General features: G+C 40.4%; 1 protein-coding gene, 2 non-coding genes and 1 pseudogene across 3 annotated transcripts; 2 read left to right on the top strand and 2 right to left on the bottom strand.

The window, feature by feature from the left end:
* Positions 1-4,567: 4,567 nt before the first annotated feature.
* Positions 4,568-4,629, bottom strand: LOC128582824 (U7 small nuclear RNA). The gene has a single exon (XR_008379254.1). It is a non-coding gene; the product is annotated as a U7 small nuclear RNA (small nuclear RNA).
* Positions 4,630-10,170: 5,541 nt separating this feature from the next.
* On the top strand, positions 10,171-10,278 carry LOC128582790 (U6 spliceosomal RNA). Its single transcript, XR_008379231.1, has one exon. It is a non-coding gene; the product is annotated as a U6 spliceosomal RNA (small nuclear RNA).
* A 28,606-nt stretch (positions 10,279-38,884) lies between these two features.
* LOC128582113 (tubulin alpha-1A chain-like) lies at positions 38,885-54,433 on the bottom strand (annotated as a pseudogene).
* A 4,742-nt stretch (positions 54,434-59,175) lies between these two features.
* On the top strand, positions 59,176-60,824 carry LOC128582114 (60S ribosomal protein L23a-like). The gene has a single exon (XM_053585694.1). The coding sequence runs from the start codon at positions 60,134-60,136 to the stop codon at positions 60,599-60,601; it is 468 nt and encodes a 155-aa protein (XP_053441669.1). The 5' UTR covers positions 59,176-60,133; the 3' UTR covers positions 60,602-60,824.
* The last annotated feature ends 11,265 nt before the right edge of the window (positions 60,825-72,089 follow it).

The following is a 72,089-nucleotide window of genomic DNA, read 5'->3' as shown; positions in this document are numbered from 1 at the left end:
CTTTGGGTTAAAGAGCTGGTACAATGGTAGAGGAAATCCTGGGGATGGCAATGCTCAGAATGTCTAGTTCAAGGGTGGGAAACATTTTCATGTTGGAAAGCTGCAATAATTTAGCTGTAATCAAATAAGGCTGCATTCAAGAAACTTCAATTAGCTATACTTAAAAATTATTTATTTTATAAAAATCTAACTACTATGTACTTAATTTCATAAAATGAAGACTATTTATTAATTTTAAAATTAACTAATCATTTAATGACTTTGTTGTGTCTGCTTTTTGTTGGAAAGTATTTGGATATTTGGTTGCACCATGGAAATCTGTAGTTTCAGTTGATCCTCAGGATGGGTATGAGTCATTTGTGACCTTAAGAATGTCTTGATTTGGGTTAAGAAGAAGAATGTAGATTCACAGCAATAAGAACTTGAAAATTAAGAAAGCATTTTTCAGGCACATTGCTGAAGGCAGGGGTAAGCTGCTGCATTTTTCCATGTTTTGATTGGATTTTTCTTAGCATCAAACAATGACTTTAAAATGTCATCTACCGAGAGAACTCACGTAATTCCATCTGTAATCCTTCAGGTGCCTTGGGGATCTCAACTAGGTGAGGCTGAAATGCTCACTTGAGTGTGATGTCATGATTCTCAAAGTTGGTGAATGTTTCATTGTATTCACCAATGAATAGGTCTATAACAGCTGGATAGTCTTCAAATGATTTGCATATGTCATCCTGTTCATTAATGACCTTTGCTAACTAGGGAAAATGTTCATTTGAAATTTTCTTTTGAAGAAGAAGTGTTTTGAAAAAAGATAGCTTTTTTTTCAAAAGCTTGAGCTCAGGAGTTGAGACCAACCTGAGCAAAAGTGAGACTCTATAATCTTAGTTTCTTTTTCTTGCCACTTATCATCTACTTAGTTTTACCTTGCAAAAAAAAATTCAAGTCATTTTGATTTGACATGATATCATACAGAAATGCTACATTTCTATAAATTCTTTTCAAAAATTTTTGAATTTTTTGAATTAAATTGCTGATGTTGTTCTTCATAAAATTTAACTATGGATTCTTGCAGAGATAGAACTTTGACTAATACCTGTTCTTGCAATAGCTGGGTGAGCTGTTTGTGAGCAAAATCACACTGAATATCTGATGGTTCAACTTTAGTGTGATATCGAACTGACCATGTCATGTTGCATTTGCACAAATATACCCTGTTTTCCCAAAAATAAGACATCCTCCGAAAATAAGACCTACTTATAGGAAAGATAAGACGTCCCCTGAAAATAAGACCTAGCGCATCTTTGGGAGCACACCTTAAAATAAGACACTGTCTTATTTTTGGGGAAACGGGGTAGTTAACAGTACATATAACTTTGTTTCAAAGTGTCAGTTAAAGCTATAGCTTTAGCACAGAGATTTTGCTGAGATAAGACACAATGAAAAGAAATGAGAACATCTGTGCCTGGGCCCAATGGCTCTTGCCTGTAATTCTAGCACTCTGGGATGCTGAAGTGGGAGGATCACTTGAGCTCAAGAGTTGAGACCAGCTTGAACAAGAGTGAGACACTACTAAAATTATCACAATCAGCTGTGTGTTGTGGTGGATGTCTATAGTCCCAGACTTTTAAAAAAGGAGTACATGTGAGGTCAACAATATGAGACCTTAAATATCTTAAAATACTTTTTATTCTGCCTTTATGTTTGATTGCTGGCTTGTCTGGATCTAGAATTTTTGTTTGAAAAATAATTTTTCTTCAGAATTTGGAAAACATTGTACCCTAGTCTTCCACCTTTCCACATTAGTGTTGAGAAATCCTCATCCTCCCTAAATCAGCTATGTTTTCTCTGGAATCTTGTGGAACTGTGGCCCCCAACCCTAGGTGTGGACCAGTACTGGTTCATGGCCCATAAGGAACCAGGCCACACAGAAGGAGATGAGTGGTGAGCGAGTGGCCGGTAACTATGTGAAGCTTCATCTGTATTTACAGCCATTCCCTATTGCTCACATAACCATCTGAGAGCTCCTGTCAGATCAGCAGCAGCACTAAATTCTCAGAGAGCATGAACCCTACTGTAAACTGAGCACGTGAAGGATCTAGGTTGTGTGTGCCTTGTGAGAATCTAATGCCTGATGATCTGAGGTGAAGCTGAGGTGGTGATGTTAGTGCTGGGGAGGGGATGCACATATAGTTTATCATTAGCAGAGAGGTTTGACTGCACAGCATGATAATACATCATTTCAGCATACTATATTGCAATGAATAATAATGGAAATAAAGTGCCCAATAAAAGTAATGCATGTGAATCATTCCAAAACCATCTTTCCACCCTCTGAGCCAAGGAAAATTTGTCTTTCATAAAACCGTTCCCTGGTGCAAAAAAGGTTAGGGACTGCTGTTGTAGAAACTTCTCTTTTCCCCTAGTGTAGTGAAATTCCACAACAATGTGTCTTACTGTGGATCTAGTTTCACTCTCTGTGCTAATCACTTGATGTAACCTTTCAGCGTATCAATTTGTGTCCTTCAGTCTGGGAATTTTTCTCACATTATTTCATTGATTTTTGTCTCCTCTACCTTCTTCTTTTTCTCTTCTATTATTTGAATATTGGATCTTTTGGGCTGATGCTTTGTTTTTTCTTGTTTTTTCATTCCTTTTTCATCTCTGACTTTTTGCTCAACTTTCTGGAAGATTTCTTAGGTGTTGTCCTCCTGCTCAGCACCTAAAGTTTTCATTGTTGCTTTCACATTTTTAATTCTCGTGAGCTTCTTTTTATTTTGTTCTCTGAATGCTATTTTGTTGAAACACAACCATTCTTGTTTTGTGGCTGCACCAATCTGCACTATCTTCTCTTATTTCTCTGAAGGTAGTAGTCAGAATTTTTTTTCTTCTCTCTGCATAATTGCTGCATCTTTCAAGTTACAATTTTTCCTGTTTTTCAATCTTTGCATTTTGTGATAATGACTTTCCTCAGATGTCTGGTGATGCTTGAATGTTGACACTTGAGTAAAACCTGACCTAAATGTGCTAATGGCAAACTCTGAGAGAAGAAATGGGCTTTCGACTCTGAGCTTCACCTGACTGTGATTTGAGTGAGCTGTTTGTAGTGGATCCCTGATGTTAGACTCGTTAGGTATTTCCTGTTGGGGTAGACAAATTCTCAGGGAAGAATCTTCTGATTTCCTGCCTGGTGCTGCTCCTTCTGAGATTCTGAGGCTTCTATGGTATAAATTGGGTTGGTTCCCAGCTTTCTACAGCAAACAAACAAGGATAGAAGTGTGGTGGGAGGCTAAATTCTGTATCCTAACATCAGATTTTTATTTCAGAAAGGTAAAAACTTCTTGCATCAATGTAAAAAGATGCAAAAGTAACGTAAATTATATATTTTCTAGCAGTTCAGCTAATTTTTTAGTTAGCCTGGAGTAAGAGAGGGAATCCTAGATCTTTGGAACAACGGAATATAAGAATTGAAAGGCACTTTGATGCTAATTCAAGCCTGACACGTGCAGAAAACCCCCAACCAGTCATCCTTTATTTACTCCAGAAGGTATTCTGTGAGCTCTGCATGTGCCTGGCAGCTAGCTCCAGATTCTTCAGCACATGTCTCCCAAGGGAAGGGAGGGAGCCCAGAAGTCTAGATCTTGAGGAAAAGGGAACTTTCAGAGGGGGTCTGCCCAGTGGATTTTGTGTGTGAAACAGAGACACAAAAGCAAACTATCAGAAAGTTGCCTCAATAAAGTTCTGAACATTTGGTTTGGTCCTGGAGGAGAGAGTCAAAGAGTTACTATGAGGAAGAATGATGGATGAACACCTCACTTTCCATTGCCCTATTAGGAGTAATACAAGGCTAAACCCTAATTTCCAGATCTATCATTTAAACTTGTGCTGTGGGGCAAGTCAATGAAAAAGTATCATTATTTCTAGCAGCCTTGATAGGTAGAATCATAATGAAAAAAAATAAGAACCAGAAGCTTTTAGGATGATCTTATAGAAAAACTAGCCAGGCGTGGTGGTACATGACTGTAGTCCCAGCTACTCAGGAGGCTGAGGCAAAAGGATTGCTCAAGCCCCAGGGTTTGAGGTTGCTGTGAGCTATGATGCCATGGCATGTCTACCCAGGGCTATAGAATGACACTCTGTATCAAAAAAAAAAAAAAGAAAAAAAAGAAAAGAAAAGAAAAAGAAAAAAGATGATCTTAGATGTCATTCTTGTTATTCTTTTTTTTGATACAGAGTCTCAAGCTGTCACCCTGGGTAGAGTGCTATGGCATCACAGCTCACAGCAACCCCCAACTCCTGGGCTCAAGAGACTCTCCTGCCTCAGCCTCCCAAGTAGCTAGGACTATAGGCACCCGCCACAATGCCTGGCTATTTTTTAGTTGCAGCCGTCATTGTTGTTTGGCGTGCCTGGGCTGGTTTCGAACCTGCCAACTCAGGTGTCTGTGGCTGGCACCTTAGCCACTTGAGCCACAGGTGCCTAGCCCATTCTGATTATTCTTTCTCCTGTAATTCTACTCATTTGACTTCACATCCTCCTTTTTTCTTTCATTATATTTTGTATTTTTTTCTCATGGGGAATTTTCTAGTAAAAATCGGAAAATCTGCTAGATAAATTCTAAAAGAGCTATAACACTACTATTACATTTTGCATTTTATTGCATTTCTATTTATTTGTTTGAATAGGTATCAAATTTGTATTTTTCAAACTTCAAAAGTTACGAGTACCCTAAAGTTTCCCATATGTTAGCCCCTTATTTTCCTTCTCCAGAGGCAACTGATATTATCAATTTTTAAAATGTATCTCTCAAAAAACATTTTATGCACATGCAAGTAAATAAGTACGTATTCCTTCTTTCTTCCTTTTTACCTCTTGCAAAGATGGTGGCATTCTATACAAGGTTTCTACACCTGACTGCCCACCAAATGGCACTTGTTGTTTGACATAACTCTACCTAGTATTTCATCGTATGGATGAACCATGGTGTATTTAACCAATCCATTATTGGTGAACCCGTAGGTTATTTTATCTCTATCTTTTCTCTTCTAGTCTTTTCCCTCCACTCTTATATATTTCTAAAAAATACAAACATTTAGAATTTTAATAGGTATTGCCAAATTAGTTACTAAAAAGGTTATAGCAGTTTACATTCCCATTTTATACATAGGTATAAAAGTACCTGATTTTTTTTAATAACTTAAAAAATGTGGATTATTTTCAATCTCTGAAATATTCATTATCTAATAGGTATTATTTGTTTATTTTAAAGTAGCATTTTCCACAATCTACACAAAAAGTAAATGGTTGGTAGGTAAAATTTATACAGTTCAGAGGGGCAAAATAAAATGATTACAAAATATCATACTCTCACCCAGCAATAACCACTTTATAATTTAGGGAGGGTATTTACTGCCAGTGTTATAATTTATATTCCATTTCTTCCTTGTTTGGTACAAATATGGTAGCATACTATATTTGTTATTCACTTTTAAAAGTTAATAGTGTATGATAAACATTTTATGTTTTCAATTACTTCTGTCTTTAATATATTTAAATTTTTATTATAAAAATTTGAAACACGTAAAACTAGGTAGAATGTTATAATGACGATCCATCTACACACTGCTTAGATTTTAAAACTATTAACATTTGCCCATTTCATCTATTTCTTTCTTTGCTGATTATTGCAACATGGTTTTTAGCTATCATGACATTTTACCCTAAATATACAATATGCTTTTCTAGATTTTAGTGAAACCATTCTTCTTTGATTCTCTCCTTAATCTTGTATTATTACAAGTTATTTTATCTATATAAAATGACACAATATGGTGTGTGTATATAAATATATATAATGTGTGTGTGTATATATATACATATATATCATTATTATTTTTTTTTTTACACGATAGAATTAACAGGGCTGCCCTGAGGCAAAATGGTGGAACCAGGCCGGCTTCTTCTCCTCAGGTACCCGGCACCTTTGTCCTTTCTCTAGCAAAATCATTTGCATAAAGTTGCTGGGAACATAACAAAATAATACACACTGAAGAGCACTAAGTCTTGTTAAATTTCTCTTTAAAACAACATTGGCTGTGAGGTAGCTAGGAAAGGCATTAACAGCCTTGTCTTCAAGATCAGAAAAACAAGCACCTGTGAAGTTCAGGACTTGATATAGGTCAACCACTAATGAACAGAGAAGGGATTCAAACTTATCTTCTTACTTTAACACCAAGTGGTCTTCCTCCTGGGAGTTTTACATCTTAAATGAGGAGTTTAGGAGATGGTGGATGGTGAAGCTTCATGCAGAATGATGAATTAGTGATATGGGATTTTGGGCTTTGAAGGAAGATATTTGGAGAAGGAGCTACCTCCTCAAAGAATTCAGTCTCTCCTACTGCTCCCCCAGGAGTCTGAGGTGAACCGATGAAGATCTGCCTCAGAGAAGGAACTGGCTGGGGAGATTTTGCAAAGGAGAGCTAGCAGAACTTAGGGATTTTCTGGACACTAGAAAAGAGGAAGGGGCATTGAGGAAGATGCCAAGATTTGAGCTTGGGTGAAAGGAAGACTTCAGGCTTGGAACTGATTTGGGGGAAAGGATAACAGCACCATCTGCCTTTGCAAAAGCCTCTAGGTAGAGGTGTTGAGTGGTCATTTGGAGATTCAGGATTGCCGCTCAGAAAAGGAATCTATAAAGTTGTGGAGTTAGGACTCATTGAGGTAGAGGTGATGGTAGGTAGAGGGAGGTCATGGCAGGAGATGGGGAGAGAGGCAGAAAATTGGAAGTGAGACATGGAGAGGGCCAAGGATAGTGTCTTGAAGGTAGAGTCATGTTCAGGGTCATCAGGAGAAGGAAGTGACAGATAAAAGAGAAAGATAAGAAGCAGGAGAGAGAGAATAAGAAGATGAGGTAGTGTCACCAAAGTCTAATGGAGAGTCACCCCAGAGAAGGCAGGGCTGGTCGGCAGACTAGGGTGCAGGACACAAAGGAAAGTGACAATTGAGAAAAGGCCAACAGATACGATGAAAGCTGAGAGCATGTTCTGAAGTAAGTGGTTTGGACAAAAACCAGGCTAAAGGATTATGAAAGGGGTGAGTATTCATAAAATAAGCATGGATCACTCCATTACCTTATGCTCCTCTGCTGGGGTCACTAGGCCCTGAACATGGCAAAACAATGGGACACACCCTCCTCCCTTCCTGCCACTCCAAGTCCTAGCTTCCATTCTTTTGCAAGTACATACTACCTCAAATCTTCTGCTGTTCATTTAAACTACCTTCTTCTTAAATAAAAGCATTGACAAGATGTAATACAATGCCCTTTGCCCTCCACCGCCCTATGCCCACAATCCTACATAGCTTTGTGGTTCAAAATATTCATAGGGAAGGTCCCAGTGATAATGAGAGGGCAGTGGGGAGGAGAAAGGAGAATGAGACAGATTGTGTGTGTGTGTTTAATTAAGATATGCTGTGCACAAACAGCAAAGTGCACACATCTTACTCATACAGCATATGCTGTGTAACCACCAGCCAGACACTGATATAGAAAATTTCCAGCACTCTAGAAGGCTCCTCAATGTCTGTGATTGTGAAGAACTAATCCAACTCCAGAGAAAACCCTTGGTCCCCTTGGTGGGAAGAAGGAAGGGGCAAACCTTGGGAGAAGTGGAGGCAATAATTTCTGATACATTTACCCCCTGTGGGTAATATTTACATTAACAGTTCTCAGTGTTCTGGCTGCCCCTGAGAAGTAGGATGGGATGATGGTGCACAGAGTGGACACTGGGCTGGGACCTGCATTTAAATATTGGTTCTACCACTTACCAACTCCATGACCTTTCATAACATACATCTCTTTTCTTTTTTTCTTTTTCCTTTTTTTTTGAGACATAGTCTCACTATGTCACCCTGGGTAGAGTGCTGTGGCATCATAGCTCACAGCAACCTCAAGCTCTTGGACTTAAGTGATTCTCTTGCCACAGCCTCCCAAGTAGCTGTGACTATAGGCATCCACACAATGCCCCAGCTATTTTCTGGTTGCAGTTGTCATTGTTGTTTGGCAGGCCCAGGCTGGATTCTAACCCGCCAGCTCCAATGTATGTGGCTGGCGCCCTAGCTGCTGAGCTACAGGCGCCGAGCCATAACATACATTTCTGTACCTCAATTTTTTCATCTGTATAATGGTGTAATAATGATACCCACTTGATAGGATAGTGGAGAAGATTGAGTGAGACACACTGATGGAGTGTCTGGCACATAATAGCACTCATTAAATGGTATCTCTTTTTAACCCATTAGTGGGAACTCCAGATGCACCACCAGAGCCAATGGAGCATGTATTTGGGGGTGGGTCGTGTTGATCCTTCAAATCCCTCGGCTGTATCCACTTTGCTTACAAGGAGCTTCTTCTCTCACTTGGGTATGCACTTCTGGAAGAATTCAGCCTCTCCATGGTATCTCTGTTCTAGCCTGTCCCTTAGCCCTGCACATGAAGCTCAGGGAGTGGAAGCATCCAGTCTAGCTCTGGTGGTGACCTAGTCAAGACCTTTCTACCACACTCTGGGTCATCGGAAAGACTTGCTCACCATGCAGGCTAGTCAGCTTCCAAGGAATTCATCAGTGGCTGGAATTGGGGTGTGTGTGACCCTCAGCTGCTCCCAGGGTTCGCCCCTTCCTTCTCCACACCCTAACTTCACCTCTGGAGTTGGACTAATGCTCCATAATCGTAGCCAGGGTGACAGCAAGGTGTGATGGATGGACATGGAGCCACGGAGTGGCAGGGCGCTTGGTCAGAAACCCAAGGCTGTGTTTATGAGACGGAAGAGGCTGTTTCCTGGAGCAAGCATAATGCAGCTCTAAAAAAGGCAGGGGAAATACATCATGCAAGAGAGCATAACCCTAGGAGGGCCGCTGGGAATCTGAGTACCAGAGAAGCCCTGGTAGGTCAAGGTGCCTCTGACAAGGCCTTTTTTATAGGCCATTTGCGTGAGGGTTTGCTGCTGTTCCCTGAAGAGCTGACAGCCTCTCAAGGTCTCAGAAGGGAGCTCGAAAGCTAATCTTAGACTTTCTACTGGCCCTGCTGATGCATTTAGAAAAGAAATAACAAACTCTATTGTTTAAAATAAAAACCTGCAAACGTGACAATTTTGGCTGTTGACTCTAGTGTTGCTGCAAATAGATGAAGACCGTCAGCTCCTTCTCTTCCTTCCAAACCCACCACAAAAGAAAGTTTAACTGGATTCTCTCAATGATCAAGAGAAGTACCAAAATGTGTTATCCCCAAAGGGTGATTTTTTTTTTTTTGGAGACAGAGTCTCACTATGTCACCCACAGTAGAGTGCTGTGGTGTCACAGCTCACAACAATCTCAAACTCTTGGGCCTAAGTGATTCTCTTGCTCAGCTACAGGTGCCCACCACAATGCCCAGATATTTTGTTGTTGTTGTTGTGGCAGTTATTATTGTTGTTTAGCAGGCCCTGGCTGGGTTTGAACCCGCCAGCTTCAGCGTATGTGGCCAGCACCCTAACTACGGTTCCATGGGTGCTGAGCCCCAAAGGGTGTTATTATCTCTGTTTATTACTAAGGGTTCTTGTTCTTCTTACTTCTTTGACGGTCCTATTGTGTTATAAGGGGACTCAGGATAAAATGAGAACTTTGTTTTCGTTTCCTACAGCTGCTGTAACACTTAGTGGCTTTACACAACAGGTATTTATTCTCTTTCGGTTCTGGAAATAAGTTTGAGTCTTTAAGGTTAAAATCAGAATATTAGGAGGGCTGATTCCTTCTGGAGGCTCCTGAGGAAAATATTTTCCTGCCCCTTTTAGCTTCTTGTGGTGCCTGCAGTTCTTGGCTTGTGGCTCCTCCCTCCATCTCATTTTCTAAGCCAGTGGCCAAGTGTTTTCTATCTTTGAATCTGCTCCCCTCTGTTGCCCTGTAGCCTTCTTCTCTTTTGTAGTCTAATTTCCCTCTGGCTTTCTCTGATAGGACATTTGTGATTAATTTAGGGGCCACCCAGATAATTCAGAATAATTTCCCCATCTCAACATCCTGCAAAGTCCCCTTTGCCATATAAGTTGGTTCCTGGGGTTAGGACATGGCTATGTTTGGGGATTGTGATCTTTAATTTTATGTGTCAGCTTGACTGGGGTAAGGGATGCTCAGACGAAGCATTATTTCTGGTGCTCACTTTGGCAGCACATATACCAAAATTGGAGCTATACAGAGAAAGATTAGCACAGCCCCTGGGCAAAGATGACATACAAATTAAAAAAATAAATAAATAACCCACCCCACATTATTTTTGGGTGTGTCTGCGAGGATGTTTCTGGAAGAGATCAGCAATTGAGTCATGTACTGTAAAGAGGACCCACCCTCACCCATGTGGGTGGGCATCGTCCAACACGCTGACTACTTGAGTAGAACAAAAACGTGGAGGAAGGGCGAGTTTGTGCTCTTTGCTGGAGCTCAGACAGTCCTCTCCTCCTGCCTCAGTGCTGCTGGGTTCCCAGGCTGCAGGACTCAGACTAGCACATAGACCATCAGCTGCTCAATTCTCAGGCCTTCAGACTCAGACTAAATCACATTACTGGCTTTTCTCGTTCTCCAACTTGTAAATGGCAGATTGTGGGACTTAGCCTCCATAATCACATGACTGAATTCCTATAATAAACCTCCCTTTCTGTACATATATAAGAACCAATATAACCTATTGGTACTGTTTCTCTGAAGAAACTTGGCTGCCATGCCCTCAAGTAACCATAGAAATTCACTGAGCATTTGCTGTGCACTGGCGGTTGCGCTGAGTGCCTTGATGCAGCTCCTCTTTTTACTCTCCAGCCCTATGGAGTAGATATCGCCTCTAATTTGCAGACAATAACAACTAATGTTCATTTAATTCTTAGTATGTGCCAACCTCTCTTCTTGAATTTTAGATGTTGGAGGTTGGATAATTAAGTTCACAAATTCATCCTAGAAAAAGTGCTACATGCCTCATTGCTGAATATCACAACAGTCATATTGGGCTTGGCCATCTGGTGACCATAGAGATATGCAGCCATGAGGTATGTAGCACTTTTTCTAGGATGAGTTCACGATCTTAATTGTTTGACCTTGTATTAACTCTTCTAACCCTCACAGCAACCTATAAGGTCAGTAGTACTATTTTTTCCAACTTAGAGATGGGGAGGGAGGCATAGACAAGTAACTTTCCCAAAATCTTCTAGGAAGAAGCAAAATTGAAACATGAACCCAATCACATAACTACTAAACTTCCTGCTGGTCAGCTTTGTTCCTCCTACTTCATAGCAGAGGCATTTACCTGGCTTTTGGTTGTCCTTAGTCCACTGACAAAATGAAAGTGTACTGTGATCTCAGGGTCACCTAGAAGGTGAATTGACCACAAGTTAGTTTTGTTTCATTGCCTAGGTGTGTTCCTTTGCACTCAGTATTGACTTATAACCCCTTTGAAACTAAACATTCTTGGAGGAATAATATGTTGCCAGTAATACCATTGTGTGAATAGCTTTACCTACCAGGTAGTTTTTATAAAAGAAAGAGAAGCATGAACTTAAAGGGTTACAAAAGAGAAGGCTGGCATGCCTTATGAAGAAGGGGATGGAAGATTAAAGATTGAGGAATAAAACAAACTGGCAGGTGGTGCCTGTGACTCAAGGAGCAGGGCGCCGGCCCCATATACCAATGGTGGTGGGTTCAAACCCAGCCCTGGCCAAACTGCAACAACAACAAAAATAGCCAGGCGTTGTGGCAGGCGCCTGTAGTCCCAGCTACTGGGGAGGCTGAGACAAGAGAATCACCTAAGCCCAGGAGTTGAAGGTTGCTGTGAGCTGTGATGTCATGGCACTCTACCAAGGGTGATAAAGTGAGACTCTGTCTCTAAAAAAAGAAACAAAAAAAAAACTGGCTTCTGCCCTGGGAAGAAGAGGTCATGGTGAGAAAGGGAAGACAGAAAGGCCGAAGAGATGGGAGAGAGAGAGAAAGAAAGAAAGAGAGAGAGAGAGAGAGAGAGAGAGAGAGAGAGAGATTGACTTAACAAATGAGAATTGGAGTTTTTTGAGTTTTGAACCAACTGAAGTTAAGTTTCCGTCAAAGTAGCCAAGCTGAAATTGTGGAAATGAATACAAAACCCAGGCACTGGAGTGGATACTTTACTGGGAAGAAGGTGGACAGAGAGATGATAAAAGAGACTCATTTCATCAGATTTTCATCCTAGTAAAACCTTTGTCCATTGCCACAATCTATTAATTCAAGACGTATTGAGCTGCCACTGGAAAGGCTTCCACCATCACAAATATAATTATGATGTAATTCCAAACTGGCAACCCACAGACCTAATTCTGGAAGTAGTACTTTTGCCAGCAAAGCATTTAAAAAACTAAATTAGTTTTTTTTTTTTTTTTTTTTTTTTTTTACGTTAAAGCATGTACTTTCAGCTCCTCCACTTCTCATATTCTCTATTGGCATCTTCCCAACCCACTCATTACTTATTTGGCCCCTGTAGGCATTTGAGTTTGCAACCTTTGAGTAAGGTCCTTTGCCATGTGATAGAGGCTGCCAGACTTTCAGAATGAAAGCTGCTAAGCTAAGGAAAACTACGCGTACAATCATCTTAGTAACTCTAGAAGGTCACACCCCTGGCCTTTCAGCCTCACTGGCCCACTAAGTGTACCCCATTAGAAGACCCATATGTCATGAATTTTACTGCCACAAATTATAGGGTTAGATTATTTGCCATTTTGTCCTTCATCCTTGGCTCTCCTGGAAGGCTGGAGGCTTTATCTCCTTTTGAGTAAATGGGAAGTGTTTGTCTCAATGGCTTTTAATGGGTGGGCAAGATTAACCTCTGGGTTGTGTGTTCCACCAAAATCGACTGAATGTCAGGTCTAAAGAGAGCTTAGACTTATTCATTCAACAAGTACTTATTTTATGCTAGCATTTTGCATAATAGAGGTGAAAGACAAAGTCGCTGTCCTGATGAAACTTAAGTCTGATAGCACAACTATTCAAAAATCATATATGTAGTCCAGTGCTTTTTTTTTCTTTTTTGAGATAAGGTTTCACTCTATTGCCCAGGCCGAAGTGCAGTGGCAGCATCATAACTCACTGTAACCTCAAACTCTTGGGCTCAAGTGATCCTCCTGCCTCACTCTCTCAAGTAACTGGGACTACAGGTATGTGCCTGCACTCCTAACTAATTTTTAAATTGTTTTGTACAGATGGGATCTTACTGTGTTGCCCAGAAGCAATGCTTTTAGTACATAGACAAAGGAACTAGGATCAGATTGGGGACATGAATGATCTAAAGTCACACACCTTGTAAGTGACAAAACTAGGACTGAAAATAAGGTTTGACACTGATTTCCTGGCTTTTTTCGGCTTTCTACTTTCTTCTTACTGCCACACTTAATAGTTTTTATCTGCTTTCGCCTTCCACAATGATCTACTCCAAACTACCCTTCTACTGATGTTGACCTTCCTGAGGTCTCTTGAGCTTGATTATCTATTGATTCTCCTATTTTCAAGAATTGAGCTGAGCATGTGGCTCATCCCTGTAATCCCAGCACTTTGGAAGCCAAGGCAGGAGGATCCCTTGAGGCCAAGAGTTTGAGGCCACCACGGGCAACATAGTGACACATCATTTCCACAAAAAAGTATGAAAAATTAGTCTGGCATGGTGGTACACCCTTGTAGTTCCAGTTACTTGGGAGGGTAGAGCAGGAGGATTGCTTGAGCCCAGGAGTTCAAGGCTACAGTGAGCTATGATCCTATACTGCAGCATGGGCAACAGAGCAAGACACTGCCACAAAATAAAATATAGAATTGACCATTTTGTCCCATATTTATAGAGTAACTTCCCTTCTTTATTGCTACATTATGTTCCTCCATAATTAGCAATAAAGTTAGTTAGTTTCATTTAAGTTAGTTTCAAAGGCTTCAGCACCTCTGGCAACGATTACATTTCTACAAGTGGATAAACTCTTGTTTAAATGGGTGATTTTTACAGAAAAGTGTATACTATATGACTCCATTTATATGAAATTTTAGAGGGATATAAATATGGGCAACACACAGAGTTTCACTTTGTCCACCCCTGTACAGTGCACTGATATTACAGCTCACAGCAACCTCCAACTCCTGGGCTCAAGCGATTCTCTTGTCTCAGCCTCCCAAGTAGCTGGGACTATAGGCGCCCACCACAAGGCCTGGCAGGGTCTCGTTGTATCTCTGGCTAGTCTCAAACTAGTGAGCTCAGGCGATCCACCTACCTTGGCTTCCTACAGTGCTAGGATTACAGGTATGAGCCACCACTCCTGGCCTTGAAAAATTCTTAAAGTTTGACAAATGTATATATCCATGTAACCATAACCAAATTGAAGAAATAGAACATTTCCATCCCCCCAAAAAGTGTTGTTGCAAATGGCAGGATTTCCTTATTTTTAAAGGCTGAATAGTATTCTCCTATGTTTATACACCACATTTTCTTTTATTTTTATTTATTGATTTTTATTGTTGGGGATTCATTGAGGGTACAATAAACCAGATTACATTGGTTGCATTTTTTAGGCAAAGTCCCTCTTGCAATCGTGTCTTGCCCCTAAAAGATATACACCACATTTTCTAAATCCATTCATCCATTGATGGATGCTTAGGCTAATTCCATATCATGGCTATTGTCAACAGTGTTGCAGTGGACATCTGAGTGCAGATACCTCTTTGACATGCTGCTTTAATCTCTTTCAATATACTACGTATACTCAGCAGTGGGATTGCTGGCTTTTATGATAGTTCTGTTTTTAGTTTTTTTTGAGGAATCTCCATACTGTTTTCCATAATGGCTGTACTAATTCACATTCCCAGTAACAGCCTACCAGGGTTCCCTTCTCTCTACACTCTCACTGATCCTTTTGTTTTTCTGATAATAGCCAATTTTATTATAACAGATGTGAGTTGATACCTCATTGTGGTTTCAATTTGCATTTCCCTATCAGTGATGTTGAACTTTTTTCATATGCCTCTTGGCCATTCACACGTCTTCTTTTGAGAAATGTCTATGCAGGTTCTTTGGCTATTTTTAAATTGGATTATTTGTTATTTTTGCTATTGAGTTGTTTGAATTCCTTATATATTTGGGGTATTACCTCCTCATCAGATGTGGCTTACAAATATTTTCTCCCATGCCATAGGTTTTCTTGTCACTCTGTTGATCACCATACCTTTTATTTGGACGTCTCAGAAAGCACAGGTGACTAAGTCCCAGTCCTTCCTTAACCTTAGCTTCAGCCTCTGCTTCCTTCTCTTCAGCCTCCACTCTCATAAATGATCTTCCTTTTTACTTCATCTTTAGCTTTATACTTGATCTTAACCTCATTCTCAGTCTTTGTCTTCTCCACATGATCAGAAGGAATGAGTCTTATCTAAATATCATCTAACTAGTATTTGATGATGGAGAATTTCAAGTTTCCTGAGTAACCCCACCTACTCTCCAACTTGCCAGCACAATTTCCGGCATGCCATCTTTCTCACGCCAGTCTGTAGATAACTGTTTTCTAAAATATTTCTGTTGAATAAGCTTGCGTAAAGCTTTCTCCACTAGCTCGTGAGCTTCTCCAAGATAGGAATAATGGCTATACTTTATTCTCTAGGCTAAGACTGTAGCACAGTTATTTTTGTATTGTGAGAAGTTAATGTATGTTAACATGACAACATGATTACACTCACATTGGACACACAGGATTTCTTCACTAATCTTTTCATTTGCTTTTTGTGTTGGATCCGGAAGTTTTTAATCTTTTCTCATATTCATGATACATTATTTACTATTACCATTAAATTTTACTCAATGTATTCATTTATTCATCCCATAAACATTTATCATGATAAAAGGAGCACAAAAAGAATAAGACACAACCTCACACTTTAAGTCTAGTGATATCAACTAAGTTTTTCTCATTTTTCAATGCTTTTTATTTATTTTGGCTTTGTAGTTGTTTTGCCAGCAATAATTTCACTTGAAAGAATAACCTTTATTTTGTGAAAAATTGATGGATTTTTCTTGCAAGAACCAGGAGAGACAACAGCTTTTGAGGTCTTATGTGAGTTTTTTCAATGGTCCTTTAACCACAATGTGGCTGAATTTGCTCTTACAGTTGGCATGCTTTGCATTTTTCCTGGCATTCAACTGAACTCCTCTATTTCCTTTTCATGTGAAAGAAGCTTAGGTTAAATAAAAGGGGGCCTCCAAAGTAGTTAAGATGCCAAAGAAAGATGAGGAACAACTGTATAGAAAGACAGAAAAAAGGAGAACCTTTCATGATTATTGATCTTTACCCTAGAAGGAGATTTACTTCCTATGCTAGAATACCCCAGCCACAAATAGTTACAAGATGGCCATGGTCAGGGAGTATGACAGGCTGGAGTACGGAGCTCTAACCAGATTGAATCTCAGTGAGGGACCGTGTAGAGATGCATACTGTCCTTTCTTCTGGGTGAGCTGATTTAGAACTGGGTAGATCCCTATGTGAAAGAAAAGAGAGTACAGCATTCCTTTCCCAGAACCTTCTACTTAGGAAGATGCTATTGCATCCTTAAAAGATAGCAATCTGGATAAACATCACTTTGCTTCTGAGAGCATAAAGAACACATTTCAAAGTGCCCTCTCCTTACATATCAATCTAGCTGATTATATTATTATTGTTGTTGCAGTTGCCAATGTCCAATGCAGTTCATTGTGGTGGTTTTATAGCATAGACAGAGTAATAGACATTTTAGAAGAGTGGGTATTGGATATATTCCCTGGTACAGAGCTGGTAAGAAGTCGGCGCACATCCTTCACCCCGTATCTTTAGCCTGTTCTACATCTTCATTTTTTAAAAGATCCTTTACAATCTGGGGTTCCCTTATCTCCTCAAACTCATTTTCCATATGGTTCCTCAATCAAAACCCCTCTTACAGGTTAGGTCAAGTTTCCTTGCTTTCCTCCCTCCCCCACAGGATACAAATCCCTTCCTCAGTTCCCCTGGGGAGGAATGCCTTTTCTGCTTTTCCCAATCCTTTCCTTCCTCCAAGGTCCACTTTAGACCAATGTCCTCCATCAAGTCCTCCCTGACAGCTCCTGCCCAGCAACCTCTTCCTTCTCAGACCTCCTAGCACACAATGGTATGTGATAATAATAGCTTTTGTTGGCCCAGTGGTTGACAAAGCACTGCGCTCACTTCTGATTTTCACAAGACCCTGAAGTTGGTAAGAATTTTCTTGTCCCATCAGCGAGAGTGAAAAACCAAGGCCATATTGCAAGTAAATGGCAAAACTAGGATGTCAGTGCAGGCCCTTGAAGTCTGAAGCTTTCCTACTATAGCTTTTGTCTCTATCTCAGCTCTGTACCTCAACAGGAAAAATTAGATGCCCCAATAACTATTTGTGATTGCTCCATCGACCCTGTCAGATCTTCTTTCTTCCTGCATGTTACCTGCTCCCAGCACAAAGTGGTCACTTCTGCTTGTATGAGCCACGAGCACACATGAGTGAGAGTCTGCAAAGTGACAGGGGTGGAAAGTCTGTTCTTTCCAGACACGAACTGTGCTGGAGGCTCTAGTGGGGGCACAAGGGCTTGGGTCCATTTTCCAGGGATGGTATTTTTGAGGAGATGGTATCCCTGGAAGGCTGCAAAGGGGGGATACCTCTAAAGCTTGGTGGAATGAGGACATGACTTCACTTGTTAAGAGGGGTTCTTTTAGAACTAAAGAAAAAGGGTATTTAAAAAAACACTAGCAGAGAAAATCTCTCTTTTGGCTGAGTGACATTTCGTGCCTATTCACATCATTATGTCAGTCTTTGAGAAACGAAGAGCTAAAAGCAGCCTTTTTTTTTTTACTAGACAAAAGGAAGAAATGGGTGTTCCCCCAAGAGGAGACCCAAACATGATGAGTGAAGCATTAGGACTGAAGCTGAGTCACTGGCATTGGGAGTGGGGGTGGGGTCAGGGCTTTCTCCTAAGCTTTCAAAACCTTAAATGTGCTTAAGGCCATATTACACACACCTGCTGGCTGCAGCCAGTGCCGGTATTGTCAGCATCTGGGACACAGCTCAGGGAGAGTCTCCAGCTGTCTTTAGCTCTTTCAGAATGCATCTTCTCCCCATCAGCTGAGCTAGTGTTTCTATTTCTTTTTTCTTTCTTTCTTTTCTTTTCTTTCTTTTCTCCTTCTCTTCCTTCCTCCTTTCTTTTAACAGGGTCTCATTCTGTTGCCTGGGCTGGAGTGCAGTGGTATCATCATAGCACATCGCAACCTCAAGCTCCTAGGCTCAAGAGATCCTCCTGCCGCAGTCTCCTGATTAGCTGGGAGGCAGTGCCATCATGCTCACCTAAATTCCCTTTTTTTTGGTAGAGATGGAGTCTTACTAAGTTGTTCAGGTTCGTCTCAAACTCCTGGCCTGAAGTGACCCTGCCACCTCAAAGTAGAGGCATGAACCGTCATACTTGGCTCTTTTTAAAAATAACTTAAAAAATAATTTAAGATTCACAGGAAGTTGTGAGATAGTACAGAGAATTCCTGTGTAACCTTTACCTAGGTTTCCCCTAGAGATAGCATCTTCTGTGGCCTCGGCTAGCTGAGGCTTTCTTTCTTTCTTTCTTTTTTTTGTAGTTTTTGGCCAAGGCTGGGTTTGAACCCACCACCTCTGGCATATGGGGCCGGCACCCTACCCCTTTGAGCCACAGGCGCTGCCTAAGCTGAGGCTTTCTAATAGCAGGGTGGTTTCAGGGTGAGCAGAGTCCTTATACGGTGGCTGGTGTACTCAAAAACAGCTGCTACAAGAGGCCTGGGTAAATGATGCAGGATTCTTATGATCTAGTCTCAAAAGTTCCAGAACATCACTCCCATCACATTTTATTGGTGAAGCAAGTCACTAAAGCCAGCTAGATTCAAGGGAAGAGAAATTAGACTCCACAACACAACAGGGGAAGCAGCAAAGAATTAATAGCTATCTTCAGCCCATCACAACTGCCCTGTAGTCTGGTGGTATGCAAATGAGTGGACAGGCACGCTAAGGAAGAGATCATTAGAGCTGCTGCAGTGGTCATTAGTAGGGTAAGTCCTTGTGTCTGATTGGCTCCGTGAGAATTTTCATATAGTAGCAGTGTCACAGCACCAGTAGGTGGTAAATGTTCAATAAATGTTGTCTGTCAGAACAGCTGAATCACCTTCTAAAGTGAAAATAAGTAGGAAAGTACTGAATATCTCTGGGGACTTCAGGGTAATCCTGGAATTGGCCTTACACTACTATAGCTTCCTTGCTCCAAACAGGTGGAATCCATCAAATGTTTTCTGCGACACAGTGTTTGTGTTTGTCACAAGGTAATCTGCCTGGTATAGCTGAGGCACTGTGCTAGGAGCTTTGCTGTATGCCAGGGTGACTTAAGCATGGCTCCTGGTCTCAGCAACATTTATAACAATTTTTCCCCACGTACTGCTGGGGTCTTCTTTTCCAGCCTGAGTGTTAAGCAAGACTGGGAAAATGGAGAGGACCTAGGTGGGAAATGGCGAGGGGAAGCAATTGTCACAACCGTTGCTGTGGTTATTCTCCAAGGGAATCAGCAGCTTGCTTCTCGTCCCTTCCAGCTCCCTCTTAGGCAGAAAGCAGGGAATCTCAATGTCAAATTCTTGACATTTTTCTAAAAAAAAATTAAAACTCTTCCGTGCCCAGAAGTCTGATTATCTGGGGAACAATTCTTTCAGCACATATTGTCTGCATAGAAATAAATCTTCCCTGAGGGGTGGGGAACATCCAACTCACAGTGGGTAGAGTTGGGCAAGTCCTCTAGGCAGGAGCCTAGTGAGCTTCAGTGGGAGCTGGAGACGCCAGGGGAATGAAGGATGAATCATGGGCTTCTTGAATTAAGGAAAAGTCTCAAACTGAACAACTCAACAGGGATGATAATTGAACATATTACCTGCGATCCTCTTCTTCAGTTGAAGGATGACTATAGTTCCAGTCTTGAGGCTTGGGGGGAGGAAATTCAGTGGAAAGGAAATTAGGCAAGAGGCATAATATAGGCACGTCCGACAATAGCAAAAGAATTGAATGAAAGGGCTCCATCTGGAGGCCTTTGCTGGTGGTGATAGCGGAAAAGCAGGACCCAGGTGTGTTGGGGCACTGGTTTGGGGGTTTGAAGAGGTGAGGAAGAAGGTTCTTGGCCTGAGGCTTCCTCATGACTGGTGTCAGATTGTGGAGTTCTAGGGTAATAGAATGTGTGGGAAGAGAGCTGTGCCTGGAGAACGTTACTGAGCGGAAAGGGGTGAGGGGTAAGGCCACCTTCATCAGGGAGAAGCTATTTGCCAGATGCTCTCTCAGCGGTGGTGCTGGCGGTTCTGTGAGGTCCCTCCACTCCGTGCTTTTACTCGTGCTGTTCTTTCTACCCGGAGCCCCCTCTTCTCTTTTCAGAGCTGGATGCCATGAGGCTTTAAGGTTCAACTGAAGCATCAGGACCACGGGGGGACCTTTCCTGATCTTTTGCAGTTTGGGTTAGGGGCTCCTCCTCTGTACCCTGTGTGACTCGGATCCCATCAGACATAAGCGCCATGAACAAAGGGAATGTGTCTGTCTTGCTCACTGTAACATTCCTAGTGCCTAAAATTTGTAATTTCTTAATAAATATTTACTGAGTGAAATATCTGTTGTAGCAGTTACTGTAGGTATTAATTTTTTCTTTTAGACAGGGTCTTGCTCTGTTACCCAGGTTGGACTGCAGTGACACCATTACAGCTCACTGCAACTACAAATTCCTGGACCAAGTGATCATCCAGCCTCACCCTCCTATGTAGCTGGCACTTTTGGCATGAGACACCATGCCTGGCTTAGGTTGGTCTGGAACTCCTGGTCTCAAGTTTTCCTCCTGCCTCAGCTTCCCAGTGCTAGGATTATAGACATGAGCCACCACGCCTGGCCAAAAATTGTGAGGAGACTTATGTCTTTCAAGAGACTGCCAGCTTCCTGAGGATAAGAACTGCGCTTACTCATCTTGGTATACCCAGTACATTAGTTCAGAGTGTGGGGAATAGAGAGTGGCTGTTAGTATTTGTTGAATGAATATTAGAAAGGGAGAGGGTAGTCTGAAGATGCACATCAGGTTAATTGGTGATTCTAAGGTCTGGCTTACAATAGACCACCAGGGGAGCATTGAAATGGAGATTTAGTGCTCTCAGTTTCCCCCAAACACTACTTTAAAAATATTCCAAAAATTTTGATATGTTTATTTTTATTTTATTTCAGTTAAAATATTTTCTAACATCCCATTTGATTTCTCATTTGATTCATGGGTTATTTAGCAGTTGTCATTTAATTTCCAAATACTCAGATTTTTTAGAGATCTTTTTGTTTTTTGTTTCTACCTTAATTCCATTGTGGTCAGAGAGAGAACATACTTTGTATAATTTGGGTTCTTTTAAATGCACTTAAACTAATCTGTGGCTGAATATGTGATTTATCTTGGGAAATGTTCCATGTGCACATGAAAAGAATGTGGATTTTGATGTGTGGAGTGTTCTATACGTGTCCATTAGGTCAAGATGTTTGATACAGGGTTTTTTAAATAAAGTTTGTTTAACTCTTTTATATCCTGATTTTCTTTCTACTTATTTTATAAATTTTTGACAGAAGGCTATTTAACAGTCAAATTATAACTGTGGAACTATCCATTTATTCTTGCAATTCTATCAGTTTTTGCTTCTTTTTTTTTTTTCTGTTGTTGTTGTTGGGGTGAATCCGTTATCTTGGGTAAATGCCATTGGGTAAATGCCATGGTGTCATCATACTTTGCAGCAACCTTGAACTCTTGGGCTCAAGCAATCCTTTTGCTTCAGCCTCTATAGTAGTTGGGACTACACAATGAGGGCCGGGTGCGGTGGCTCATGCTTGTAATCCTAGCACTCTGGGAGGCCAAGGTGGGTGGATAGCTTGAGCTCACGAGTTCAATACTAGCCTGAGTAAAAAAAGAGAGACCCAGTCTCTAATAGAAAATAGAAAAATAGAAAAACAAAACTGAGGCAAGAGGATTGCTTAACCTCAAGAGTTGGAGGTTGCTGTGAGCTATGATGCCACAGCACTCTACCCAGACTCTGTCTCAAAAATAAAACAACCAAACCCACAATGAGATATCATCGCTCATACCTATTAGGAGATATACTACCATAAACCTCAAACAAACAGAAAACAACAAGTGTTGGTGAGGATGTGGAGAAATTGAAACACTTGTGCGTTGTTGGTGAGAATGTAAAATTGTACAGTCACTGTGGAAAATAGTATGGTGATTCCTGAAAAAATTAAAAATAGAATTACTACATGATACAGCAATTCCTCCTCTGGGTATATGTCCAAAAGAATTGAAAGCAGGGTCAAAGAAATATTTGCATATTGCTACAAATAATAGCACTGTTCACAATAGCCAGAGGGTGGAAGCAACCCACTGTCCATTGATGGATGAATAAATAGGCAAAATGTGTCGTATACCTACAATGAAATATTATTCACCCTTAAAAGGGAAGGAAATTCTGAGAGATGCAACATGGGTGAACCTTGAGGACATTACACTAAGTAAAAAAAGCCAGTCACAAAAAGACAAATACTATGACATTCCACTTACATGAGGTATCTAAAGTAGAATAGTGGTTTCCAGGGACCGAGAGGAGGGAGAAGTGGGAAGTTGTTTAAATGGTATAGAGTTTCAGTTATGCAAGATGAAAGCGTTATGGAGATTGGCTGCACAACAATGTGAACATACTTAACACTACTGAATTCTACACTTAGAAATGGTTAAGGTGGCATATTTGTTATGCATTTTTCAAGCACAATAAAAAAATCTATAAGAAAACACAAAATAGACCATGAACTAAAAAAAATATATAAACAGGAAATCTATTAATATAATGCCAAAATATTTTGGGGAAAAGTAACATTGTTTGTCTCTCTAGAAAGTCCGTTTATAAAACATGTTCTTTCTAACCCTATAATTATAAATAAAACAAATAGTATTTGTTTTTTAAAAATATATATCTTCCATTCTCTACTTAATGTTTGGAACATAATTTAACAGTTATAATTACTCTTTTTAACATCTTCCTCTGCGAAATCTAATATCTATATCTGTTCTGTGTCTGTTTCAATGGTTTCATCTCCTCACTGTGGATTATCCTTCATTCCTTTTTTGATGCCTGGTTATTTTTTACTGGATTCCAGGAATTTCAATTTTCTTTTGCTGGGTACTGTGTATTACTGTATTTCTATATGTGCTATGGAGCATTATTCCAGGATTTGATTAAATCACTTGGAAATGATTTGATCTTTTTAGATCTCGCTTTAAAGATTTTTTAGGGAGGACTGGAGCAGTGTTGGTAGGACTAACTAGACCTTGCACTGAGGCATGGCCTTATGTGTTCTCTCCCCCCAGGGATCTTAAGTTTTCAAGTCTGGCTGGTGGGAACAGATGCCCATCCCAACCTTGTGGGAGCCAGTCACCTCTAATATTTTTGGATGGTACTTTCTCTGGCCTCAAATAGATTCCTTATATCTATTTGCTGATCGGTCCTCAGCTGAATTCTGAAGTTGGAACCCTCTGCCGACCTCCAGAACTTCTCTGTGTGCAGTTGTTTCTCGTGTTCTGTTCTGAGAACTCTAGCAGCCATGGTTTCCCCACACTCTCAGCTCTGTATTCTCAACTTAGGGAGTTAGTTCTGCTCTGCTGCGTTCTCCCTTCTTTGTGCCAGAGCTTGGGAACTCTCTCAAGGCAGTAAACTGGGGCAATTGCAATGCTTGCTTCATTTGTTTCACATCTCTCAGGGATCATCATCTTTCTTTGCCTGATATACAGTGTTTTTCAAACTTTTGTTTCATTTACTTTGTCAGTTTATTTGGTTGTTTCAGCTGGGAAAGTAAACAAGTCCATCTGGCCAGAAGAAGCCTACATTTAAACTTTAAATGTTTTTATCCTAAAAGTTACTTTTATGTTTTATAGAATTAAAAATAATTGTTTCATGTATTTTTCAAATAAAACCATAGTTCTGGTCAGAAAACTGACCCAGTGAATTGCCCTTTGCTTTAATAACAACCCTGCTGGCTCGGTCCAAGAACAGAACTGCATTTGAATATAAACCAAGCCACATTAAATCGCTGTGTGTGTACTTCGCAATGACTGGTAAAACACGCTGTTCTAGGTATAGCCACTTGAGCTAGAGCAGCAGCAGTAAATCTTTGCCTCACTCAAGTATGGCCATTCTGTGGTTTGCTTTATAGCTGACACGTCAAGGACATTATAAGGAAGAAGATGAAACTCAAAGGTAAGATTTACAAACATATGCTCCCTGCTCTTAGATTAAGTGTCCCTGAAGAATTCAACCTAAAGTGGATCTCTCTACGTCAAAATCCTGACCATGCACACGCTGATGTCTTCTATTTGGATACCAACGGGAACCGTTAAGTGACTCTGTCAACCGTTAAGTGACTCTGTAAATCTGACGATGGTGAAGCAGAAGCATTTATTTGATGCTGTTGAGTGTCTGGGTGGGGAAGTGCAGAATGTGAAGCAGGAAGAAATGGAAAGTTCCTGTAGACACAGAGGAATGACAAAGACACGTCAGGCACGTACTGAAGTGTTCAAGTGTAAGTGCGCTGTAGAAAGAATGAGGACTCTGCCGCCTGGACTCAAATCCTGTCTGTGACAATTACAGCTGTGAAACGCTGGGAAGTCACTTAACCTTCCTGTTCTACTTCCCATAGTGCTACCTCCTAGGGTGCAAAGCAGTTAGGAGAGGGCCTGGATGCATGAGTCCAACATGTAAACGTTGGCAGTTAGTATCATCATCATCATTTCTGGTGTTATGGACAGGTGCAAAGGCAGGAATAGATACAGAATGTGAGGGCATCCACAGGACAGCCTCCTCAATAATGTGGACCCTGAACTGGGCTTTGACACATGGAAAGAATTTCTAGTGGTGGAAATGGTAGTGATTCTGGGTGTAGAAAACAGAATGAGCTAAAACCCAAAGGGAGAAAAAATGTTTTTGCGATACGGTTGGGGAAAAAGTAGTCTAGCTAGAGTGAGTGGCATTCCTGGAGAGTAGAGAATGATAAGGCTAGAAGGAAAAAAATTATAACATTTGGCAATATCTTGATATGGTGATGTGAAAAAGGAGATGTTGGTATAACCCAGATATAAGCTGGATATCCTCATGGCCCAGTCTCAAAACAACACTGAACAACAACAACAAAACAGTCTAAAACCAAAAGTATCTTAAAACTAATTCAAAATTCTACTTGCCGTTCTCCAGGAACATTAAAAAGCATACAAATTCATAAGCTTTAGGAACAAATTTTAAACTTTCTTCTCCTGGTAAAACACAACTGCAGTTCTAGGTATAGCCACTTGAACAGCAGTTATTAAATCTTTACCTCACTCCATTCTGCAGATCTCATCAGCTCTGGAGCTTTGCACTCTCTTAATCTCTCATTTTCCTTTTCTCCTTCCCTGAAACTCACTCAAAAGCCTCAGCCCATGACACCTTGTCTTTTGTTCTCTTCCTTCTCCATCTGCTTCTTTAGTCTTGTTTTTGATTATCTATTCTCTTAATTTTTGAATCATGAAGCCTAGGGACTATCCTGAAAAAGGCAGAACTCTCCCAAGAGGGCAGTCTTAGCTCAGCTATTCAAGACAGAATTCTCTTTATATGTGGGAGGTAGAGAGGTTGGAGACACCCTCATGTTACTACATTTTAAAATTCATTACACAAAGTTAATCCTAAGATTTTGGTAATGGTATGATGGGAAGCATACCATTCAAGAAACAAGAAAGCCAAGAAATGAAAGAGCTTTTGAGGCAAGATGCTGAGTTTGGGACTGTACATGAAAAGGAGCTGGAGCATCACCATTCGAGTGTAGATGGACAAAAGAAAGCTGGATAAACAATTCAGGAACTGAGATTTGAGCATCATTCCCAAAGAGGTGATGGTTGATGACACAGGAATGAATGAGAAGTACAGAAAAAATATAGAGAAATATGAAGGCTACAGGAAGAACTTTAAAAAAGACCTACATTTCAGAGTAGGAGCTGAGAAGATTTAAGAAAGAAGAAATAAATCCTAATGTCCAAGGTCTCATCCAGACCAATTCCATCAGAATCTCTGGAAATGGGATTCATGCATGAACACTGTTTAAAGCTCCCAAGTGATTTCATGTGCAGCCAGGGTTGAAAACCATGTTCTAGTAGTTTTTATGATGCATAATGGGTTTTATAGGAAAGAAGTTGTTAAAGAATAAAGTTCATTGGATTTAAGACCCAGATACAATGACAGTCTCATTTTTCTGAGAAACTTGAGGCTCAAAGGGGCTAATTAATTTTGGACCTTAAACAAGTCATTTAATAAATTTCCAACCTCCTGCTTACTTCTCACTGTCACTGATGCAACCCCTCTCTTCCGTCTTCCCTCCCTCTATTGCTCCTCACCTTAGCACAGGTTTTCTACTACCCTTGCCTTGGGACTTTCTGCCTCTCATGCCAAGGCTGTTGCAGCCATTCCAAAGCCTCTAGGTTCAGATTTTAGAACACAGTAGGTCGGGTTAAAGGCTTACTTGAGGTACCTTCAGGAGCAGCAGGCCATACTGTCAGAGGAACTGTTTCAGGGACTCTCTAAGCCCAGAAGGGAAGGTTAACCTCAAGAAAGTGAGAGGGGGTATTCTGTATTTTGAGGTGCTGGAGGTGGAGATGCTCTGACTTCTAGCACAGACCCTCCTCAAAGACTCTAGCAGTGCCCTCAAGCTGTTTATAAGATGGCGTCACAGTCTGGGGCTGTGGTGTCGAGTCCTGCCAGGGGACACAGCATTTGTGGGAATTCTGTGACTTGAGAGGCAAAGGGTCAGTTTCTTTTCATTGACAGTGTTCTTTCTGCCCAGAGGTTTATCTCTGGGAATCTTGACTGGTTTCCAGGGTCAGGCTTCACCTCTATTGTTATCTGGAAACACAGGAACAGCCCTTTTGTCGTGCCAGACTGGGTTAGACAACTCCATTCCCCACAACCCTGTGATCACATCCTCTCCCATGAGTAAAGTTCCATATACTTCCAAAGCAGCTAGAAAAAGATTTTTAAAAAATACACAAACTGGCTCATTTTCTTCTCATATGCGTACATTGTGCTTGATTTATATTCCTCTGTGTACTTCGTCTTCTCTCTGGCTCCACAAAATTACTCACGAATGTGATCTAACATTGGAATGCACCCTGGAGCTTGAGGACACGCCTGGAATCCCCTGCAAACACCAGTCTTTCACTCATCGTCATGCACAGACAGGATATGCACACATAACCCCTGAACTCGCACGTGACTCCACCAGCTCACAGTCACGCTAAAAGTGAGTTCGAATTACATATGTGCTTCTTACACCTTGGCTCATGCAATCCCACCTGGAAGTTTGTGTACACAGAACCGGTTCATTCCTAGCAGAGCCAGCATCTGTGTTCACAGCCATATCAAAAACACACCTTTAGGTTCCTAAGAAACAAATGGCAACAGAGAAGGGTACCAGGGAAACTGAAAGAAAGGGCCTGCTCCTTCCTCTTCTGTCCTGAAGCAAAGGAACCAGGGTCTTATGGGCTAACTTGGTGTGTTGAGTTGCAATGTAGCTTCTCATTACAGATGCTGATTCTCTCTACTCCAAGGCCAAGAGCAGCAATCTGCTCCCCAGCAAGTCTGCTGGGTTCCTCCAGCTGTCCCCAGGGCAGTTCCCCCTCAGTGCAAACTCTTAGCATTTCCTGTTAAAACATTTCTGATAAATAAATGAATACATCATCTTCCCAACCCAAAGCAGATCTCAAAGCAGCCTACAAGCTACTCCGAGCTAAGGACCGACATGGACCACCCAGCACCAGCCCACTGGCCTAAGGCCAATGCTGCTTTTGTTTGAATTCCTGCATGAGTAACTGCTCAAGCTGACGCCAGCCAAACTCAGTGAAATATTATTTTTAATATTAAATAAATAGATGTTAGGGTGTGTTGATCTTTTTTTGTTCTCAGTAAATTGCAGCACCACAACCTAGAAGCCGGCTCTTCTTCTAGTCTAGTCATCCAGACTTCTTCAGATAGCAGAAGGAAGGTTGACATTCTCTTTGACCTCCCTCATGGGAACACTTACCCCCCAAAAGACAGAAAAGTCCTAGTTGGTGTTGACAGGACCCTATTTGGAGTAAGCTAGGACTTCAAATGGTAACAAGGCTAGTGAAGGATCACCATCCATTTTTGTTAATTTTTCTAATTTGTTGTTTCCTTTTAATATACAAAAAACACATGCTCTTTACATGAAAATCAGAAAGCACAGATAAACAAGAGAAAATCAAAGTGAACTACTCAGTAAGAAATGATGAGTCCTGAATTTAGGTGAATACCTTTCCTAGCTTTTATATATTTATATGAACATATCATACTCAGTGTATGTTGATTTGACAACAAAAAAAAGGGGGGGGCTCACACTGTATAAATGTATATTTGTTGCAGGCAACTGATTTTGGAGATCTATTTTATATCAATAAATACTGTCCTAAAACTCTACTCTTTAGGGCTGCGTAGTATGAATATGCCATAGGGCACTCAGCCTCCCACTATTGGATATTATGGTTGTTCTCAAGGTTTTGCTGTTATAACAATACTTCAGTAAAAAAAAAAAAAAAAAAAAAATCTTTGCTTACATCCTTAATTATTTTCTTAGGCTAAATCCCCCAAAACAGAATTTTAAGGCTTTGGCTACATAATGCCAAATTAGTCTCTGGAATGATTATAAAAGTTTACATCACCATCAGCAAGGAATCAAAATGTTTCCCTGATTGTACCTCTGTCACACAGCACACTATTCTTCAAACTCCATCTTTGATGGAATTTTTTTTTTTGGGGGGGGACCCCCAACCTTAAACATTTAACAAGAGAGGTGAGCAATATGGAACTTGTGCAAATCTGAGTGGTGGGTGGCTGCAGTATTGGGCGGCAAAGGGAGTACACCGCAAAGGAGGCCCTGGCTATGACGGCCTTAGGAAGGCTCTGGCAAGTAAGAAGACACTTTGACATCAGGCTGGGCTGGGAGACATGAGTGCTTGGAAGCCCCAAAGTGAGCCAAGACAAGAGGCTCTACCATGGAAATTCCCAATGAAGTTCCTTTACTTGGAGGGAAAAGACGCTGAGGTCAAGGAGGTTTGGGGAACCTGGCATAGTGGCTCGTGCCTATAATCCCAGCATTTTGGGAGGCCAAGGCTGGGGATTGCTTGAGCCCAGGGTTTTGATAACAGCCTGGGCAACATAGCAAGACCCCAATCTCTACAAAATATTAAATTAGGTGGCGGTAGTGGCATGCACCCGCAGTCTCAGCTACTTGGGAGGCCAAACTGAAAGGACATTCCAGTAAGCTCTGACTGTATGATTATTCAGTTATAGTAAGCTATGACTGTGTGATTATTACACCACTGCACTCCAGCCTTGGTGATAGAGTGAGACCCTGTCCCGCACCCCCGCCACTCCCCCCAATAAAAAAGAGGTTTGGAGAACACTGGGATAAGCCAAGTTAGACCAGTTCTTTCAGAGCAGAATTTGTCAGAACCTGTGCTCATGGGCATGGTGACATTCCAAGAGGCCAACGTGGATGGCAATGTTTGCTGAGCTTATTTGGCCACAGACCCATCCCAGCCCCATTGTTTTTATTTTCCACAAAGATTCTCCTGGATCTATCTATGCTTGGTGGAACACACTTTTAGAAACACACTCCGATGCTAGAAAGGGAAAATGGTTTTCACAGGAAGGGCAGAGGCTGGGAGATAGGACATCCTGTGAGGGATGAGGGAGAGAAGAAAAAGGGGAGGAGAAAATGCAGGAGAATTGAAGGAAAATTAGAAAAAAGGGACAGGAGAGAAGCACAAAAGGGAAAGGAAAGGGGAAAGATGCAAAGAGAGGGAGCAAAAAGCGTAAGAGAAAAAGGAAAAGAAAGTGGAGAACAGGAAAAGTCCCAAGAGAGAAGGGCCTTTATGACTAACCACCTCCCATTGCTTTTAGGAAAGACAGGAGTGCCTGTAATCTCCTAGCCCATTGTCCCTACAGGCCACCCCAGCCTCTGCCTATCACTTCCCAAGGTGAGTTGATCTGAAATATTTACATTTCACTGCCCCTTCCTCAATGGCTGTTACTGAAAATGCAAGAATTCATTCGCAAGGAAAGCTCAGAACATGGAAATAAATGGTAGGTCCTAAGGCAACACAGGCAAAAAAGAGTAAAAAATTCCAAAAATATTTACTCACTGTATCTTCTATCGTTGTTGTGTAGCTTTGTGTTGAAGCACAATAGGGCATGACTAAAACAAAACAAACTCACTCAACCCAGCAGGGAAGCTTAGTTGCCTAAAGAGCATACAAACCAAATTGACAGCTTTTATTTAATTAATTAATTAATTAATTTTTGAGACAGTCTCTCACTATGTCACCCTTGGTAGAGTGCCCTGGCGTCACAGCTCATAGCAACCTCAAACACTTGGGCTTAAGCGATTCTCTTGCCTCAGCCTCCCAAGTAGCTGGGATTACAGGTGTCCACCACAATGCCTGGTATTTTATTGTTGCAGTTGTCTTTGTTGTTTAGCAGGCCCTGGCCGGGTTCAAACCCTCCAGCCCCAGTGTATGTGGCCAGCACCCTAACCACTGAGCTGTGGGCACCGAGCTGCAAATTGACAGCTTTAAACACCAGCTGGGCCTTTCACCAGAGAAGGCCTGCTTTCCAAACCGAAAGCACCAAAGTGGTAAAATAAACTCCTAAAAGCTTAAATGCAGTGCATGTACACAGCACATAAACCTTTAAATTCCACAACAAAAAGATCGTTAATTATTTTAATAGAAGCTATTTGTTATTTTTTAAAAAGTCTTAAGTAACCCATGCTGAAATAGCAATAGGCATTTTGAAATAAACTCATGGCACATTAATCCAAATTTGAAACCCTTAGAATTCTCAGAAATATGGGATAGGATTTGAAGCAGTTACATTGGAATTGACATCATATTTCATTAGAATAGTGATTCCCGGCCCCTTAATCACCAGGATTCTTTTTTAGCATCGTTCCCTGCAAGAAGTCATTTCTCTTAGGTCATCACTGTGTTCTGTTGTCCACAATTGCCCATGGGTTTGGTTGTCATGCTGGACTGTTAGGTGATCAATAACATTCCAGAAATTTCCGTAATTTCAACAAATGTAAATCATAGTGACTAGCATGATACACTCAGGGTTAGCGAATGGAGTTCATATTATTCTATTCAAAAGGAAAGAAACTTGACATTTAGTTAACCTAGTCAACCCCATCACAGATAAGGGGAGTTGGGCCTTCATAAAGAAAACATAAGCCATTATTATAGACTTAGCAAATGTTCCAGGAATCCAAGACCCCAAGGATGGAAACCCCCACATTGGAGATTTTTCTGTAAACCTTCCAACTTTCAACAATTGTGGCATTTTTTAGAGCTGATTCATCTTGAGCCTCTAACCCAGGGACAGCCAGTGATGGCACAAGTGCTGGTTTTCCCTCTCTGCTGCCTGTGTAGACATCTCTAACTCATCCCTACTCTTTCTCATTGAGTGGCTTTTCACCTCTCAGTGGTGTTCCATGCAATCAATTAATCAGACCTGGTGCTGAGATAAAATCCACTTGCCTTTTCTGCTCTGCCCTATATCTTAAGGATATAGGCTCAGATTCCCCTGTGTAGGGAAGCCTGATACCCCACAATAAAGATAGAAGATGTAGAAACGAGGGGAACTAAGAGATATAGGATCATATGAGAAGAAGACTCTGACTTCTCTCCCACCCCATTGACAGCTGATTGTAAATGTAAATTCTCACTCTTTTTGCCTCCCGTATCGGAGTGAAGAGGAAAGGTTAGTCCAAGAATGGATTATTCTGGGCTGGGTAAACCATTCACAGTGGTCTTGGGATAATACTGGTATCACCCTATGTGGCCACAGGGTTGGGAGTTCCTAATCTCTCAAGTCCTTTTTCTCATGTTAACTTCTTACAGTTTGACAGTCCTGTGAGAAGGCAGAGAAGGTGCTGTCCTTCCTTTCTCTCATGAGAAAAGAGAAGCTTTAAGACCAGTGATTTGTTAAGGTCAAGATCAAGACTAGGAAGAGAATTGGAAAAAGAACTCAGATTTGAAAAAAAACTCTTGAGTCCAGTGTTTTTTCTGATGCTCTTGTGCTTCTCATGTTGGGATCTGAGAATCCCAGGGCAGAAAGGGTGGGGCTAAGTAATTATTTCAAAGATTCAGGTAAAATGGCCATTCTCAAAGATTTTAGGGAAATATTTTGATATTAAGATATATATATGTGTATATATATAGGCTAAGTATGGTGGCTCATGCCTATAATCTTATCAGTCTGGGAGGCTGAGGCAAGAGGATCACTTGAGTTCAGAAGTTTGAGGTCAGCATGAGCAGGAGTGAGACCTTATCTCTACTAAAAATAGAAAAATTAGCTGGGCATCATGTCAGATCCCTGTAGTCCCAGCTACTTGGGAGGTTGAGGCAGAAGAATCGCTTGACATCAGGAGTTTGAGGTTACGTGAGCTGAGCTATGACGGTGACATTGCACTTTAGCTGGGGTGACAGAGTGAGATTGTGTTTAAAAAAAAAAAAATATATATATATATATAGGCACTGGATGAGGTGGTTTGCACCTGTAATCCCAGCACTTTGGGAGGCTGAGGCAGAAGGAACATGTGAGGCCAGGAGTTTCAGAGACTAGCCTGGACAACAGTGATAATCTATTTCTGCAAAATAAATAAATAAAAATTAAAACTTAACCAGGCATGGTAGTGCACACTTGTAGTCCTAGCTACTCAGGGAGGCTAAGGTAGGAGGATTGTTTGAATTCAGGAGTTCAAGGTTATAGAGAGCTATGATTGCTCCACTGCACTCCAGGCGAGGTGATAAAGAATAAAGCCCTGTCTCTAAAAAGCAACAAATGCACATTATAATGTAGAATGCAGAATTTACATGACTTATTTATTTATTTTTTTTTTGAGTCAAGGTCTCCCTCTGTTGCTTGGGCTAGAGTGCTGTGGGATCATCATAGCTCACTGTAACCTCAAACTCCCAGGCTCCAGGAATCCTCCTGCTTTAGCTTCTGGAGTAGCTGGGACTACAGGTACGCACTGCCACACCCAGCTAATTTTTCTACTTTTTGTAGAGACAGGAATCTTGCTGTGGTGCTCAGGCTGGTCTCAAACTCTTGATCTCAAGTGTTCCTTCTGCCTTGGCCTCCAAAAGTGCCAGGATTACAAGTGTGAGCCACTGTGTGCAGCCAGGATTTGCATGACTCTTCATGATGAAATACAAGGTTTCAAAGATACCGGCATTAATGGAAATGGACTTTCCGGCCATATCTTCAGAGCCTTGATGATGAGGGGTCATTGTTCTCTGAAGTTCTGGTGGAAATGGGTGAGAAGTACTGCTCCTCACCATGCTGCCTCTCACCTCTGCTTTTCTCTTCCCTCTTCCTCTTCCTTGTTCTTCTTCACCTTCATTTATTTAGGTGATATTTCCACTGGCCCAACACCCTGTATGCCGCTTGCTTTCAAGAACATTTCAGAGGCATGGGACTGCTGTCAGACTGCAGTTATGGGGGGAAATGATTTTCCCGGGGTGATGCAGACAGGGTTGGGAAGAGATTGAGTCACATTCTAGGCTGAGTCACACTCATTGGTAAGGGTGGACATGCAGTAGAGCCACTCTGCTGACAACACGTACCCTAAGATGCCTGGATCAGCGCATTAGTTAGCTCGGGCTGCCATAACAAAAAACCACAGACTGGGGGGCTTTTTTTTTTTTTTGCAGTTCTGGAGATGGGAAATCTGAGATCGGGAGATTAGGGTACCAGCATGGTCAGGGTCTGGTGAGGATTCTCTTCCTGGCTTTCAGATGGCTGCCTTGTTGCTGTGTTCTTACATGGCAGAGAGAGAGGCTTTCTAGGGTTTTTTCTTGAAAGGACACTAATCCCATCCCATCATGAGGGCCCCATTCTCTAGACCTGATTCAAAACTAATCACCTCCCAGAGGCCCCCTTCTTCAAATACCATCAAATTTGGGTTATTAAGGCTTCAGTATATGAATTTTGGGGGGGACACAGTTCGGTTAGGATGACTTTATTTATTTATTTACATATTTATCTGAGACAGAGTCTTACTTTGTTACCTTCAGGGGAGTGCTATGGTGTCACAGCTCACAGCAACCTCAAACTCTTGGGCTTAAGTGATTCTTTTGTCTCAGCCTCCGAAGTAGCTGGGACTATAGGTGCCTGTCACAACACCCAGCTATTTTAAGAGATAGGGTCTCACTGTTGCTAAAGGCTGGTCTTGAACTGGGGAGCTCAAGCAATCCACCACCTCGGCCTCCCAGAGTGCTACGATTATAACCATGAGCCACGGCACCTGGCCCACTTAAAACTCTTCAATTCCTATTTTAAACATTTACTTGGATGGTAAGAAAACAAGATGATTTTTTTGCCCACCCCAGACACCACAGTTTTTTAAAGGCTAGATTTAGACCTTTTATTGAGGTACTCTAGATTATTTCTGGTATTACTATGTTATTTTTCTCCTAAAGTCTACCTTTCCATTTTTACCCACCTTGATAATAGAATACTTTAGCATTTTCTTCCCCCCCGCCCCAGATGGACTAACTTCAGGGCCTATTAGAATTACCAGCATCACATATCTTCTTGGGAGGGTCAGAAAAGCCCAGCCAAGTTTTGGGTAGGATACAGCAAAGGCCAAATTACTGGGGCTGAAGGTTGAGAAGCATATCCTTTGCCAGGTGCTCAACAGTTACCTAGTCCAGGCCCTTAGGAACATTATTTCTTCTGATTGTCACTGCTTCCTAGTGAGGTCTGTATATAAACACCCTTATACACCCAGACACCAGACAGCTTAAAGAACTTGCTTGATTCTCGCAGCTGGTATCCTTGGCTCTACACCTTGGTACCATCTTTCTTGGTACAGGACATTGCCTTATCCAGTCTTTTCCTTCTATTCTAAGACTTTATGATATCCACATGTCTGAATTCCTGGGGCACTGACTGCCTTTTGTAGGACTGAAAAGCCAGCTGGGAAGAGCTGGTGGTGGAGTTCTGCAGTAAGAGATGAGTCATCCCAGCTTTGACTTCCCTCCATCTTCTCCCCTTTCCATCTGCCCAGTTCCTTTGTGTTCTACCAGGTCTCCAGCTGCCATCACCTCATCTGTGCCAAAGGACACTTCCATCTTCCCCCCTGAGATAGCCTGAGTGGAGACAAATCTTCTTCCTCCCTTTGTTGAAAAGGAGCAAGGAAAGCACTTTTCACAAGTTAAGAAACATTTACTAGGAAAGTAAGATGACCCAAAGCCAAACTGCAACCAGAAAAGACAGAAGCATCAGAGTAGATAGCCTGATGGAGGGAGAGCCTCTTCATAATCTTAACTGCAGTCCTTCCAGAGTGGCTCGGGGTTCACCTACCTGCAAGTTCTGCTACTCATATGCACTCCCAGATCCTCTCATGGGGAAGCAGAATCCTGATTCCTTCATCATTCCTCGGCCAGTAATAAGTCTGAGTGGCTGGAAGGACCATTGCCCCTCAGGAGGTAACCTACACATTTCTCCAAGGTGAAAGTTACATGTCCACTTTACAGATCTAGAACTGGGCATCCTTCTCTCTATGTCAAGGCATGGGGGAAAGTGACATATTGAACGCTTAGTGTGGAAGCAACTTGGTGCAAGTTTACTCCTCAAGGCCACTCCCACAAACAAGGTATTGTAAACAAGGCCACTCCCACCACCAGCTGTGAGACCTCAGGTTGGGCAAATTGTTCAGCCTTTCCAAGTACCAGATCCTGCAGGAAGAGGGATCGAAGAGGTCACAGTACTCGACAACCCCCTAAAATGATCAGTTATTAGTGACCCTGTGAGCGAGGTGGTAATAGTCCAATTCTGCAGATGAAGCAGGCTTTCAACTCAGGCCTGCTGAGATCAAGGCCTGTGTTCTTTCTATTTCCCCAATGCTGCAGCCCTCATCTGAGTGTGTGTTATTATACTGTCTTGCACCATTACCAGACTGTGCCTTCACGAAGACCATAACAGCCCTAAGGAAATAACTGTTTGAATTGAATGCATGAGTTCCCATGTTAGTGAAAGGAGAGGAAATGATTTTAATTTGAGAGACAGCAAACCGCTCATACCAGAGGCTAATATAGATCAATTCATTTAGACAATCAGTTAATATTTACTGAGTACCAGAGGGTACCTGGTCCTATTCATACAGATTCCACTATTTTAGATGCCTGGAGGGAGTGAGAAAGGCAAGTGGGACCACCGGAGGAATGGGAAAAGCTGGTTAAAAACACAAAATCTGAATAATTATTTTTAATGTTATCTTGTAATCATCAAACTGGCCTAAAATGATTAGATTAAGTAAAAGATGACAACACAATTTGATTTGTAATAGCTGTAGTAGTTGCTGTGACGTTAGAACATTTTTCCTCTTTTTCCTTGACTCCTGGTTTCATGAATACTTTGCACAATCTCATGAAGTTAATGATTTTAATTTCTAAGTTGGTACAGAGTCCGAATAAAGGTTTTTATCAGACTGTTGCTATGGGCAGGAAGTAGCTGTAAAGAAGACACTAGGCCTAGGATGGGAGGACAAGATTCCAGACAACAGGACTTCTTAGCCTTGAAGATGGCTTGTGATCCTTGACATATTCATTTGATTTAAGAAGGGGACAAGAGCACAGGTAGGAATCTCAAAGGTCAGGGCATCTGTGGTTAGTTGAGGGTAACACCACCATTTCTGGGAAGGCTTGATGCAGTTAGGTAGTAAATAGATTGGTGAAGAAGAAGAACAAGAGGGAGGATCCCAGGCCATGCATCCCTCCGTGTGGGCATCTGCAGGTTGAGACAGGTAAGACAACAGACAGGTTAAAGCAGGTTGGATTATAGATGACACAGTGAGAAATGGCTTGTAGGAGCAGCTCCTGAGCACAAGTCCTCAAAAGTAGCTTTAAAATAGGAGTGAGATGAATCCTGGGACCTCAATTCTCTTGCAGTCAATTTTGAATCATTAAATAGATTTTGGTTGATTTAGAAAAGGAACTTTTTAAGGCAGCCTAGTAGCATGCCTCCAAGCATACAGAATTTGAATCTCCATCTTCTACAAGCTGAGTGATCCTGGTAAATATTTAATCTTTGGGCTTCCACTATCCTGTCTGTGAAATGGGAATGGCGTCCATACCTGCCTTATTTGGTTGTTATGAGTATTAAATAACTTGATGAAAGTCACATGCTTGGCATTGTACTCAGACATAGAAGGTGCTCAGCACCAGGTAGCAATGGTTATTATGAACATAGGACCTAGAGCAGCCACGTTTGGTTTGTCGTCTCCTTGGGGCAGGTTCTGTGATTTTGTCTTTAAGTACTCAAATTATTTAGTTTATTGTTGTCGTTGTTAATAAAATAACTCAGCTATTTTGAAATATGGCTTCTGCTCCCAATGGCAACTGATACCTGCTATCAACACCTCTCTGCAGAGCTGGAACCGATTCTTACAGGTTTTTTTCCAGCAGCAAACAGATAGCTGAGCCATAGTGATATAATTAATCTGCCACATGAGTCATCCCTGTGCCTGTCACATATTGTTACACTATTCCCTGAACCTCAGTGCCAACCTTGTGCCCTATTCCTGCATCCACTTCTCTCCAGCCATGTATACCCTGTGATCTCCGCTGAGAAAACCTGCCATGAACAGCTTTCAGTAGCAGAGATGACCCAATTCCTGGCATATGCTTTAAAACACGATGCTTTGTGGTAAACCCAGGCTGTCCATGTCTCTGATGGGTTTTTGAATAAAGTATTCCCTGTCTTTAAGAAAGAAAAATAGTAACATGCATCAAGTGCTAAGAAAGTTACACAAAAGAGTATTTAGGATAAAAAATACAGAGCTCTTTCCCTAGAAAGAGATGGCAAAGAAAGCAAGAAGAAATAAATATGAAAGCAGAGGATTGGAAGGGATCTTGAAGGTCCTCCCCATTAACTACCCCACAGTAACAATAAGAGAAATAACAGTGATGTCTGGAAGGAAATGGAGAGATGTGAAAAGAGGAAGGAAGGACCCCCTCCCCCCAAGGAAAGACAGGAGTAAAGGATGTAAGGTGCTTCAACAGAAGTTTTCTTCTAATTACAAGGTAATTAACTGTTGTCCTTTTATTTGGATGGGCCAAGATCCCCAGGGAATAGATAGGAGGCCTCTTCTCCTGATATTGAGTTCTCTGGATGAGAATCTCTTTTGCAAAAAGGCAAGCTTTTATCTCTTGTGGATAATCTCATCAGATAACCAGTTAAGCTATAATAGAGCTCTATTTTTTTTTTATCCTAAATACTCTCTTTTGTGTAACTTTCTTAGTACTTGATGCACATTACTATCTTTCTTTCTTAAGACAGGGAATACTTCCTGTAGTCCCAGCTACTCGGGAGGCTGAGGCAACAGAATCGCTTAAGCCCAGGAGTTGGAGGTTGCTGTGAGCCGTGTGAGGCGACGGCACTCTACCCGAGGGCCATAAAGTGAGACTCTGTCTCTACAAAAAAAAAGACAAAAAAAAAAAAAAAAAAAAAGACAGGGAATACTTTATTCAAGACCCATCAGAGACATGGACAGCCTGGGTCTATAACAAAGCATGTGTGTTTTAAAGCATATGCCAGTAACTGTATATGACAGCATACGTTGCTACGAACAAATTAACTGATCAGATTACAACTTTTCTTTCTTTTTTTTTTTTTTATTGTTGGGGATTCATTGAGGGTACAATAAGCCAGGTTACACTGATTGCAATTGTTAGGTAAAGTCCCTCTTGCAATCATGTCTTGCCCCCATAACAGACTACAACTTTTCAATGTTTAAAACAGAATTAGCTTCCCAGTAAAAGCAGCACCTTTTTGACATTTTAACTTTAGTATTTTCTTTCTTCCTCACCCTTTTCTTCAACAGAGTCCACATCCTCCTCCTCAAATCCTTCTCAAGGACAGCCAGGTCTTCATGGGCCTCAGAAAACTCTCCTTCCTCCATGCCCTTAACTATGTACTCGTAAAGAAAGGCACACTTGGCATATATGAGGTCAAATTTGTGGTCCAGGTGAGCCCAGGTCTTAGCAATGGCTGTGGCTTTTCTCAGCATGCACACAGCCCTCTGTACCTTGGCCAGGTTTTCATCAGGTAACACAATGGGAGTCTGGTAATTAATGTAAACCTTGAAGCCAGGGACACATCAACCCACAAACTGGATGGCACATTTGGTCTTGATGGTGGCAATGGTAGCACTGACATCTTTGGGAACCACATTACCATGGTACAATAGGCAGCAAGCCATGTGTGCACCATGGTTAGCATATGAGCACGTTTCACCATCTGGTTGTCTGTCTCAAGGGAAACATGGGTCTTCTCTGCTACAGAAAGCTGTTCATGGCAGGTTTTCTCAGTGGAGATCACAGCATATACCTGGCTGGAGAGAAGTGGATGCAGGAATAGGGCATAAAGTTGGTCTGGACTTCTGTCAGATCAACATTAGGCCTCCATCCAATTTGAGGGAAGCAGTGATGGAGGCACAACTGGACCTATCAACCTACTCAGGATAGTATAGGTTGAGCACTCAACATCGAGGTTTCACATGACAGATTTTGTAGATGGCCTCATTGTCTACCATGATGGCACAATCAGAGTCTCCAGGGTGGTGTGGGTGGTGAGGATGGAGTTGTAGGGCTCATCTATTGCTATGGAAACCTGGGGGGCTGGGTAAATGGAGAACTCCAGCTTGGACTTCTTGCCATAATCAATATAGAGGTGTTCCATCAACTGGAGGTAAACCCAGAACCGATTCCCCCACACAGCTGTGGAAAACCAAGCTCTGAAGACTTGGGAACTGGTTGGCCAGTTCAAGAACGTGATCCAAGATGAGGTCAGCGATTTCCTTGCCAGTGGCATAGTGCCCCCAGGTATAGTTATTGGCAGCATATTCCTTGTCTGAGGTGAATTGCTCAGGGTGGAAAAGCTGAAAGTAGGAGTCAATACAAATTTCATCAATGACTGTGTATTCCAGGTCTACAAATGCTGCCCTGGCCCCATGCTTGCCACTGCTTGTCTCACTGAGGAAGGTGTTAGGCATTTCCTCCCCCAGTGGTCTTATCACTTGGCACATGGTCATTGGCATTATCAGTATGGACACCAGTCTGGCCAGCGTGGATGGAATTGCTGTCACTTCACAGCTACTGAGCGGTTGGCAGAGACAAAGAGGAGAGATTGTCACTTCTTACAGGATAACTCTTAGGTGGTCAGTGTGAGAGAATCTGCCCCATCTTTCTTTCTTGGCAATTTTTACATGTTAAGTTTCTTTCTAAATCTCTCTTGCATTCAGAGTGCAAACTTTCTTTTGAAAAGTCCCTTTATTTCCTTATTTTCTCTCTGCCTGCTTCTCTAACTGCCTATCATCTGCCTTTTTGCCCTTCTGTTCTTTTTTATTATATTTTTAATTTCCTTTTTCATTTACATTTTCATTCATATTGCTTTAACACTACCTGTGAATTTTAACTCACATTTGCATTTCTGTCTTCAGCCCAGGATGACTTCATATTTTCACAGGAAAGAAAAGCCAGAGATTCAGCCTTGGACTAGAAATCGGAATTCTGGTCATTCCCTCATCATGTGGCTCTGTCATTCCTTTAGTGCTTTCAATTCTTAAGCTTGAGAATTGAAAAGAGGTAATAAACTAGAGCATTGCTCAGTAATGTACTCCATGAATCACCTTTCATCTGAGGCTTGGAGGGCACAGCTTCACTATTTAAGGTGTAAAATGTTCCAGGCTGGTCTTATGATGTTACAGGACTAGATTTTCTGGTTGAAGCCCATTCTCTGCTGCTCTATTGCCCAAAGGCATCAGGACACTTTATAATTCTGGGTGGGCTTTGTTTTAAAATCAAAGCCTTTGGGATCAGTAGAATCAGAGACTTTGGGAGAAAGGTTCTTCAAAGTCAAAGTCCATCTAGCAATCTGATGCCTGAATCCCTGGATCTAGGAAAGGGAAACTCTGTACTTCTCAAGGCAGCCTAGTCCATTCCATGGCCAAATAATAAAGCCAAAATTTCAAAGTAAACATTCCTATGGTTAGTCATGGTGGTTCTTAGCTTAGCAAACTCTCCTTCTATAATGATATTTATTCTTAATTTTCAGTAGCCACAGCTCATTTCCATCCTATCATAGTCTTTCCAAGAGAAAGATCTTCAGAATTATCAGAATACTGAGTTATTATTGGATTCTTTTTATAGATGTGGAGGTAAGAATGTGTTTGTAGTGCATGGATCCATCCTCATTTGATAATAATAGCTAACACTTCTAGCATTAATTATGTACTAGTTTTTTTTTTTTCTTTTTTTGAGACAGAGTCTCATTATGTCACCCTCAGTAGAGTGCCCTGGCATCACAGCTCACAGGAAACTCAAACTCTTGGGCTTAAGCGATTCTGTTGCCTCAGCCTCCCAGGTAGCTGGGACTATAGGTGCCCATCACAATGCCCGGCTATTTTTTGGTTGTAGTTGTCATTGTTGTTTGGCAGGCCTGGGCTGGGTTCAAACCCGCCAGCTCCGGTGTATGTGGCTGGCACCGTAGCTGCTGAACTACAGGCACCGAGCCTATGCACTAGGTATTAGTCTAAACATTTTGCATATGTGCGATAACTAGAAAATGTCATTTTTTCTAAGCAACTGTCCCTATTTGTTTCCCTACCAAGGCCGAGCATATGATAAAATATCAAGGAATCTAGATGTCATCTCGTCCAATCCCCAACTTACCAGATAAGTCTCAGAGAGGATATGTGTCTTACTAAGGGTCGCAAAGCTATTAGTAGTAGTTAGATCTTTCAGCCTCCGGACAGAAAACATCCTGAATGTTTCAAACACCTTGAAGAACAAGAATAAGAACAAGCTGATCATTTATAGCCAGGAACAAGTAAGGTATTTTAGAAAATTGAAATTATTTTTTTGTAAGAATCTGTTTCATTTGCTCTACATGAGGGTAATACTGTGCCCCGAGGTGCCCCAAATCACCTTTCTATTTTTTCCTATTTTTTTATCTTTAAAAATAAACACTTCTTTAAATTTCCTTTTAGGCATTCATATCATCTCAATGCTGTGCTTCTCAGGCTGGTCTTGAACTCTCAGCCTCAACCATTCCTGCCTTCCACCCCACTAGAAATCCCAGCCTAATTTGAAGAAAAATTCACTTGGGAAGGGTTTCTGAATAGGGGACAAGATAGTCATTTGAACTTCTTTACCTATGACTCTCTTATCAGAACTGACAAACACAATTCTGTTGACCTAGTCAAGATCTGTTGGATCTTTCTGTGTGGTTGGAGGACAGGGGAACACTAGGTAGAATAGGGACATGGATAGCATTTTAGCTGCCTGCATGTTGAACAGAACACCTCTCCAGCAGGAGAGAAGAGCTGGCTCTCTGGCTATTTGCTTCCATGCACATCTGCCTGAATTATGCTCCTAGGACAGACCAGGAGCACCATATGCTAACTCCCTGCCCAATTCTGGTTCTGAATGTTCTTCCCAAGAACCTGTGCTCTGCTCACATTTGGACCTACGTCTGGCAAAATTAGTACAGAGGAAAAGCTTTTGTCTTCTCAGAACGTGGGAATATTCTAAGTCAATAGCAGCCTTTCAATAAGTCAGTGGTTCTCAACCTGTGGGTCACGACCCCTTTTTAACAATGAAAATACATTGCGGCATTAGGAAGGTTGAGAACCACTGTAATAAGGGTTTGGTGAATCAGTGTGTGGACTACATAGAGTATTTTAAACCACATTTGCCTGCAAGCAGTGACAACTTTAGAAACAGGATGGAAATGGACAATGAGTGAAAATCAATTTATAACTAATGCTAAAACAATATCAAAACTTTCTTATTGTATAAAATATTTTCCAGAATTTGCATATTGAGTTTAAGCTTCTTTAAAACTTTACAAAGAAATTATAATAGCTGTATTTGTTGGGAAGAAAATATTGAACATAGATTCATTGATTTTTAGATAGATGTTGGGCAAAAAGTGTGTTTTTCCTAATTGGCAGAACTTTTCTTCACGTTAGTAACTAGAAAGGTGGGATTTGTAATGGGTTTTAGAGACACACACACCTGGGGCTCCATCTTTATTCTGCCACTTACAATTTTGGAGCTTGTTTATATCATTTAAATCTTTGAGACTGTTTTCTTACATGTGGTAGCATTTATCTCATACGATACGGTGGGTTTCAAATAAGATACTGCACACAGAATAAGTTTACAAAATGCTAGGTATATAGACACTTGGTAAATGTTAATTTCCTTCTGGTTATGTGTGTGTTTGGAGAGAAGAGGAGAAATTGAGTTGATGAGGACTGTTCCAGAAATAAAGGATCTGTAAACAATCATATTAACTAACTAAAAACCAGTACAAAGCCAGAAAGGCACAGAGGTGAGAAATAGAAGTTTGGAAAAATGTTATCAACAACAAATATTTATTAAGCATTTCCTATTTATGCATTTAGAGTCCTCTGCCAGGTCAACAAGTATGGACTCAAGGGTAATTCTTGTCCTCAAGGAGCCTACTGTCCATTTGAGGAGATAAGACTTACCACTTGTAAAAAAAGAATATTAAAATGCAAAGGAATAGTTACTATAGCAGTTGAGAGGAGAGAGCAATCTCTGTATTTATTGTATCTTGGGAGACCAGATAGAAATTCAAAGGTATTGTGGGTAAGGAGGAAAGAGCAGATAAGCCCATTTTGAAAGGACCAACCACTTTGAGTCTGATGACAAAGACATGTGAATGTCTACACAAGGGGAGATTTTTTTTTAAATTAATATTAAATCATAGCTGTGTATATTAATGCGATCATGGGGCACAATACACTGGTTTTATAAACAGTTTGACACATTGTCATCACACTGGGTAACATAGCCTTCCTGGCATTTTCTTAGTTATTGTATTAAGACAATTATATTCTATATTTACTAAGTTTCACATGTACCCTTGTAAGATGCACTGCAGGTGTAATCCCACCAATCACCCTCCCTCTGCCCACCCTCCCCCCTCCCTCTCTCCCTTCCCCATATTCTTAAGGGGAGATGTTTAGTTTTGTTAAAACAGCAGTGGTGAAAAATTGTCTTAACATTCTCAAAAACAACAGAAAATCCCCAAACAAAGCTAACTGGGGCCTGGTGGCCTCACTGGCTTTTGCCAAGGGGGAGGGGAGAGGTATACAAGCTGAGGAGATCCAGTGCGCACTCCTGGCTTCCTTACTCTGTCTGAGAGACACCCATACCCTTTGTAGAGTTACTTATCCAGATCCTCCTTAAGCTCCATTTCTCTCTTTTTCCAGCAGATCCCTGGAGAGATGCCCTTTCACCTCTCCATCTCTGTTAAATGCCTGTTGGATCCCAGCAGTAGAGCCCATTAGATGTTTGGATTTACTCAGAACTGACTATGATGAAGGCCTCTTAGGGTTGGTGGAAAGAATCCTAACCAAATCTTCCAGGTTGGAAGATAAATGACAGCTCTTCCCAGAGTATTCCCATGACAAGGCACAGCAACCATCCTACAGAGGGTTAATACCCCCCTCCTCTGCCCCCACACTTGCTGTCAGAGATCAGCTAATCTGATAATTACAGCAACAAACACAGTTTAGACAAACAAGACCTGACCCTGAGGGTTTGGAATGAAAACATTTACTCTCTCCCTCCCCAGAGAGATGGTGCCTGGAGCATACACACAGAGACACTGGGAAAATACCCTTGTACTGGAGCAACAGGGTGAAAACATCTGTGTCCCTGTGCTGCTTAGAAAGATAAAATGAAGGTGTTGGGGGAGCAGGAGGAGCAGGGCATGGTGCAGTCCAAGGGCGTGCGTGTTCGGAGCAGATGGAAAATGTACCCATAACTGGGGCTGTAAGTGAATTGGAATTGATTTTACAATAGAGTCAGAGTGAGGGGAAAGGTGCAAAGGAGACTAATGCAGGATTCAAGTGAAAACCTTAGGAATGGGTAAAGGAGAAACAGCTTGAAACACCAAAGTAAGATTTATTCCTTAGCGCTGGAGGGGACGTATATTCAAAGTGGTCCCAGCCTGTAAGTGAATTTAATATCTGCTCTCAGAAAATTCGAACAGTCTACACATTGTCTTGTCGTCCTTCCCCATCTCTGATTTTGCTTCTAAACTGAACAACATGCCCTTTCCTCCTCCATGCCTGCCTCAAAATTTGGCAAGCTACTTTTTCCCCTTTTACTTCTAAAATGCAACTTGCTAGAAAAAACTTCCCTAAATTGCTTAAACCGGAGATTCCGACTTGGGCCTGCCTCAACCTGGAATTCCAACAGTTACTCCTTTCACAACTCCACCCTCAATTTGTTCCATGTCCTAGTGCCAAACGTGATTTCATTTTTACACACGGCTGGTAGTATGTCAGCTGGTAAATACTCCTTGCCCCTTAGAGCCTCCAAATTACCTTTAGGCATCCAAATCCTTGGGGGGAGGGTGTTGCAGATAGTATGTACTGATGGTCCCAAACTAAGAGGCATAACTGCTGATTGATGGTAGGCTCAAGATTTAAAATAAATTCCACAAGCTGAAAGATGGTCTCAGATCAATAACTTTGAATGTGCCAGTAAGTGTAAAGCGTTGCGTTTAGCTTCAGTAATCAATCATTCAAATGGAAGACCTACAAAACAATAGTTAATAAAAAAAACAACCAGTTTTTGTGTTGGCAATTGGTTCAATATGAGACAATAATAAATCTATCCTCTTAAATAGTGAATACAACCATATTAGCCATTGATGAAGGTATTGTGATCACATTAATGCTTTACTATGTTCTTAACAAGGGAAGGGTTGGATAGGACTGAACAGATTTTTTTTTTCAACATTTAACTGTTAGCTGACCAATTATATAGAGTCTAGTACGGGGTGCAGAGTGATTTTGTTTTATTTGTCTTTTTTTTTTTTTTTTTTTGGAGACAGAGTCTTACTTTATCGCCCTTGGTAGAGTGCTGTGGAGTCATAACTCACAGCAATCTCAAACTCTTGGGCTCAAGTGATTCTCTTGCCACATCTTCTCCAGTAGCTGGGATTACAGGTGTCTACCACAATGCCCCACTGTTTTTAGAGATGGGGTCTCGCTCTGGCTTTGGCTGGTCTCACACCTGTGAGCTCAGGCAATCCACCTGCCTTGGCCTCCCAGAGTGCTGGGATTATAGCACACACCACCCGGCCACACCACCCGGCCTATTTGTTGTGTTTTAATTTAATTTCACAAATGGTCTATAAACCAGTGTATGGTGCCCCATGATTGCATTAATGTACACAGCTATGATTTAATAATAAAATAATTTAATTTCAGGTTCAAGTCCCCTATTGCAATCTATATGGGGTCCACCTTAGCAATTGCGAGTGGCTACCATATCCTGTTACACTTGCTCCTGTGTTTTTTTTTTTTTTAGTCAGAGACTCACTTTGTTACCCTCTGTAGAGTGCTATGGTGTAATAGTTCACAGCAACCTTAAACTCCTGGACTCAAGCGGTTCTCTTGTCTCAGCCTCCGGAGTAGCTGGAACTACAGATGCCCACAACAATGCCTGGCTATTTTTAGAGATGAAGTCTTGCTCTTGTTCAGGCTGGTCTTGAACCTGTGAGCTCAGGGCAACCCACCCACCTTGGCCTCCCAGAGTGCTAGGATTACAGGCATGATCTGCATTTTGAATCGCACCTGACTGCTCCCCTGCTAGTCCCCACTTCTAAGGAGATACATTCTTTCCAAATGAACAGTCTTCTCACTGTTCCTCTCTCACACACAGTGGTCATTTGTTCATCCATCCATTGAATATCCGCTGCTTACCAGGAACTGGGGAGTCAGTGGTGAAAAACAGAGTCCTCCTGGCCCTCATCAAGCTTACCTTGAGGTAGGTCCTAAACAAGAACTCTAAAATGTCAGATAATAAGAAGGTATAAAAAGTCACCAGGTATTTCAAGGTCTTGCCTTCTACCAAGACTTGTCAGAATGTTACTTCCTGCTTCCTAACCCAGCTCAAGTTCCATTTTCCCCTTGGAGGCAGAGAACTGCCCTGTCTATCCCTGAACAGGGCTTGAACCAGAGAATTTAGCACTCAGTTGCTCTGTAATTGTTTCCCTAATATCAGTTTTGCCTCCCCCAACAGACTGCAGGAGACTGTTGGCTCTTTAAGGTTCTAGGGTATACCTTCAACTGAAATGTATTCAGTCAATCTCGAGCTGGGATGCCCTTTACGGGGAAATGAAAAGCACAGTTCAAACGTGACTTTAGGTTTTTAAGCTGATTTCCAGATAACAAGAAAACTTCTAGTGCTTCTGAAATCCTCTAAAATAAGGATGTAAAGTTAGGGCAATAGTTTTTTTACTTGCTGGACTTACATCCTCCAAAGAATCCTAGACTCTGTAAGGAAATCTTTAAAACAACAAACATACCTTCAACTGAGTAACAGCAAGATTAGAGGGAACAGCAGGAGGGAAACAGCCGCCAAGCTCAAAGAGGGAGGACCGGTGATGACAAACAATGGCAAATTCAGGAACATACTTAGTCCAAAATTTAGCCCAAACAACATTCTTTTAGCCTCTCACATTCGATAGGATAAAAGCAGCAACAATACAAATGGCCACCGGTAAAGGACAGGTTCAAGGAATAACAGCACCTTCACGCCAGGGATTGATACGGGGAAAGAAGACAAAGCAGGTGAAGCTACACCCAGACACGAAAAGATTGGCCGCTACTTTTCAAAACTACTAGGAGTATAGTATAAATGTCTTACCGCAACAAATGAGTGAGACGATGGCTGCGTTAGTCAGTGTGATTTAAGCATTCCACATTGTATATCAAATCAGCACATTGCACCCCATACATGTACACAGTTATGAGTTAATTTTTAAAAGCCACAAAAGAAGCAAATCTCAGAGAAATGCAGATAATATGATCCTTTTCATTTAAAAATGTATTTATATATGTATAGAAAAATGCATGTAAGGATATATGCCAAATTGTTTTTTTTTTGGCCAGGCTGGGTTTGAACCCATCACCTCTGGCATGTGGGACCGGCACCCTACCCCTTGAGCCACAGGTGCCGCCCAATATATGCCAAATTGTTAATGATGGATATTTCCGGGAATGGGGCGAGAGGTAATGAATTGGGGGAAACAGATACATGGGAGAATTTAATAACTTATTTTTATTTTATGCACGTGTGAATTGTTATATATTTTGCATTTAATTATATAGATATATTTTAGAATGAAAATTTATTGTTTTCATAAAATAATAAACAACAGAAGCAGCCAGAGTGTTCATTAATCTGTCTTTTGGAGAAGACACATTATGTTGTTGTAGGGAACAAGATCATCACTAAGGTAAGTTTGCTCCTTGGGGAATTGTGGATCCTGGATTTGCATGGGCAGACTTCTGAAGAGAAATCCTAAGCATTTGTCAATGGACTGTACATGTCTATCCCCTAGGGGACACTCCTGGGTAGATGCATATCAAACAAAAGACATGGATATGCAAGAGAGGGCCGAGGAGGCAGTTAGAGGCATGTTTTTTTTTTTGTAGAGACAGAGTCTCACTGTACCGCCCTTGGGTAGAGTGCCGTGGCGTCACAAGGCTCACAGCAACCTCTGACTCTTGGGCTTACGCGATTCTCTTGCCTCAGCCTCCCGAGCAGCTGGGACTACAGGCACCCGCCACAACGCCCGGTTATTTTTTTTGTTGCAGTTTGGCTGGGGCTGGGTTTGAACACGCCACCCTCAGCATATGGGGCCGGAGCCCTACTCACTGAGCCACAGGCGCCGCGCTAGAGGCATGTTTTATGAATTTGTTTCCTTAATGCAACTCCAGGATGTACTGACAAAGGTCCTTGACAATTGATTTGATATATAAATGAATTCCTAGAAAAATATGTATAATAAAATAAATTTTTTTATATACATGTAACTTTTTTGCTTTTTTTTTAAGAGATAGGACTCTCACTCTGGTGCCCGGGCTAAAGTGCAGTGGCACCATCATAGTTCATTGCAGCTTCAGACTCCTGGGCTCGGACTATCCCCTTGCCTCACCCTCCTGAGTAGGTAGGACTACAGGCACATGCCACCATGCCTGGCTAATTAAAACTGTTTTTTTAAATAGAGACAGATTCTCCCTATGTTACCCAGGCTGGTCTTGCACTCCTGTCCTCAAGTAATCCTCCCGTCCCAGCCTCCCAGAGTGCTGAGATTATAGGCGTGAGCCACTGCACCTGGCCTGGAAAACAATATTCAAGAGTTGCTGAATATGGCTCAAGAGTGTGGCTTTGGAGTGTTACATTTTGAATTCTATGTTTGGCACTTACCAGCTTTATGATCTTGGGCAAATTATGTCACTTCCTGTTTTCCTCTTAGCCCTTCTGAGTCTCTTTTGGGGGCTCTTCTGTCTCTCCCCATCCCGGAAATGCTGAAGGTCCCCAGGCTGCTGGCCAAGTCCCTCTTCTCCCTTCCCTGGGTAATGTTACCTATCTGTGCCTTGTGTTCCCACAGTGTGCCCATGACATGCAAGTGGGGATTGGGCCAGGTCTTCTCAGCTGTATGCTCTGCCTGCTGCCTTAATGGGATCCCTATTGCCCATGTGCTAAAACCCTTCAATGTGCTTCACAAGGTTCTTCAAAAAATCTAGTTCTAGTGTGTCTTTCTACCCCATTGCTCACTCTTCTCCCTCTTTCCTCTCTGCTCCAGTCATACCAAACCATTTTTTGGTCTTTGACTAACCATGTTGAGTGCTTTCTTAACCCTGGACCCTCTCAACTGCTGCATCCTCAGCCTCGAGTTCCCTTTCTTCTGTGTTTCCACTGGATAATTCATACTCATCCTTAGATCTCAGCTTAGACTTCTCTTTTTCTGAGAAGCCCCTCATGATCCTCCTTGTCTAAGGCTATTGTGTGTTAGCACCTAACCTAGCAGTGTCCTGGACCTGCACTCCTCACACTACGCAGTTACACATTTGGATTACTCACGACATTGATAATCCCACAAAGGCTAGGACAGTACACTTGTCCATCAGCATCCACAAGGGATTGGTTCCAGGACTCCTGCAGACACCAAAACCTGGGGATGCACAAGTCCCTGATAGAAAATGGCATAATTTTGGTGTATGGCCTCCACACATCTTCCTCCACACTACTTTTCATCTCTAGATTACAATGTAAATGCTATATAAATAATTGTTACATTGTATTTTTTTTGAGACAAAGTCTCACTTTGTTGACCTTGGTAGAGTGCTGTGATGTCATAGCTCATAGTAACCTCAAACTCCTGGATTCGAGCTATACTCTTGCCTTAGCCTCCCAAGTAGCTGCAGGATCTTGCTCTTGTTTTTATACTGTTATTTAAATTTTTCCCAAATATTTTCAATTCGAAGTTATTTGAATTCCATGGATGGAGAACACATGGACAATGAGGGCCAGTTGTATTTTTCTTGTTTTTCATCTTGTATTTAGAACACAATGCCTAATACTGGTACTTAACAATTTCATAATAGATATGAATGACTGTTATTATTAATATGAGCAAGGTGATAGAATGTCTAAGAGTTGGGCTGTGGGTTCAAATTTGAGCCCTACTGCCTCGCAGCTGTGCAATATTTGGCAAATAACTTCTCTGTTCATCTAAAGTGCTTACAACATTATCTGGCCCATAATAGGAGCTTAATAAATACTCGTTATTTTATTACTATAACTTTTTGTAATAGTAAATATAATCTCTAGTTTTAAAAGTTTAGATTTTTGAATATAGATTTTCTTAAACCACTGTATATCAGGCAGTCTAGTAGCTTTTCCCTCTAGAAAAGTGTTTGAATAGTTGTGTGGAAAATTATTTGGAACATGACAAACATAAAGAAAGCAAGCAATTGTGTTTAATGTTAATAACATTTTAGATTTTAGTTTTTGCAACACAGTGGTTGAACTTTAAAAATAATAGTGTTTCTGGCGGGGCCTATGGCTCAGTGAGTAGGGCGCCGGCCCCATATGCCGAGGGTGGCAGGTTCAAATCCAGCCACGGCCAAACTGCAACAAAAAAATAGCCGGGCGTTGTGGCAGGCGCCTGTAGTCCCAGCTGCTCGGGAGGCTGACACAAGAGAATCGCGTAAGCCCAAGAGTCAGAGGTTGCTGTGAGCCGTGTGACGCCACGGCACTCTACCTGAGGGTGGTACAGTGAGACTGTCTCTACAAAAAAAAAAAAAAATAGTGTTTCTATGATTATTGCCTTTGTTCTACATGGCAATTCTTAAACTTTGGTGTGCGTAAATAGATAGCATCTGGTAGCTTGTCAAACTACTGGTCAACAGCTTCAGTTCTAGAGCTGGTTCTGGGTTGGGGACTTTTACCAGGATCTACTGGTGATGTTGGTGTATACCGAGGTTTAAGAACCTGGAAACAAATGCAGAACAATTGGTTAAAATCACCAACTACTATGACAAAACCATATGGCAGCATCTACCCCAACAGGGACTTTGTTGGAAGTTTCTTGCCAGAGGGGACTCTGAGAGGTCGGTGCTGAGCAGTCTCTGGGAGATGACTCTGCTCTGAGGAGTGGCCTTTGAGGACTGTTGTTACCTTCAGGAGAATCCTGGAGGTGAACTTTAAGGGGCAAGAGCTTCTGAGAACCAGCTCTGGGCTCTTGCTGCCCAGGAAGTGTTGCTGAAAGTGCCTTTAGGAACCCCAGATGGCAGAAGATAGTAGCAGTGCTTCTCCAAGTGGCCCCAGGATCACCTGTGTTCAGAAACAAATTGATCAGTAAGAAAAGAGTGAACAACCCCATTTCTTTGTAGGCAAGAGACTTGAACAGAAAATTCTCTGATGAGGACAGATGGATGGCCAAAACAAACAAAAAAAATGCTCAAAGTCTTTAGTCATCAGAGAAATGCAAATCAAAACCAAATCACCCAACTCCAGTAATATTAGCCCACATCACAAAGTCCCAAAACTGCAGATGTTGGTGTGGATGTGGAGAGAAGGGAACACTTCTACACTGCTGATGGGACTGAAAACTAATACAACCTTTATGGAAAGACGTATGAAGAATCCTCAAAAAACTAAAAGTTGATTTTCCATTTGATCCCATGGTTCCATTACTCATTGTCTACCCAGAAGAAAAAAAGTCACTTTCTCACAAAGACATTTGCACCTGAATGTTTATTCCAGCCCAATTCATAATTGCCAAGTCATGGAAGCAACCCACATGCCCATCAATCCATGAATGGATTAGCAAATTGTATATGTATCCATGGAATACTATGCAGCCATAAAAAGGTGGAGACTTTACATCTTTTATATTTATCTAGATGGAGTTGGAACACATTCTTCTTAGTAAAGTATCTCAAGAATGGAAAAAAAAGCATCCAATGTACTCAAAACTATTATGACAACAATATGTAAACACACACTCACATGAATGATTAAACACAAATGTAGTCTAGCCAAGGGGAGGGGAGAGGAGAAAGAGGGGAGGGGAGGGCAATTGGTGGGAGGAGGGAGGGCGTTTGGTGGGATCTCACCTAATGTGTTCAAGCCAAAGGTATATTTCAAAATAACTAAGAGTAAATTTTAAATGTCTTACCACAGAAAATAAGTAAGGTGATGGTGATGTTAATCAGTTTGATTTAACTGCTCCACATTGTATATGAAATCATTACATTGTACCCCATAAATGCATAGTTATGATTTTAATTAAATAAAATTAAAAATTAAAAAGATCGAAAACCACCCCAATAATAAAGAATGGTTATACAATTTATTGTGTAGAAATAAAAATTACTTTTATTGTGTAGAAATAAAAATTACTTTATCTGTCAACAACAGCAATGACAACAAAACCAGAATCATCATGGTTTGTTAAAATGCAGATTCCTCGGCCCTCTCCAGACCTTCTGAATCAAGGATCTGCATTTTAAACAAGCATCACAGATTTTTTCTGAGGCATGTTAAAGTTGGAGAACCACTTACAGAAGGTGATTTTAAGGAGACCTTGAAATACCTGTGTGTCCAGCCTCTGCTGTCTGCAGTGGAGAGGGATTTGTGTTTTATTACACTCTCCTTTTGGTCATTGGACGCCCAGACCCTCTGCGTGGAACCTGGGACTGACTTCTCAGATCTTAAACAGTCACCAACCCTCAAAGACCAGCTGGAGGGTGCAACCTGGAAGAGATTTTGTATTAAACTTTCTTTGTGGTAGTAGGCATTCTATGCACTTTTCTGATGATAACTACAATGGGCATTTGGTTTTCAGAAACTGTCATTTAAAAATTATGGTCTTTTGGGAGAAATCTCAATTATAGTGGATGAACTTTACTCTGGATTCTTCCTGTTGGGTCCTTTGAGGGTGACAGCACACATGGTTCAGGTGAGTGAAGTGTTTTGTAGGTGACATCTACTCTCTTTAACTGTCAAACAAAGATGGATGAGCAGGGACTTGGCTGCCATGGGGGATGTTACCACCTTGGTTTTCCCATCAAACGCTGTCAGGCTCTGTAGCTTGGAGAAATGAAAGGGGAGATGGAGAGGGACAGTTCCTAACAAGCTGTCAGCAGGGCCCCACCAAGGGCTGGAAGCCTCCCTCCCTCCCTGTTGGTCTGCTGCAGCCCTGACTTTGTTCCAATGCTATTAGAGCAAAATCCTCAAATTTCTCTCAGAGAAAAAGCAGTGGCCTGGGGCTGAGAGACACAGAATCATAAGTAATTTTTCTCTACTTCCTTCCAGTGCTTAATCACCATTTCAAAGAGGAAGAGCTATCATAGCAGACTCTGAGGGCTCACCCTGGACAGGCCCCAGAAGGCTGCTGTCCTGCAGCCTGATCAGTGTGCTTTTCTCACCTGCCTGCAATGGGTGAGCCTGACTCTCACTGAGGCTGTCGTAAGTGGCCTCTCTCCCAGGGATGTTTAGGGCTGGGCTGAGGGAGAATGTACAGAGAACTAATGGAGACAACTTTCCAAAAGTGGAGTCTGCTCACCTGGGTGAAGATCTGAGGAGCCAGAGAGGCTGTCCGTGTCAGTGCCTAGCCCCATGTTGGTGAAGGAGGGTAGAGAAGTCAGAGCATGATGTGATTCCAGTAACCTCTGAGTCCAGAAGTGACAGGTTTAATAACACAAGCCGTGTGTCCTAGGGATTTTTGTTTTGAGTAGATACATAGGTCTGCTATATTTTTGTCAGCCACTATATTATTTATAATAAAATGATTCATTCAAGATTATAATATTAAAATAATAATTACTTTAAATAGTCTATTATCCAGGATTACAGACGGTATGACAGCCAATAGCTCTGGAATGTGTTTTGAATAGTTATACAAGTAGTGCGTGAATCTGTCCTTGTAAAATATTTAGAAGTTTACGCAGCAAATTGTCTCTTTTATGCCCATTCCCATTCCCATAGGAAACCATCGGCCACAGTTTGGTGGGCATTCTTCAGTGGTATTTCTAAACATTTACAAACAAATGCATATGTATATACACATATATACATACATATATATGCATATCTTTTACATAATAGAGATCGTGTTCACATATTGTTACATAACTGTATTTTGTTTCAATAGTACATATCTTGAAGAGATTTCCATGGTAGTATATATAGTTCAATGTTAGCACAATATTGTATGATACGGATGTGCCTACTCATGTAATCATTCACTAATTGGTGGATATTAAATTTGTTTCTAATATGTTTACTATTATATGCAATGTTGCTATGAGCCTTCATGCACATACATCTTTGTAGACTTATTTTGGTAAGATAGATTCCTGGAGATAGAATTGCCTTTTGGCAAAGCTCCAGCCATTTTTTTCAAGCCATTTTTTAGTTCCATTGCCATTTCTATATTTGTTTGTTACACAATGTGTCTAACTCTGCTTATCTTCTAGTCATCTCTAAAAGTGGTTCTCAATCCTGGCAGTATGTTAGATGCACCTGAGAAACTTTTAAAGATTATGTATGCTCAGATCATTCCCAGACCACTGAGTCAGAATCTTCAGGAGTAGGGCTCAGGCTTTGGATTTTCAGAAAAATTATGAAAATTTTAATATGTAGCAAGGATTGAGAATCATTGCTCTAAACATAAAATAAAACAGAACTCCAGAGCATTTTAAGATAATATAACCACTTATATTACGGAAACAGTCGAATAGTCACTGACCTTTACTTGTTTACTCTTAAAACAGCTTGAGTAAATCAAATAGTCTAGGTGAAAATAAATTGGATGTTTAATAATCACACAGCACTTTATCTTTTGAAGACATTTTCATTGTGTTTAAATAAAAAAAAATCTCAGAGCAGCTTCAATCCAAAACTGTGAACAAGGTGAGCCAGGAATGACCTTATTCATTTTACAGTCCAGGAAGCTGATGGGGGCAAAGTGATGCTTCTTAATTTATTGTGCTTAGGAAAAATCTGAGGATCTTCTTAAAATCCACATTCTTATTTAGTAGGCCTAGGGTGGAGCCTGAGATTTTGTATTCCTAACAAGCACCCGGGTGACACTTTGCCACTGTCTGAGGACCACAGGGATTAGTAACTGCCTAGATAAAAGGTAGTGAGCGCAACATCATAGTGAACCAAATTCTGTACAAAAAACTAGATGCCACTGAAATGATAAATACTTGGTATAACCAGGGAGTGAGAAGAGAAGGGGATACAGGGTGAGGAAAGATGGAGGGCAAAGAGGCCCTTCCTCTACATCACTGAAGCAAGGATGCCCTCCACCCTCGGATCCCATGCCCTTAACAGGGGTACATCCTGGCTCGGCGCCTATAGCTCAGTGGTTAGGGAGCACTGGGACTGGTGGGTTCAAACCCATCCTGGGCCTGCTAAACAACAATGACAACAACAACAAATAGCTGGGCGTTGTGGCTGGCAGCTGTAGTCCCAGCTACTTGGGAGGCTGAGGAAAGAGAATCACTTAAGCACAAGAGTTTGAGGTTGCTGTGAGCTGTGATACCATGGTACTGTACTGTGGGCAACATAGTGAGACTCTGTCTCAAGAAAAAACAAAACAAAACCAGGGGTACATCCTGAACATGACATTAAAGGCATTCCAAGGCTATTGGTTGTCATACCATCTATAATTCTGAAGCTTTCCAAATATGGTTTCTTGTCTCTGACTATTTATATAACCTTTCCTTCTGGGGAATCCTGATGGGAACCTGTGGACCTTCGAGTGCTTATCCCAATGCCTTCCATGGCTCAGTTCCCAATGCTCCCTTGGGAAAACAGAAGTCCCAGCTCTGAACTATACTTGTCTCTGCCCATCACCTCCTCTTTTGGTACTGTGGTCTTCCAAAGAAGATTCTGCAGCCCAGCTTTGGCCACCATGCCCATCGCGCATGAAGGAGACACTGCAAGTCTTTTGGTGATGTCCACATACAGCCAATGACAAAGCTGTCCTCCTTGGGAAGTGCCAGTATTGGTTTTCTTCTTCAACCTTTAGGGATTCTTGTCTTAAATAAAATAAGAATACTACACACAAATACATGCTTCTGATTCTCCCTTCTCTTGTTATTTTTTTCTTTAACTTACTCAAGATCTATATTATTCTTGGAGTAAATTTCTTCTTCACATTTCTCAATTGAATCACAAAGATAAAATTACTTCTATCCTATGAATACAAATTAGATTTTTAAAAGTGATATCTTTGTGTTTTTGTCTTTTGGGGAAAAAAAAGAGCTAGAAGCCATTATAAAATAACAAAACAATAAATTAAACATATTATTTTTAACGGACCATTTCTCTTGAGAACATTGGCTGCTAAAATGGACTCCAGATATTTAAGATTAATATGTGTGAGATGTACGGTCTCAGAAGTGCTGCTGGGGTAGGAATTAGAAGTGGATGCATTCCCTCCCTCAACTAGATTAATTTCCTCCTCTTATTTTATATATATATATATATATATATATTTTGAGACAGAGTCTCACTTTGTGTCTCTTGGTAGAATCCCCTTACATCACAGCTCACAGCAACCTCAAACTCTTGGGTTCAAGTGATCCTCTTGCCTCAGCCTTCCAAGAAGCTGGGACTATAGATGCCTGCTACAACACCTGGCTATTTTTTAGAGATGGGGGTCTCACTGTTGCTCAGCTGGTCTCAAACTTATGAGCTCAGGTGATCCACCCACCTCGGCCTCCCAGAGTGCTAGGATTACAGGTGTGAGCCACCACACCTGGCCTTCTTTCCTATTATATGCTCTTATGTACCTTTTCCATGAAGGTAGGTAGCTCTTGCCATGTCTGTATCTTAGTAATTTTATTTGTACAATGCTCTTATTTCTGTCTTTGCCATTAAATGACAGAATCCACGAGGTCAGGTATTTTGTCCTTTTGTTTACTGTTTAGCCTTAGCACCTAGCACAATGCTGGCACATAGTAGACGGCCAATTAATATTTATGGAATGAATGAATAAGTCATGAAGAAAAACAAACACTGGTATTAAGTTATGGAATGAAAAAGTAAAACTAAAACTAAACAAAAAAGAGCAAGCTCTAAAGAAATCTACGAAGCTTAGGCACAGAAGAAACATTCCTGTCTGGAAAAGGTGGAGACCCATTGCGTTAATTATGTGAAAGATTAGAACACATACACATACCACCTTACCCCTTTAAATAATTTTGACAGTATTATATAATTCTTCTCTGTAAGCCCTTATCCCTCTTCCATTTCTAGAGCAAGATGCACATGTTTCTCTGTCGGAGCCTTGGCCCTGTTGTCATGGAAATTATAATGATGTCAGAAAGCAAATGCAGTGACCTCATCATAGGAATAACAACCTCCCACGTTCTTTTTGAAACATAGTGAACCAATCACACACTAAAAAAATGTTTTAAAAAATATGCTATACCACTAAAGAGAAGTTGTGGGAATGTTTTAATATCTTGGCATGAGTTAATAGAAAATATTCTGAGCTCTTTAGGACAAAAGCACAGTAAAATTTCAACAAACAGTGACACCTCATTCATTCTTTCATCCAATAAATTTTTACCACATGGGACACAATACAGCATGGTGGAACAGGGACCCAAGAACCAGGCTGTCTGTGTTCATATCCCCACTATTATCTAGCTGTGTCACCTCAGGTAAATTGTTTAATTTTTTTTTTTTTTTTTTTTTTGCTTCAGCTGCCTCCTCTATTAAATGGGATAATATGAACACCTATTTCAGTTGCTATACAATTTGAAGTTAGTGTGTGTAAAGCACTTAGAACAGCATCCAGGATATAGTAAGTTCTGTATAAATGCTTTTAAATAAATAAACCCTATGATATGGTAGGCAAGTACTAAGCACCCATATATTCCCAGGAAAGTAGTGAACTAGTATCTGCTGAACACTTAACTCTATGTTGAACACTAATCACTAGGCAGTTTTGCATTAACTCTGATGGAGGTATCATCTTCATTCATTTCTTCAACCAATATTTACAGAGTGTCTGCTTGATATCAGGACCTATGAGGGCCTCAGACATAGCATCTTAGGATTTACATTTTTAAAAAATCACTACTTTATTAATTAGTCAACACCTGTCAATGCTCTTTCACTTTAACACTATTTTTCAATATTTTTAATTTTTGTCAATCTGATGGATAAAAGTTTATAAATTGGTTTAGTTTCAATTTAATAATGAGGATAATTTTTGGCATGTTTTTCGGCCATTTGTATTTATTCTTTTCTGATTGATTTCTTTATATCCTTAACTCATTTTCCTACCAATACAATAAAGCTCTGAGTATATAATAGATGTGACTGATAAGCATGTTACAAATATTTTTCTAAGTTATCACATTTTTACTTATGGTATCTATTACCATACAAAGTCAAATTTATTTTGTTTATGGCCTCTGAGATTGTGTCATGATTAGGAAAGTGTATGCCACCCTAATACTATGTTTCAAAAATCCTTATTATCTTTTCTGTTTTGTCTGTAGTTTTAAGTATTTAAATCTTATATTTATCTAGAGTTTGTTTTGTGTAAAGCAAAGGAGAAAACCAATTTTTTAAAATCCCAAAGGAATTTGACATGATGATTGACAGTCGTGACATTAGATGAAGATCTGTGCTTGGAAATGTGTAATGTTTTTAAGAGTACATATTGAGAGTTAAATACATGCCATCCTCAGAGTTTTCCAGAGCTTTCTACAGCTATTGCAGAGTTCTTTTCTGGGACAATATCTCTCTATACTCTAGTTCTCACACATAACAGCTAAATAAAAACCTTATTATAATAGAAATAAAGTATTAAAGTTCATACTTTATTTTCAGTAATTAACAAAAGTCAGATGTCCTGAAAATCAAATACTTAGCAAATAATTTTATTTTTTTTGACCTGATAGTTTCCTTCTCATAAAAATTTAATTATATCCTGGACACAAATGACTCATGAAAACACTTTATAGAGACACATTCTTTGCTTGTATCTACTCTCAGGACCATAGAAAATGGCTAATCTACAGGTTAGAGAGAAAATAGGGCAGAACCTCCAAGAGGAGAGGATGAATTTAAAACAGAGTGGAAATCTTTTGATTACTGTACTCCACTTATCCATCACCACACAGTGAAAGTCCTACATTCTTTTCTTGTTTTTGCCCAATCAATAAAGAAGCTCTTTGGAAACCAGGTACCAGCGATGTGGAAAGTAGTTACATAGAATTAATTCTGGATGAACAGTTCTAGAGATGTGTTGATCAACAATGTGTGTTTCTAGACTGTATACTTAAAAATGTCTAAGATGGTATAAATATTATTTTTTTGTTTACCACAATTAACCGCAAGAGTTAATTCTGCATTATTGTTTCTGCTTTTAATCAACCAACAAATACCTAAATACCTTGCTTCTTTAAAGGATATCACGATATGTATCAGGTCTCAAGGAACTAACTAGCAATCACACTGGGAAGAAAAAGTTAAATATACATAAAAATTAACTAAACAATCTCTTTTCTCATAAGATGGTGCCAAAGGTGAAGAAGGAAGCTCCTGCTTCTCTCAAAACCAAAGCCAAAGCCAAGGCTTTGAAGGCCAAGAAGGCAATGCTCAAAGGTGTGCACAGATGCAAGAAAAAAGAACCATACATTACCCACCTGTGGCAGCCGAGGATACTGTGGAGGCCAAGGCAGCCCAGATATCCTTGGAAGAGTGGCCCCAGGAGAAACAAACTTGACCACAGAGCCATCATCAAGTTCCCCCTGACCACTGAGTCTGCCAGGAAGAAGACAGAAGACAACAACACATTTGTGTTCACTGTGGATGTCAAAGTCAGCAAGTGCCAGACCAAACAGGCAGTGAGGAAGCTCCATGACTTCCATATGGCCAAAGTCAACACCCCATTTAGGCCTGATGGTGAAAAGAAGGTGTATGTTCGATTGGCTCCTAATTATGGTCCTTTGTTTGTTGCCAACAAAATTGGGATCATCTAAACCACATCCAGCTGACTAATTCTAAATACATACCTTTTCACCATAAAAAGAAAAAAAAAAAAGAAAATTAACTGACAATCCCAGGCAATTAATGATACCAAGTGAGGAAAAGTGACACAAAATTTTATAGGCAGGAGTCTTTTGGGACTACAGGGATAGAAATACTTATTTGGTACTTACATGGCTTTTAAACCATTTTAATATGCATTTTCTAACTTGACTCTTTTACAAATCTAGGAGGTATTATCTCCATCTTTCAGATGAGGAAACAAAAGCTCAGAGGTTGTAATTTGCCCAAATTCACATGGCAGAGCTGGGAACTAGACTCAATGTCTTCCAGCTGTTATTCCTAGTGGGATTTACTTAAATTGGCACTGAAGAATCACTGCCAAAAGTTGCGATGGTTAGATCAGAGTTCAAATGTGTTATGAATACTGTGGTTATATATTTGTTAAAATTAGAATTATTCTGACTTCTCTGTAATCCTGCCAGCATCTAGTAACATTTAATAGAAAATAATGGATTATTTTTTCTTCTTATTCATCAGATAGATAAACTTAAATCATACTGTGACAGAATGAGCACTACCATGCAAGGCTTTGATTTCCCTGCTATTTACACATAACCCTTTAGTGAACTGCAATCCCATGAAAGACATTCCCTATCCACCATGTCTGCCATCATTCTTTAAAGTCAGAATACATATTCTCTGTTTCAGATAGTTCTGATCTGACCCAGGTGTGACGGAGGGGAATACTAACGCAGCAGAATAAAGGCAATGAATAAGAATTTATAAGTGGTTATCAGGGTTAAGACTATATGAGTTATGCACATTTTAAAAAACCACATCCTGCTATTTCAGTAGACTGACTTCTGTCCAGAAAATGCAGGAGCATTAGGTCTGTTCATACAATAACACTATCTGATTACGCAGGGTCAAGCTACTGTTTATCTTTGCCAGACAGACACATATCCTGAGTGGGGAACCTAAAACCTTCCATGTTTTTCATCAATTACCTGGGCTACCACTTCAAGAAGATAGTCTATGACGTTCTTTTTATATAATCACCTAAACAACAAGAAAAACATTCTAATTTTTTTTTTTTTTAAGTCTATGGAAAAAGTAAATACACAGGCACAGTAGTCAGGAGCATTGCTTTTATTAACATTTTCCTTCCCAGGAGTGCTCAATTGCAAAAGAAGGATAGTGCTGCCCTCTACTGCTCGATGCTGGAATATTGTTAATACATTTCCATGGCCAGGGGCAGTGGCTCATGCTTGTAATCCTAGAATTTTTGCTAGGCCTAGGCGGGAAGATCCCTTAAGGCCAGAAGTTTGAAACTAGCCAGAGTAAGAATGAGACCTGCCACCCTACATCCCAATCCCCATCTCTATAAAAGGTAGAAAAATTAGCTGGGCATGGTGGCCCATGCTTGTAATCCAAGCTGCTTGGGAGGCTGAGGCACAAGGATAGCTTAAGTCCCAGAGTTTGAGGTTGCAGTGAGCTAAGATGATGCCACTGCGTTCTAGCCCAGGTCACAAAGCAAGACCCTGTCTCCAAAAAAATAAAAATAAAAATTATACTTCCATATCTCTGCTAATCTAGGTATAACAGATAACATTGTTTTAAACTATGTTAAAAGACAGCAGTATCTTGGCTAACACATTGAATTTGTTTCCTTTCTTATCTCCTCATCTACCTTCATTTGCACCAAAGCGCATAGGCTTTTAGGATATGACCCAATCCAAAAAAGGACATCACAACTTGGGGGAAAAAGGCTTATGACATGGCTCTAGTAGAGGTAAAAGACTATTTGCGATTCATTTAGGGAGAAACAGGGAAAGGAAAGGAAATTTTCTTCTGATTTCAAGGTCTGTAGCCCTTTCATTCTTCAGTCATTTGGAGTGTCTTCATTTGCTTTTTGTTAAGGCAATCTATTTGCTTCTTTATCTTTTTTTAACTGGAGAAGACATTTGCTCCAGGATGTTTGTAGAGCAATGTTTTCAATCTTTTTTATCTCATGGCACACTTGAACCTATAGTTAAACTTTTGTGGCACACAAATTATTTAGATAAAAAAAAGGGTAAAAAAGAGAATATACTTACTGTACTTTGAACTTCTTTCAAAAATAATTTAATTAATGATCTTCAAAAATGTTTGAGGCACACCTAAGATCCTCTCATGGCACATCAGTGTGCCGCAGCACACTGGCTGAAAATTACTGCTCTAGAGCGTTTTCTGCTCCACAGAAAAGGATGATATAGAAATACAAAGGGTTGTTATTAGCATATTTAAATTTTAATTAGTTATTAAATACATTATCCTGTTACCTTTTAATTTCTTTGAGATTTAAATTCCAGTATCTGTGATGATGATAATGATGATTATGATGATGATCCCAGTTAATACTTATTAAGTACTCACTGTCAGGTACAATTCCAAGAGTTTTACATTTAATCACATTAAATCATTTAAACCTCACAGCAACCCCATGAGGTAAATTTATTATTATCCCCGTGCTACAGATGAGGAAGACATACAGAGAAAACCTAGTTTCAGAGGCCATGCTTTTAACCATTATGCTATACTGTTTGAGTAAACTGTGAACTCTATATAGCCCATCAATTTCTAAATGGTGCCTTGGAACTTAACTATATTCAATAATTAGACAAAACCATCAGTTCTCAGTCCTATTGATGTATCTGCTCTACAAAGGCCCTAGCAGCTTCAAACATTTGGGTGCCCAGCTCAAGAATTAACTTTAGACTCTCTCAGTGAACGTGCTCTTCTATGAGGCAGACGGCAGAAAGACACCCTTGCTTAGTGGGTTGGGGGAGTGGTCACACAGAAGGAAGAGAGAGAGAGATAGAGAGAAGAGAAACAAGAAGGTATGATTCCACCAATGCACACCCAGAAAGCAAGCAGTTAATCTGAGGGAAGAGGTTGATAAAGGCTCACTTCCTTAAGAGCAGCACCACCTTAGGAGATCAATGCTTATCTTATCGCCCATTATTTAGCCACACTGTGACTCACTGATCTCATACAGCTTTGGTTTTTAAAGAAATATTTGTTTAGCACTCAACTCAATTTCTGAATAATATGCCACCTTTAGTAACAGCACAGCGCCAAATATAACCATTCCGAAGCACTTTTGCTTGAGGGCAAAGGGTTGATAAACTCCTCTCTCCCCTGACTTGTTCCTAAGTTTAGACCTTCTGGGTATTCAGGGACATGACTGAGTAAACAAGCAGGTGTGGGTTTGCTTAGAGGTCCCTGTAGTGCCCACTGCCATTCTTGCCTGCCCAGCCCTGAAGGCTTCAGATTTCCAAGAGAGAATATTCCAAAGGAATTCATTCCAGATGATGCTGTTGCCATGTAGATTCCCAGTTCATCTTTTCCATTTTTTTTTTTTTAAAGAAGGGAGAGGAAGGAGGCAGAAGGAAGATGCTAGGGAGGACGCTTGAACAGAGAGTTATAAGGAAGCAAGGAGATATTTGAGAATGCCGGCCCCTTTCCCTGGATACTCACTTCATCTGGCTGCCTGCTTGTCTGGGCAGTGTTCAGCTCTGAGTCTTTTGCTTATCCATCCAGCAAAGAGGCAGTGTTGAGTCAATTCTAAGCCAAAGTGTTAAAATTAGCAATGACCTGGAAAGCATCTTGTTTATTTTGAGATTAGCATTTTACTTAGAGGAGGAGCCCACAGGGCTCAAGACAGAAGGGTACTGACCTTAAAGTAATCTCCAAGAACCTCTCATTTCCCAGGGAAAAGTTTGAGATATGGACCCTACATAATATATAGTCTTCCCTCCCAAGCCCCAGTAACTGCTCTTTCTAAAGTTCAGAATAGATATTGTGGGACATGAAGAAAAACTGCATCTAGCACTTTCTTTGTCTCTAACAGCATTGATTTAATTATGAAGCTGCTTAGGTTGTCAATAAATATTTATTTGGTCTTAGCCAAGTTGATAGCATTTAGGTAACCTAGGGTTGTTTTTTCCCCTGGGAATGACGTAGAGAGTGACCATGATGCTGTTGGCCAATGCTCTAAAGATCATACTTTTAATCAAATTCTGGGAAGAGCAGGCTATAGAACACCCCTCTCAGCAGTTGCCCTCTGCTTTTGGAAGCGCTAAAAGTTCATCGCCTTCATCATTGAACATGGTGCAATACTTAGAGGAAAGTGTTAGTGAAACACTGTGGGGAGCTACCTTCAAAACCAGAGGCAACATCTCTGAAAATGAGCAGATTTTATAAAAGGTTGACAGATGTTGTACAAAGTTCTTTGGCTTGTATTTATTACTTTGGATGGAAAATTCATTTTGAGATTTGTAGTATTATCTGTTGGACTAGAAGCTGTGATATTGTTTTCTTCTGAAACACCAAGAGAATTGATTCCTTCTTCCACCATTTGTTGAATACTTCATAAGCGCAAGAAACCGAGGGAGACTTACACAGGGTTAGATCCCTAACCAGAAGAAGCTCACCATCTGCGAGGGGTGTGGCAGATGGGCAAAGATAACAACAGTTAACATTTCCAAGTGCTTTGTGCGAGTTAATAGTATAAAGTGCAATTAAATACTTTATACTATTAACTCACACAATTTCCATAACTCTGAGGGAAATGCTACTTAATATTATCCGTACTTTACAGAGCAGGAACAGAAAGGTTTCATTACTTGTCGAAACCTGCTCAAGTTAGTAAGTGGCAGCCGGAATCTAAACCTAGGTAGTCTGGTTCCAGAGCTGGGTTCTAAACCACAAGGACATTTAATAAAATTGTAATATTGCTAACAAGGTTCAGAAGCATAGGAAAGAGAGACAGATTTTGACCAAAGTGAGGGTTAAGGGAAGGCTTTATGGAGGAGTCGGCATTTGCTTTAGGTCTTGAAGGTCAACAGGTGGAGATGGGCCTGGGGAGGAAGGACTCTAGGTGGGGAAATAGTCTAGAAGAGGCAGTCTGGGTACCAGACAGCTAATGTGAGATCAGGTTCAGTGTGTCCACTGAGGAAAGATAGAAAGAGAAGCCACATCCGTATTCTAGAGGTGGTTGAGGACCAGATGCTCTCTGCAACTGAAAGGCCATGCAGTGAGAATAAGATAGAGTCATTCAGGCTAGGGCTGAGACAACACAGATGGTCTGGTCAGTTTAGGTCCTATGTGACCTTTACCTCATATCTCCCATTCTTACTGTTTTGTAAATTCAGCTTTAACCTAAAAGTGTATGTCTAGAGTAGTTTAGGGCAATTGATTTAGATGATTAACTTTTAAATTGGAATGTTATTTTGGGCCTGGGTAATGCTGATTGTTATTATGGGTCATGGGTTATGACAATTATTAAGATAAAGATTAACATGATTTTTACTTTGAATTTTATGTATAAAGCTGTGGTTTTAGAAGTAGAAGAGCAGAACAGTGTTGGAGAGGCTCTTCTCATTGTTCTCCAGAATCCTGGCTGCCTGACAAAGTTTGGTGGACCTATCCCTGTCTGTACATATTGGCTGACAGTGACAGGCAGCCAAATCCTCTTCATCCAATAACATTTTGGCAACCATGAAGGGACCCCTAGACTGCTCTGTTAAGTGCTGCCAGGGAAGCCTAGTGGTCACCTGGACAGGCCAGCCCAGAGGTGCAGGGTGCAGGTGCTCACATGCTTCAAGCCAGGCTGCCTAGATTTCTCCTGGGAGTCTTCTGGCTCTGCTGTCATGCACCTGCTGCTGTTAATCACTGAGGTCCACCTGCTTTATTCTGGTTGTGCGCTGAGAATGTTAGTTCTCATTAGTTCTGGTTTTGTTCTTGAGAAATTTGGCTTTTCTGTATCTAGTCTGCATTATGGGAGCTCAGGCCCCAATCCCAAATGACAGCCCAGTAGGACATATTCTGTCTAACCAGTCTCAGCATGGGTACCTGCCTGTGACTAAAAAGGCAAAGACATTTTACTGTAACATGGCCAGGCCAATATATCATTTTGACTCTGGAAGAAAATGGCCTTTAAGTGGATCTTTGAATTATTATAATGATGTTACATTGTTTAAAATAACAAGTTTGGTTAAAATACTTATATTTGTTCTTTTTCTTGGTAGAATTTTTGAGTTTAAAAGCAATAATTGAAATTATATATGTATCTAATTTACAGGGTATAAAAATGGTTAACATAAAAATAACTTAAAATGATAATTAAAACCTAAACTGCTAAAATAAATAATTTAGGTAACTGAAAGATTAATAGTATGAATAAAAATGTTTAAAAACTAACAAATATAAATTCCGCTTCTGTCTGTGTGTCTGTCTGCTTGTGTGTCATGTGCCTGTGACATTTCACTATCAAAATATGCAAAAGAGTTCTAATTAATTGGCTTAACAAAGAAAGAAAAAGTAAGCACTTACATTGAGTATTTTATTAGGAAAACAGAAAAGAACTCAAACACCTTTTTGTTCAGGTGCCTGGTATTGATAAATAAAACTATTTTTAAACCTACTATTAAAGTTCAGATGTTTAAAGATTATAGAACTGCCACTTCTGTAATATTTCTAAATTTTTCTGGATTTGACTGTGAGCTTATGTTCTTGATTTTGAACCTCTGAATTCTGAGGCCTAGGTACATGTTTTCCTTGCCTAGGACAGCAGCTACGAGGCCCCTTGACTATTCTGGGAGAAACTGAACCCTCTAATCTTCCTGCTTTCTGTCTTGAACTCTGCACCTGGTAAATGAATTAAGGACACAGCTGGGTCCTATTCTTTGCAGCCATCTTTAATGCCATGTGACTATGGGAGACTCAGGAGGACTTGGAAAGACATCAGGGATGGTGCCTACATTGCGGTTCAGAATACTTTATAGTAACTTAAAACCTTAAAGTCATGTTATGTTTCATAAAACGTCTGAATGATTTGTAAAGTGCAATACTTCAGCTGTTTATATTGTTTGGGAAACTGAGTCTTTATCAAAAAATAAGATTTTTGCCTTTTAAATCTTCTAATTATCAGTTTGACCAACTGAATAATTAACTTTATAACAAACTGTGATCCTGTTTTGTGAAAAATGATTTTGGGGGCTAAGAAAGATTAAACAGAAAGGAAAACAGCATTGTGTAAGAAAGAATCTTGTGTGGTAAATTTTGTACTGAAACAGAATGACTATTATTTAAGAAAAATGAAAGGAAAGACAAAACAGAAAATTTAACGTTTGTAGATTGTACAGGTTAACTAGAACTCATAAAAGGAAATTTGTGAAAGCATTTGCATATGATCCAGATGACTATAATTTATAAAATTTAGTTCTCTATTTCCCTTTAATGTAAAAATTATACTACAGGAAGTTTTTTGTTTTTTTTTTTAAACTTTTCAGTAACTGGTCTAAAAGAAACAATCCCTGTGTCTGTATTACGGTTTTGGCTAACTAGAGAAGACTGAACTTTATTTATTTATATTTTTATTTTAACTTTATTCAAATTAATATGAGGGTACAATATTTAGGTTACATTGTTCTCACTTCCAGAGTAAATTTCCATTTGTAGAAGAGCCCCTCACCCAGGGGGCATGTTATACATCCTCACAATGTGCACATTAGGTGAGATCCCACCTCACACCCGCCCTCTTTCTGCCATATGTCCTCCCCCCTCCCCGTCCTTCTACCCCCAAACTGGACTATAATAGTGTTTGATTGCTCTTATGAACATGTAATTGTTTATATATTGAGTTCATATTAGTATGGAGTACATTGGATATTTATTTTTCCATTCTTGAGATACTTTACTAAGAAGAATGTATTTCAACTCCATCCAGGTAAATGTAAAAGGTGTAAAGTCTCTTTTTTAATGGCTGAATAATATTCCATGGTATACATATACCACAGTTTGTTGATCCATTCATATGTTGATGGGCACTTAGGTTGCTTCCTTGACTTGGCAATTATAAATTGAGCTGCAATAAACATTCTAGTGCAAATGTCTTTGTGGTAAATTATTTTTGTTCTTATGGGTAGATAACTAATAATGGGATTGCAGGATCAAATGGAAGATCTACTTTTAGATCTTTGAGGATTCTCCATACTTCTCTCCAAAAAGGCTGTATCAGTTTGTAATCACACTAGCAGTATAGAAGTGTTCTTGTCTCACCACATCCATGCCAGCATCTAGTATTTTGGGACTTTGTGATGTGGGCTAATCTTGCTAGGGTTAGGTGATCCTTAGAGTGGTTTTGATGCATTTCTCTGATGATTAAAGACGATGAGCATTTTTTCATGTGTTTGTTGGCCATTGGTCTGTCATCCTCAGAGATGTTTCTGTTGAAATCTCTCGCCCACTTATAGAGAGGGTTGTTTGCACTTTTCTTAATTTAATTTGAGTTCTCTGTAGATTCTAGTTATAAGACTTTGTCAGATTCATAACACGCAAAAATGAGAAGACTGAACTTTAAGAGGGATAAGGTTTATACCCACATAACCTCTTGTATGACCTTTAGAATCTTTTAATTTAATATTTTGAAATATTAAGGCCACTGAAAATCTGAAAAAATGTATTACGCTTATTCTCAGTGTGTTAAAACTGTATAGGAAATATTATCAAATACAAAATGGTGGTTAATTTTCTATGGATGTTTATATATATACAAATATTCTAATATAAAATATTGATATATCTTAGTATATGTTATCAATAATAGTTTTTGATTCATCTCAGAAAAAAAAATTTTTAATTGGGTAAGTCCAAAGTTTGTCCTTCAAGGCAAGTAATGAAAAAGCTGACAATTTCTCTTGAATACAAATTTCTGATGACTTTGAAAATTATATACCATCAGACAAAAAATAAACTTTCAGGCCTTTAATTAGAAAGCTAATATGTCCATGAGTATTGCTAATGTAACCTCAAATAGAACAGAAATTAATTACTTGGGACTGAGCTGATTTTTATGACTTATTGTTTAAAAGATTACTGATTCTTTCCGTGTTGTTTTCCAGAAGTCAGGAAAACCCCTATTCCAACCCTATTTATAGCCTGCAGCAATGCACATGGTGATCATAAAGTTTGTGCACAAGTTACTATGTTAAATTATTTTAAATTGCATACAATATTTTTGAACACCCTCCATATATTTATAAACAAAATTTGAAACATTTGTTTTCCTCTCTCTTTAATTTCTCCAGAATTTGAAAACTGTTTACAAGTATTCTTAATTTCTGACAATATAGTTATTTGCATAAGTTCAATAAAAATCTGTTTTCTTCTATAGAACACAATGAAAAATACTGGTTATTTTTCAAGGCTTTGACTGAAATGACATTTTCAGGGGTGTTCAGATGGCAGTAAGAAATTAAGGTTGATTTTATAAGGCCAATAAAAATACCATTGAAAAAACTGGCCAGATACCTCATCAATAATGTTTCTTGATCTGTGGTGAGTAAAAAATGTCACTTTCTGACAAGTCCAAGCACTCCAAGTTGCTTTGGGACCTTGAGAAAAGAGGAATTAACCCAATACACATAGGTATCTAATGACACAGATGAAACCTTGACTTGACTTGAGAGGCTTTCAGTTTAACCTGATATTCCTTATAAAAGCTTCCAGCAAAGCCAATTTTAAAAGAAAGAAAGACCTAGTTGACTAATTATTCTTACTACACTTTATACAAAATAATTAGACCCAGTATACTGAAAGTACAGTTTATTTTGACAAATAAATTGATTGTGCTAGGATTTGCCTTTAATATAATGTGAAATTAAAGAGAAAAAAATATGGTTCAAAAATCTATGACCCACCCATATTAGATGCCTGCTTTGTCCGCAATGCCAGCTTATAAAATGATACATAGCTATTTAACCAAACTGATCTATTCATAAGACTAAGAAACTCACCAAAGAGTATAAAATTATATACCGTATCAGAATTACTGCAATGTACTCTTTCTTTCTGCTTCTTAGTCCTGAGATAACATACAGAGTTTTAATAAGTAAAATCTTTGAAGTTCAATGTGGACATGGGGAAAAAAAGTTAAAACATTTACTCCAAAATACATGTCTCTAATATATTTTGGCATGACTACCCCAGAAATAACATCACGAAAAAACATGCTAATATGCTTGTTCCAATCTATAGAATATATGCCAAAAGGAATGTGATCAGAGATTTGTCTCTGAGTGTAAGACTGGTGGAGAAGAAACTGGAAAAGCCTTAAGGCTCAACAAAGATTGTTTAACTTGCTAGCCCAGGTACTCCTAGATAATCAAGCGGTTCTGGGTTGCCTATTAACTACACTGGAAGGAATGTATACAGTATTAAACACTATCTGCTGGGTCTATATAGATACCTCAGGAGAAATTAAAACCTGAATAAAAATTTCCCAGTAAGTGGTATGGCTACAACAGTGCTTCACAAGCAGCCTACACCCAAATGATTTTCAGGAATATTCCCTGAAATTGTCCAGAACTTCAGATCAGTTCTATAAGGACTCTTAAAGCTAAGTTTTATCTTAAGAACTGTGCTGAGGCTGTAAATAAAAATACTAATGTTCTCATTGTGCAAACCTTAGCCTCGAAAGCCAGAACTTGTGAATATTTGTAGGTTACTGCTAAATAGTTTCATTTTTTTTTTTTTTTTTGAAGCAGAGTCTCACTATGTCACCCTAGGTAGAGCGCTGTGGCATCACAGCTCACAGCAACCTCAAACTCTTGGGCTAAGCAATTCTCTTGCCTCAGCCTCCTAAGTAGCTAGGACTACAGGCGCTATCTTTCTGTTCCAGTGTCACTGTTGCTTAGCTGGCCTGGGTTGGGTTTGAACCTGCCAACCTCGGTGTATGTGGCCAGCGCCATAACCACTGTGCTATGGGCGCCGAGCCTAAATAGTTTCATTCTCTTACCTCAAACCCTGACTTTGTCCATGCTGATGAAGCCAGATTGGGCCTCTGTTTACTTCTTTACCATAGAGTAGTTTTTGAAATATCTTCCAGGTCCTACATCCAGATAATGGACTCACCCAGACCAAGGAACTTACTCAGCTGGTTTTAGACCGTCCACCCAAAATGGCCATTCTGACTTTTACAAGGTCTCCCGCAGATGACCTTTGATTTCTGTCATGGCACACCCTGCCACCTCCTGAGCCACACCATGCTACACTCTGAATTGCTGAAAAAGAGGCTCCTTTCTCTACTTTGCCAGACCAACACACATTTCAACCTGCGATCAAGTTCTTCTGAAGACTTAGAACACCTGACAACCAACTCAAGAGAAAGGACAAACCAGCCCCTACAACGATCAAGTTGTCTGGATTGTGTCATTCCTGCATCTAGCCTTATTCCTAAGAAAAACCAGTGAACTCAAACCAGACCAGGGGACTGCAAAACTGTGCGGAGATGGAGGTTAAAAGCTTCAGTTGTTGGGATGGAAAATATGATTCTCAGAAACCTTTATTTGTTATTATACGTATTGTACCCCTTGTTGTCTCTTATTAACTGTGCTACAGGTTGTTTCTAGTATAACTTTAAACCTTACCCTGAAC

Source organism: Nycticebus coucang, chromosome 3 (assembly GCF_027406575.1).
Source record: "Nycticebus coucang isolate mNycCou1 chromosome 3, mNycCou1.pri, whole genome shotgun sequence".
Classification (NCBI taxonomy): Eukaryota; Metazoa; Chordata; class Mammalia; order Primates; family Lorisidae; genus Nycticebus; species Nycticebus coucang.
This window is presented reverse-complemented; position numbering and strand designations above follow the sequence as displayed.

Coding starts and splice junctions, on each gene's coding strand:
- LOC128582114 (XM_053585694.1), top strand. CDS start 60,134: ATGGTGCCAAAGGTGAAGAAGGAAGCTCCTGCTTCTCTCAAAACCAAA.